This window comes from Branchiostoma belcheri, unplaced genomic scaffold (genome assembly GCF_001625305.1).
Source record: "Branchiostoma belcheri isolate BF01 breed outbred unplaced genomic scaffold, Haploidv18h27 scaffold121, whole genome shotgun sequence".
In the NCBI taxonomy this organism is placed as follows: Eukaryota; Metazoa; Chordata; class Leptocardii; order Amphioxiformes; family Branchiostomatidae; genus Branchiostoma; species Branchiostoma belcheri.
Genome location: NW_017802614.1, coordinates 661289 through 720042, shown reverse-complemented (window position 1 = coordinate 720042; position 58754 = coordinate 661289). Strand labels below are relative to the sequence as shown.

Below are 58754 nucleotides of genomic sequence, written 5' to 3'. Positions count from 1 at the left end.
ATAATGTGAATAGGTTTCCCGTAATACCTACAACATTAGCATGTACATTTGTGCAGTCTTGTGTAGTACATTTGTGCATATCGTATCGTAATGCAACAGGAGTTAAAGATTTAAACCCGATATAAGGTCACAAACTTTGTTTTAATCGATAACATAGTTGGTATACTGTACACAATGGCCAGGTCACTAGAAGGAAGTGGTCTGAACGCATTGAGCAGTATCTAATCTTTATAAGCTTTGTGGCTTTAGCGAGGAGCACGGCGGTATTCTATGAATGACTTTGAGTTTGATGCCTGTAATCTTCTTCATAATGGGTCGTGTGGAGAGGGAATAGAGAAGCCCTGCCATTGAAAGGATAGATTTTCACGACCATATTATGGTCCGATGGGCCCCCACAAGAAAACTAACATAGCCAAACTGCGTCGCCAACCTGAGAAATAACCAGTAAATAACTACTAGTTCAAAAATTGAAGATTGTTAAATTGCAACTAGGATACATATTTTATTTGAATTCTATCCAGGATAAATTGCATTGACAGGATAGACTGGGACGGTTAGGTAGGTCACCCGAGGCTGACCTCAGCCCTGCCAGTCGTACCTCTGGGAACGTCCCCGGAGGACCTGGGCTAATCTATACCACCATCCGGGCTGGAATAGAAAGTCGGGCTGTTTCCTGCTAAAAGTTTGATACGACGGCCCCTCTAACAAGTAAGGCATATATGATAAATGAGTTTCTCTTTGTGGAGGAAGATTAACTTTCTACCAGGCACCATGGATCACTGGAAAAATAGTAGAAAACGGCCAAAATAAAGGGAATAGTATGCCGCTAAAGGGTCAGATAGCCCGCTAGAGAGATACAACTCACCGGGAGGAACCCATTTATCTTACATACCACATACCATCACAACAATTGGCCAGTTTGTGTGATTTTGTAACTTGCAATTGTCTTCAATGTATTGGACATCGCACGCTTCAACAACACTGGCTGCATAGAAGAATAATTTAGTTGAAGGAGTTTTTGCCGTTTTGAAGTTTGGATCACCGCGTATCGGAGGTAAGGAAAACAACCTTTCGCGGCCAGACTCCCCAGGCCAATTCTCCTCTTCTTTTTGCCGAATTCTACGATCCGTATTTCCGTAGAAAGACATGGTACAGGCTTGGTGAATAGTCTGTTGCTTCGTTCACTACGATAATCATCTTCACAAAAAACCTACACTATACACACACACAACACCCACCAAAACAATATCACACTGTCGAAGGCATGAGACCTCCGAACTCTAGTTGCTCATGTTTTTGTGTGTGTATGAAGTCTCTTATCTCGCGTACGTGTAGCAACACTCGTGACTTGATAATTCGTGTACGCTCTAAACGAACCATCATATCGATTTTCCATCTCTGCAAATAGGTAATGTGGTCATCATAACCGCTGTTATGGGAGACAACTCTGCCGCTTGCAGCGTGCTTTTAGCCCCCTTTTGGCCGTTTAAAGTTCTTTGAAATGTCTTTGTCGCTAGGTGGAACATGAATTTCACGGGGTCCGTGATGTGTCTAGCTTGCGGATGAGTTTTAAGATGAGCCTCCACATCGACCGCGGTTGATGAAATGTTGCATGATTCTCCGTGAGCACCAGTCACCCCACCCCTGATGATATCGGGCCATGGCAGGTCGTGTGGAGAGAGAACGGCAGGTTTGTCCCGGGCTGGCAAGCACACCTTGATATGGCTCGGTAGAATATTGACACTTGGTGAGCCGAAGGCGCTTACATTAAGATATTTCTTTTGGAGGCGATTGCCATTACCGTGTTGCTGGCACACGTCATATCCCATCGGAATAACGCGTTTACCTGGAAAATCTATCGTATAGATTGTCATAATGTATAGAAAGACCGCACCGTTTAGGCGGAATCAAACAGGAACAAAGTCTTTCTATGTCTTTCTTATTGTATTTTTTGCTTTTTGTGGATTTTTTGCTGTAAAATACAATACTAGTAGGTAAATGCAATATCACTTAAAATCTGCTACTGTTCTAGCCCGAGAAGAGTTTTGTTTTTAGTCAGCAAGTCGTGAAGAACACCCGCAGGAAAAACGGATGAACTCAAACAAATCATCTCCAGCTCCCACCGAGGCTTAGATGAATTAGAGATGTAGTCTACAGACGACATGTGAACTGCGACATTTTCCGTCGCTCGCTCTGTTGCTCTCGCCCGTTTTTCCTGCAGACGACACTTTGGATGACAGCCAGCCCTCTGACTGGTTAAGAGGAGGCCAGGCTCGTGATGGCTGATGACCGCGAGAGCGTGTCTGTCGACACAAGGACAGCGCTGCCAGAAAGTGACTACATTTTCTGGCTCTGATTGCCTGCGCGGTTGGGTGCTTCTGATGTCTCGCTTCACGCCAAAACACGTTTGAAAGCACAGGAGGGAAGAGCGGCATCATCTAGTCTCCTGCAGACTCTTTTGCAGGCTGAATAGATACTAGTAGTAGAAATCGGCCTAAAATGAATGTAACTGGCCAAGAGGAGTTAGCCGGCCATAGAGGGTCCAATTTGCCTGCACAGACCTCTATGGCCGGCTAGCTCTCCTGGTCAGCTACATACGTTTTTAGGCCGATTTCTACTATTTATTCAGCCTGCAAAGGAGTCTGGTGGAAACTAGGTATCATCCGCCATATTTCTTTTGCTATCGAGTAGGACTGACGTGAGTGATCGTCTGCCGAAGGCAATAGGGTCAACCAAGAGGGGTACGATCGATCTCCTGACACCCAGGAGGGCTGTCCCATTATGGGGAGGAATAGATACAGTGAATGGTAGATGGGGGAGTTAAGTGTTCCAAGCAGAGGAAGTTGCGGATGGTGGTGGTTGCGGAAGGTGGGATGGAATAAGGAACGGGTGGGAGTGGGAAGCCGGATGACCTGAAGGCAGGCCATTGTCGTGTGATGAAGAAGCCAATAGTCGCCTCCGCAGTGCTCCATGTCATGTACGCCAGAAAACAGCGGATATCCCTTTTAGAAAGGAACTATATCACCATGAGCATTAGTTTGGAACCTAGCCATTTTAGGATTGTTCTAACAGGTTACAAAATGTTGTCCAAACTGCACCCCGTCGTACACTGTCTCTATATTCCAGTGGTAATATTATCATTCCCTAAATCCTGCATGTTGAGTGATGATCGGCGCGTTGTTGTGTTTGGAGCTGTTGAGAAGGCATCTGCCTGTCAGACCTTCCCGTAACCCTGTCCCCGCGGACTCAGTAAAGACATAACGGCTGTGGAAACGAGCCAAGCGGCGAAGACTTGAGAAAGTCTGCCCGTCATGCCTACTGTCACTTCCCAATGCGGCCAGAAAAACATTTTGTGTAAAGTTAAGAATATTGGGGTTATAGTGAATACAGGGATTTTACGGGGATCCCACCTAACGTACTGCAATATTGTATGGGCGAGTACGTACATTGTACTTCAGGAACGGTAAGTTAGAATAGCATCAAAAGTCTTCCTCACATTCCGTAGTGCACCACTCATTAACATGCTAAAGATACCGCGAAAATGCTAAACAACACACCAGCTTGTTGATATACAAGACAAGACATAAATGTCCCTACCTTCGTAACATTTACTGAGGCACTTACTTATCATCCTCAGATATCCACAGCCACCACACAAGGCAAAGTAATTATTAAGGCCAATTAATGCAAAATCGATCTATCCAACGACGATTGACAATCATGTATGCACACGGTTCGGGACAACTTGAATAAGATATTAAAGTCGTGTCACTCTAAAGGTGATTTTATCAATAACGAGCTGCAATAACCCACATTCCGTAATTTGGTATGCTTTTCTTTGTTTACTGCTCCTCGTTAAACTCTACATCTAACTTATACCCATACATTATTACCTAGGCAAATCCTTTACTGTACTGTGTACGCAATATATTGTTTACTTAATTATTTATTTCCCAACTCATTTCTTTGTTTAATTGATTTATTTGAATTGTTATAAGCTAGTAAATGGAGATCGTATATGAGCACAAGCTGTCGGCCTGCCTTACACTCTTATATCTCATTTATATTTACTTGTTACGTATATGAGTGCGAATGAATAAACAATAAACAAGTTTTGATTGACATAATGCAATAAAAGATCTCATTTGTATAATTAATGAGATGATAATCGATGACACGTAGTGGTAAGTAATGAAATGTCACATTTGTGACATATGTACGTTAGGTACAGGTAATCATCATTATGCAAATATCGAAATTAGGGAATATTTGAACATGAGAAAAAAACTTGACGGGGCTATGCGATGGTAGAACTGTTGAATATCAGCCAACTTCTGCTTAAATTTCTTCCTTCTGTTTGTTTGTTGAACGTTAAGCAATCTTTTACATTCAGGGACATCAGCTCTGTTGTGATGGCTTATCATGGTTACTGCAGTTAGATTTCATGTTGTTTTTCCCACTGTTTTCTGTTAGGAAATTTTGATTGAATTGAATCGGGGGATGATTTGTCTGGTGTCATGGCAACCATGGATTTATTTTCGTCAGCAAAACAAAGAGTCTACTGCCAACATGTACTTTTATCGGCATTGTGAATGGAAAAATGAGGCAGTTAAGAAAATTTAATCCACTTGTCGCTTTATGGCCACAATTAAGGTTAATGTGATTTTGACAGTTTTATATAACGGCAAGTGAGCGTAACGTCATTGCGTCTTCTCTGTGATGCAAAAGTGTTTTGCGGATCCTCACTTCTAGAAATATGATAAATGAAAAGGTCGTGACGCTTTAACTTAAACAGATTAATTATGAATGAAACCTTGTTAAAAGAGAGATTTCTCTTGCCACCCTCCCACGACATTTGAGAATGGAACGGCCCTTACGTAGCCATTGGAGGAATGAAATTGTCTGAACTGTGGCCTCCCAGCCAGATGCGTGTGCAATTTCTGAGAAAATGATTGGATGAAATTGGCAGGTCCCCACGGCCAGAGTAGCCATTTTCACAGCAGGGTATCATAAGGTATATCTTCGCTGATCCCTTGGTCTGAACAATGTGTAATAAAACTGTGGTCCCTGGCTATGTACTGTCTCCGCGAGTAACCCGCCTGCCAGTTCGTCAAGAGAGAATTAAAGCCTACCGAGAAGAAAACAGGTGAGTAGTTTTACCTAATATTTTCTGGATCGCTGACGAAAATAACATGAGTAAAATGTTAGGTAATCTTTCAAACTTTACGAACAAGATGTAGGTGACTATTGATGTACCAGAGATGGGGATACATCAAGGCTATATAGTGTAAAACATTGAACATGCTCCCCTATAGAACAACTGCCGCTCGTAACGCAGTGTGCGGACCCGATTGGAAGTGGCTGTTTAGGCCTGATACTGGCCTAACCGGCCGGCTTGCACACATAATGCCGCCGCCTGAACCGCCTGCGCCTCTCCTAGTGGCGGGAAAGATGAGGTCTTGTTGGCAGGTAATGGATGTTGACCCCGACTTTACCAGGGGAGCGGGGACAGCGAAGATGGAGGTCGTCAGGCCGCAGGCTCATCCAATTTATGTGCGCTCTTACAGAAGCCCCCTGATTTATTGCTCCATTACTTATGAATACATCCGAGATTGTGAGGCCGTACAAGCGAGCCGCGGCCGGCCGGCTGTACGGGCCCGGCTAGCGGCTCGCCGGCCTCATGATAAGCCTGTGTTAGCACAGTTAACGCCAGACGTTATGTCTACTCGAATTCTGCAGGTGTCGTTGTGGTGGGCGATTCAAAAATAAGAATTGAAGATCAATTCCACCGTAACGATTTGACAGCTACGTTGTCAAAATGACCATAATCTAGTGCAGGAAGATTATGACCGTCAGAGCTGCACAATTTACAACTATAATTGATACGCTTTGAAATTTTTAAATTCTGTACTTTGTATTATGAAAGGATTTTGAAGTGAGAACCTGTGTTTTTTTTCATAATCCACCTGGGGAACCTCACCGCACGTTATGCGAACATTTTATCCCAGCCTCTCTACAGTTTTACAATACTCGTGTTGCCTAATTTGACGGGTCATTGCATTTCTGAGGCTTCTGAATAAGACCAGCCATCCATTTTAAACCGCACGTTTAACGGCCGCGCCAGCCTTCCGTATCAAAATGCAAAACCACAGCACCTCCACCGAGAGAAGAAATATCGCTTTCAAATTTTCTCAGCAGAAAGCGGCATTTTATAGGAAATACTCTTGTGTTGTTAATGGCAGGGATATGGGGATTGTGCTCGCTGATAAACGCTTATCTAGTTAATGTCGGTAATCCAGTAATATTCATCTCCCTTGTCGGAGTGATAGATCTGTTCCGGACGTTGTGCATAAGGCGGAACCGAAAAGCCAATATTTCCTCAGCGCGCGCGCCGGGTGGATGTGGAGAGAGGGACTGTATCATTTGTGAGGCGGGCTCGGCTTGGAGAGACAGCGGGGAGAAAAGTGCCCGCAACGCCGACAACGTAGACTAGAAGCCCGGTACCCATCTCTACCGCTACTGGAGGTAAGTAGGAGTGGATACCGGGCTAGAGAACGTCATGTTTTCATCAGAAAAGCGCGTGCTCATTTGTGAATATGGAAACTCAAAACGCTGAAAATGATACAGTGTAGAGTTTGGCAGGAAAAACACCTGACCTGACAAATGTCGTCTGAGGGCAAATTTCTGGATATAAGATACTTTGTTATATGTTGGTAAGGTTTACTACTTATTTGTGAGAATCGGGTAGAAGAATGTACTTTTTTGGAACAAATATCGTTGACGACTAGTACTAGTTTTGCCGGAAAATATAGTTAGCTACAGCTGTTGTTTTTTTTTTCTTTGAATTTGGAGGAACTTTTTTATTTGAAAATACAAGCAAATTTGCAGGAAGGAAGGAAAGACACTTGTGATGAGTCGACGCTTTGAACGACTACACGCGACAACTGAGTTGTTGTTCTGTACCGTATATACAGTAGGTAACCGGTACCGCCTTGTTCATCGAACGGCTTGTGTCCAAGCATATTCTGTTAATGAATGAAAGTTCATCTGTGTTGGTAGTAAACATAGTAAAATGTTGAACTTTATTCCAACACAACGAGTACAGTACGAGATTGTTGAAAATTCCATCTGCCTGTACTCGTTGTGTTGGAATAACGTTCAACATTTGACTAGGACCCTACTGTATTCGATACTTCCTCTTTGATGTGTCTTGTTTATCGTTCTTCGTGACATTTATGTTATGAGCTTTCAGTGGCTTCTGCCATGGTTTTGCTTTTACATGTAGAGGTCATTCCGCTTGGCTACTGGTGGTTAAGTATATCATCCACCCTTTGTCCCGCTTTGATAGAAACTACCATCTTCCGCTCACTTCTCAATTGAGAAGAGAGTCATTTGAAAAGTTCAGGTCATGGCTAATTTCCACATCAAGTTGTGCCTTTAGATGTGAGACGTTGCCGCCAAAGTCCCCAGATGAGTTGGGCCTGTGGTTCAAAGGTCTGACTCTTAAGTGGTGTCAAGTTGTCTCCTCTGTCAACAAACATACCTGGGCTCATTTCGTGTTTCCCAACAGTTAAACATGAGACGATGATTGAAGTGTTCAAGTGTGAACCTTCTCGGAGCGACACACTAAGATATGTGTGAGCTTTTCATTAAAGGCGTAATTTTTGTGCTTAAGCTTCAAAGACAACCAATCAATTAACCTACAAGCCAACCAAACACTCAATTAATCGGTATCACAGTTAACAGCGATTTTCTGTGCCAAGGGCGGAGACAAATACATGAATCGATTGATGGATGGATAATCAGTTCCCGGCCTATACCATAGACAGCGAACCCCTGCCTGTTGATAAAACGGTCGGTCCCTGACTCATGATGGCTTGGTACCAGATGAGACAATCGGCAGCCCTTGTCAGCCTGCCACGCCGACATGCAGCACCCCTATCACTGGAGCGGAATGTATAAACATCGACTTTCTCTCCCGGGGTTGGTGTTGGGGAGGAATGCAGCTAGTCCTGCTGATGTACGTGGTTCCTCCAGCCGGCCTGACACACACTCCGCTCCGTGCGAGCCAGGGGAAGGTACGCACGGAATGCGCCGTATCCTTGCACTTGTCCTTGGCTGCGGTGTTAGAGGCCAGGGCAAAAACCTCGTCTTTGAAACTCCAGTTGGTCAAGGTTAACACCACAGCGTACACTTCACGTGTGCGGACGGGAGATGAATAGATCACGTTATTGCTCTTGTCAGCTCGGATACAGTTTATATACGATGTGTCGAGCCGTGGAGAGTTGGGAAGAATGCATGTCTTTGCTAAAGCGCGTTTCACAGCCGCTGTTACTTGGGTGGCCCGGGAAATGTTCACAAAAAGATCAATTTGTGGCAATAGCTTCGGCAACAACTCCGTAAATTTGCTTTTGTTGCCAATAGATCTTATGTATACTGCTGATAAGTTAGCGTAAGTGTATTATTGAGAGATATTTTCTTGTTGAACAATGCAAAGCTACTACGTATACTGACTCGTTGTATCCGTTGCCAAAAAGATTTTATTTCTTTCAACTGTTAAAAGATGTGACGGTCTTTGAAAATTAGCAATAGAGAAACAATCTACAATCAAGCTTATGTCGTTTTGTGTACACAAATGTATCCGTGAGGATTGATGAGTGTACTTGTTTCTGCGCTCCGCCTGTGGTTTTTACAGTGTTGTACATTTCCTACGACAGCTGCTCCCACTCGGCCCTGCAGTCGTTTCGACTGGACCGCCCCTTCCCCTCGATTAGAGAACATAATTGTCTATCCTACGCCTTCATCTTTGCGAGAGAGAAAAAAGGATGTGTTTTATGTCGCGATGAGGCGTAGGTCATTCAATCACAGTCATCTGCAAGTCGGGCTGGCGCGGAGCACAGAGATCAGTCGTCTGGTGAGGCAGGGTTTTATCACTTCGGAAGGGCTTTTAGTTTATTTCACATCTCACAAAACGCGAGGTTACATGATATAATTGGCCATCACTTGCATCATATTATTCCTCCATCAAGTTCATTTGTAGTTCAGCTGTCCTGATACCGGCGATGAGACGGGGCACTGGGCGGCAGGCAAAGTGGTTGATTGATCGGACCTGTCGTTTGGCGTTTGACTAATCCCCGCCACATGCAAGCCCGGCAGCAGCCCTGCATTTATTATTGCCACACCAGCGCTAGCCCTCGCTCCCGGCGACTGACAGATAGAATCGCTGCTCATTTCATCTGTTTGCCAGCGATCGCGCAGAGCGCAGACTTGTAACCGGGTCCTAATGGCGCGATTCTCTCTTGTACCCCGCAGGAAGCTTGCTGAGGGCCTGCCGAGGGAAACACAGCCAGGCCGTCATGACGCCGCGGATTTCCGTGTGAGGGAAGATGGCAGCAGTACTCGGGACCCAGGAACACGGCTTGTACGATAGCGGAGACGAGTGGGAAGTCGGGGTCGGCGACCTCATCATCGATTTGGACGCAGATTTAGAGAAGGACCGGCGTAGAGCAGAGGAAGAGAAAATTATGGTCGCTCCTTCACTGCAGAAGGAGTCAAAGACTGGAGCTGCCGGAAAGGACCTGAAAATGAAAGTCAAACGCAGCAAAGGGGTGAATGGAGCGAAGACTTCCTATAGTATTTCAGATCTGAACGTGGGGAAGAAAGATGGCGACTCCCAGTACGATTTTGACGGGGAGAGCAGCCCCGGTGCTGTACCTACGGCGGCGGGGAAGGCTGGCAAGGCCGCGTCTGGTCAGGACAAACCGGGCAAGGCGCGGGGAGGCAGCGCCGGGAAGGGAGGACGGAATAACGAAAAGGCCAATAAAGATGGCGGGAATCCATCAAAAGAGGCTTTGAGCCAGCATGACGAGTCGACTGGGACGAACATCAATAGTCAAAGTTCCCATGGTAACGAGGATGGGCAAAAATGCACCAGTTCAGGCAAAAACGCCAAACGGGAGGAGAAAGCAGCGACCAAAGGTAAAAGTTCTCCTAAAAAGGACAAGGACAAATCCAAGGACTCCAGCCACGGCGGCAAGACCTCCAAGGGAAGCAAGAAAGCCAGCAAGGCAGAAAAAGCCGATAAGGTAACGTCTACTACCTCTTAGTCTTACGCACGCTTTAGCGGCCGTAAATATGCCAGAATTGGGCTTGATGGGAGAGGGCTGTTCACTTGTGTGGAGAGGTTTTCCTGGGGGATGAGCCGTGTCAGCACCTAGTGCCAACGGTCTGCCCCTGTAGCCCTGTGTCCCCGATTAGACTGATCACCACCTGAGCAATTAATGAGTGTGCAATAAGGGACGGATCATATTTAGTTTAGAGGGGGGATCTGTGCATGTTAGAAGCTGCCTGCTAGTCTCTGCTGTTAAAATGCATGCCGTTTTTACAAAGAAGGTGGATGTATTAGAACCTGTGATACTGTTTTGTAACTGTGTTATGCTTCGTGTAACGTTTCTTCTGTCCCAACCCGCGCTGTTGTACGAGCTAGACGGGGATTTTATGTTTGCCAGCTCACGAATACGGTGCCCAGAGGACGGCCGCAAAGCTTCCTGCGAGGTCAGATTAGTGTGACCCCGCTGACATATTTCCAAGATGTTCACCCATCCGGCGTTCCACATAACCCTCGCCTAGCTCGCGCCGCGCAGAAACAATCCTTCCCGCTTCTACATATCCTCTGTGTTATGATAAATTTGACATAAAACAAAATTGCTGAGTTGAAAAGAATCTCTAGCGATTTGGAGTAGATCAGAGAAAATAGTCGCCGGCGTTGAATCCCGGCACAGAGGGATTTGCAATGTTTTACAATATTAACATAACTCTCGTGGGTTCCGCACACGGGTCGCGTGTTCCACATTCACACAACCGTGACCGTGGAAGGAACGGCTTTCCAGAGAATATCAGCAGAGATTCGCTGCAAATGTCAAAGATATTATGGCCAACTGATAGCTCCTATTTACCACCGCCATTCATCAAAACTGGATGAAGTCGCCTACAAGATCCTGCGGACACATCATTTTAAGAGATCAGCTTCCTGCCTTAATTCCGCCATGTACTGCCGCCTAAGATAAGAGATATCAGCAAGATACAGGAAGGTACCGGCGGAAGATGGCTATATGATGAATACAGCGTAGCAATTTCATAGCAACGGCTCCCAATTAAGGTTGGCTTTCGGTTTTAAAAAAGGGTGGTTATTGTAAGTAAGCGTGTAAAGCCAGTGGGACAGGCTCAATTAGCGGGCGGGTTGTCTGGCGTGATAGCGGGTAATCCCCGGGGAGAGACGGCGGGTCCCGCCGCGGTGGCGCGGGGGAACACTCCGGTAATTGGGGGGTAGTGGCTGTCAGAGGAGCCCGGCCAGTCACAACACATTACGGTTTTCTACCCCCTACATCTGCTTGAATGTTGAAGCTGAGACGACAGGCGGTATTTAGCGCTGCTCCCGTGTCACCCTCCACACCAGCTTGTTAGAGAACATCCTGGCGGGACCGTCCGTTTGTCATGAGGCGGGGGGTCGTGGTTTGAAGGTACAGATCATGGACAGTAACGTGTACTAGTTGTTAAACACATTTGTCGCACTTTGGGGACGGTTTTGAGTAAACTGTAGCTTTCCCAACAAACAGCGACACCGCTTCCTAACAGTTACGAGTCCATCAAAAAGTTCTTGCATAGCGAAAGTTTGGACAAAGTTTATTTGTATGGAACGTTTATAACATCATACAAAATTGTATTTGAGTCATGTTCACCGGCTGCTTGGACAGATACCATAGGACAAAAAGTTCCTGCATAGCAAAACTTTGGACGAAAAGTATATTTGTATCATACATGGTTGAGTCATCTACACCCACGGCATGGACAGACACCACTAGGACGGAACTGACGTGACGCAATGACAGAGATCACGAATCCGCCCCCAACGCAGATCGCCCACTCATCACGAGTTTTCAGTCTATATTACGCTATTGATCCTCCAACCGGGGATTGCCTATGTGGAACTCCAGTGTAACTCTATGCCCGGTTTAACAATGACTTATCTGGCAAATCATTCACCCTAGGTCTAGGCCTAGTCCCTATTCAGCCAATTTCTAGTTGTCCCAGCAACCCGACAGGGACTAGGTAAAAGGACAGATTACGTCACGTTGGTTCCACAGACCGACATCTGACAGGAAGCGGGACTGTGTGCCAAGGTCGGCCCGTATATCTCACCATTACTGTCAACATGCGGAAGAATGGAAATTCAATTTTCTCAACAAACACCAGGGCGTAGATAGAGGGGACAATGTGGTGATGATCATTGAGCGCGCAAGGGATACTTTTTGTGTGTTTAAAAATCCATCCGTGTTTCCTCTCTACTTGTCTTTTATTTTATTTTATTTTAACCAGAAAATTGTATTTGTTCATGGGCATTGAGTCGAAAACCACCAACACAATCCCTTCTGTTCGTACTTGGTACAGAGGAAACACATTCTTCGAACCTTACACCACTTCCCAATAGTCATGACCTTGAGGTTAGGAGACTCCAGGCAAAATAGAACAGACACAGACTCGAGAACACTGACTTCGCAGAGCAGACATGTAGCGCTTGGCACAAGTTTCAGTGGGCGGCGGATGGGGAGCGCGGATGCGTCCTGTCACGGCGCACGTTTTAGTCATTTTTCCACACACCACACTCAGCGGTGACAGGACAGGAGGCAGACGGTGGTTAGAAGGTACTAGGAGACACAGAGGTCTGATTTTTAAGCAGATGTTGTGTATTGTTGGACGGGAAGGTTTATGATTTCTGATACACTTCCTAAAATCTACTTGACGATTGGCCTGGGACTTGTTTGGAAAGGTTTGAAGGATGATGAGATGTCTGTGGAACTGTGGCAAGTGTTTGGAGTGCATAAACAGTATCTATATTGATTTAAGAACTAAACGTACTACGCACAGATTTTGATAAGTCTTCAGCCAAGTTGGCCATGTTTTATCAATGACTTTCCTCTAGACACCAGTTTACATGACCTCCTAGATTCTATCATTAGTTATCCAACCTTCGTGATGCCAGCTATTCTAGCTTGGAAGACCGAAACAACAGTAGTGGTATCAGAGATGCACCAACAGGACCACCTGAATACACTTGCAAATTGCACCTAACACCTTTCCATGAAAGGCGGTAGGATGTGGATGGCATGCATATGAATGCGATGGCTTCTATATCAGTTTTCCTTTGGGTTAAGACTTGCACGTAACCTTCTTTCCTCGTGGTTGTGGGCTAAGGAAGTCGCCACTCTCCCGGGACCAGAGGCAACTGAGTAGCCGGATTTGTTCCCGAGCACCTGGGTATCCAGATAAACAGGCGCGCGGCTTCCTCCCGTTTGGAGCGGTCGTCAATCACCGGGTCAGATCCGTACATTTGGTGTCGCCTTTCCACGGCTGGAGCGGTCGGCCAAACAATTCCAGGAAGAAGGGATCCAGCCTGCTTCAGATCGATAGTCAGCTCGGCTGAGTGCGGAGATTAGGAATTGGCGGTTCAACGGAAGGAGTCCTGTGAAACTTGCTAGTGTGGTATTTGGGACAGGAACTTTCTTGAAGTTTTGTTGGGATAACACCATGCATACCCCCCCCCCCCGAGAAAATACGTTGTGACAGGTGTAAATTGAAGTTTTTCGCTCTCCTGCTGTTGGAACGGCAAATGTATTGCCCCTTGCGTGCGCCGCACCGCGGGAAAGAGTAGCAGTTGTTGAGTGGGAGCCAGATAGGGGTGAGGGGAAACCGGGTCAAGGTGGGGGCGTCGCAGTGATTGGATAATTTGCAACTGACAGGCAGGGGGCAAGCTCCAAGTCACTCAAAGTATCAAGCGCCTGTCGTAGGGGGGAGGGGGGCAATGCCAATTGGCAAGTCCAACAGAAAATTATCGTAGATGATCATAAGTCCCATTAAGTATGACACGCGAAGGTTGGAGTGTCTGTTATGTATACTCGTGTGTAAAATCCTATGTCAGCAACCTTGGTTTACATTCCTTTCTGTTTCCCCCATCTTTCTCTCTCCACACACACTCACTCACATATCAGTTGGGACGTAATCGGGTGAGCGGAAAGCTGCGGTGATTTATAGGGTACTAAAGTGTACTCATTTGGCGGAGACGTTCTTGTAAATCGATATCGATTAGAATAATTCACGGGTTCCCGCGGCGTGTGTGAGAGGGGGAGAGAAATATGACAGGAGGCGGGTGGAACGGAGCCGTGTTGTGACGATTAAGAATGTGATAAGAACAGCTCATATTTCACAGGCGCGGGACAGCCGAGCTGGAGGTAAGAACGGAACATCGGAAATCACCGGCAATGGCTGGAATCGGTCCTCTTCAGACAGCATTCGATAAAGTTAACACCGTATCCCGGAACAGTACCCATACAATACTGATGTTAAAGGGAAATTCGCTTTTGTTTGGAAACCTTTGAGAATGTTTGATCTGGTCCCTAGGTTGTCATTCGTGGGAATAACCGGTATAAATGCAACACAGGCTACACTTCTGTTGAGTTATGATTTCCAAAATAATTGATTTTTGATTCCATATTGAATTACAAATAATTCATGGGCTCTTTTTTTGCCATAACCCGACAGCTTACTTCAATTACAGCAGTATTACCGTTTTTACCACGGATACATTAAAAAAAATGCCGATATTGAGTGGTAACACTTGTATAACTAATCAAAAACTGTGAGTGAATTCGTGAAGCGTGATTGATTCGATTTTCCTACTGAGCGATTTCGTCCTTGTGGATGTCAGATAATCACATGCATGAGATTCCGAGTTTGGCGGTTGTTTTTTTTGTACGTCCGTCTACACATTTTCTCTTAGATATTTGTAGAAACCAACAACAATGTGGTGATGTTGCCTTGAACTTGTATACTTGGAAATGACCTTGTAGTTAGCGATAGTGCCACAGATCAGCCGACCGTACCCCGCCGCGGGTTTCCCGGGGAGACACACGGCCCGTCTCCGTCGGCTGTCACGCCCTCGTTACCCCCGCCACGGCTGAAGCGGTAATTAGGTTCGACCTCGGCGGTCGGACAAGCCGTGAACTGATCTGTCGACCGTACCTCGGCGTGATTCCACACAGGAAGCTCCGGGGGACGATAAGTAGGACGTTACAAACACGTTTATCTTGGGTTACATTTGAGGTTTATCTGTCATTCCTGTCTGTATAAGGAGATCAGTAACTATCAAATTCCAGCTGGGGGTTTTCATGACGATTTCAGGAGTTGCGGGTTTCGTCAGAACAAATGAGTTGGTGATGCTAAATCTGGCCTTTAGTTATGGTTGGTGATATTTCATTCCATCACGTTGACATAAACCGAAACAATATTCCCTGTGTATTTTGGTGTGCAGACTTATTTCAGTGTTATTTTGCATGTTACATCTGTGGTTAAGTTACGACGGTTCGTATATTTTTGTCCTGCCGAGTGCTTGTGAGAGTGGCAGCAGTGGACGTTTGTTTACTGCCGGCTTGTGACCTGTGGTCGGCAAACATATAGGTTTACTTACATTTATACAACATATGACAAGTTACCAAGGTTTTAAATACGGTTCAGTCAAACGGCAAGAAAATATATTTATTGCTGTGTCTTCCAAGTATGCCTTCTTATGATTGCTGCAACATATTCACTTGAATCTGACACTTGCGCTTGACTTGATGGTGATGTCAGTGGGATGTCAGATCTGTCCGTTACTTTTACTGAGGAAAAACCTTACTGTTGAAACCTGTCCTGATAAGAACTGGTTATATTCTAGCGGCCAGCTGTGTCTACAGTAAGACGTCTGTAAACCAGGTTTTGGCACATGATTATTGCATTCAGAGGTGCAGGTGTCATAGCCGACGAGAGTTCTGGGTTACCAGAAAAGTTGCCAAAAAGCAGGTCCTTGATCGCAGAGGCACGAAGGTCCTTGGCAGAAGTGCTCTTTCCTGTAAAAGTAGTTGAGACAGCGGGCCCCTGGCTGTTTCCCGGAGTAGAAAACCGTTTTACCTGGAGCTTCAGCCGTGACAAACATTCCAAGAACGATGAAGATGTGAAAGGCCGAAGGGTCGATCGCCTTGACCTCTGAAGGTGATGTTTAAAGAGTTGTGTCAGCTCTCGGTTTCACTCTGCAAATTCCCATCCGACCTCAGGGACACTTCAGGTTTCGAGAAAAACAGCCTCTTATTGCAATGTCATAAATTGAACTAGGGATACGCGTGGGGGGAATCTGAGGACCGAAATTGGCGGCTGTTGAAAGGACTTGGCCACAACTGCTTCGCAGACGTCAACAGCGTTGAGCCCTGAGGAAGGTTCGCCGGGCTAGTTTGTTGACTTTTGTGTTCAACTTCCTCTGCTGCTTCTCCTCACGGTGACTGCCAAAGTGCCGCTCAGTCTGTGCTCCCTTCCCGCTGTCTGTACGTGAGTTACCGCGTCCTGTCCTCACCGCTTCATTACCTGTTGATGCTGCACCAAAGTAACCATTGCTCTGCAGATATTCACACGGACTCAAAGCAATTCCGAACAAGTACTAGTAATGAAACCCTCGCGATAGTTCCCCCAGCTGTCCCGTCTGAATCTGCGGCTAGCTGCCGTTATCAATTTACTACAACCCGAGCTCGCCTTGGTGGATACCCGGAGGATGAGGGTGCTGGAATGACGGGTATGTCCCGGGCGATGGGCCCACTATCGCCACCTGCAGGATACAGCCTGGCCGGGGCGTGCGAGCATTGGTAGTGCACGCTTGGCAGTACCGAGGCGTGATGGTGTTTGTCAGCTCCGTGTGGACAGTGTAAACATCACAGATCGCTGGCAGATACGGCGGTAGGCATGGCTGGATCAGAGCATGGCTGGATCAGAGCATGGCTGGTCCAGAACGCTGCAGACCAGAACGATGCTACTCGGATGATGCGGTGCAGTCTCCACCAGACTTCTTTGCAGGCCAAATAAATGATACAAATCGGCCTGAAAAGGACTGTAACTGACCAGGGCAGTTAGTCGGTCATAGAGGGTCCTGCACGGAAAAAGTTGGATCCTCTATGACCATGTCCACAATTTCTACTATTTATTCAGCCTGCAAAAGAGTTTGGTGGAGACTAGATGCAATGTGCCGTGGTCTCGTACATTGTATGATTTACATCGTGTCTACGCGAAATAAATCGACGTACTTTCTATATATGAATCTTTGCATAATTACTGTCAAGTGTTGATCGCTAGAAAATCCATGATCTATCATACCAAATGTTTCAACGGTATGACTCACAATAAGAAGAATCTGATATATCATTACGTGTATATCATTATAACTTACTACTCATCACTCAAATTTGCGTGTCCCAATGAAGAAAGATTATCACATTTGTTTGCACAGGGAAACTAATAAAATACGTGACAGAGACAAAAAGGAATGACCTTGTACACACACATCAGTACGTAGCTCAAAATCGTTCGTGGATCGATGGCTACGCGCATGATATCAAGGACATTTGTGCATTCCGTGATAAAACATGGCCTACACGTTTATTCAAATTACAAAGTATATTTGCATATCTCACGTGTATAACAGTTAGCTTAACATCTGACCCGTATGTACACTAGCTGCAGGCAGATATCACGACTCTCATGACTATGCTAATGACGAGCTCGTTCTCAAACGGTGGAACCGTCCTTATCATGTGGAGAGATCTCTCGGCTGTCCATCGCAGCGCGATGATGACGTCAATAGAGTCTTAGGTGAGATCGCAGCCCAAAAGATGAGATCGCGCTTTCAGATGTGAAATGATAGTAATATCTTATCAAGATTATTTGAAAAGGTTATTTCTATTTATTTATTCTTTATGTTTTGTTAGTAAGAACGACACGTTTTCCCATCTTATGGGACTGCAACATTTAGTCACATTTAGTCAAATTTTCCTTTGATCTATCTAAAGATGTTTCAGAGTTAGCACTACTTTATATTATCAGACAGGAGTCTTTGACATAACTAGAGATAAACCGAGAAATAAATGGGGCAAGGAGCTGCAGTATGTTTCCTCGCACGATCATGATCACTGGGGAATAAATTGAGACCGTAGGCGAATCAGCAAAGCTGTCTTTACACACTCTACACCTCGCGTGTAATCTACTGGTTTGCAATCTCTCCCGTGAATCAAATCCATTTTGGATCAAGCCCAAGACCGTTAAAGATTTGAATCGCAAAATGCACGCCTTGGTACCGACAGAGCTGCTGTCATTTTAAAAGGGAACTGTAAAAATCCACACTTACAAAAAAACGCCACACAGAAAGGCGGCTAACAGACTGTTCAGTAAGCTTAAATACTCTGAAGAACGGAAGATTCTGCCACCCGGGCGCCATTCCTGCACTGACCATACTATTACTAACACCCTACTAGCCGCCGGTCTAAACTGTAAGTCCCTGAAGCTCCCTCTCACACAGCCATCAGGAGAAGTTCCTCCAGCTAGTCTACCTTAATACGGAGAATAACAAAGTGCTGTGCAAATGTCTACAGAACGCGCAGTTCTTCATGCTCTTATCTCCGTGCCAGTCGGGCTCAACAGACGATTTCAGCCGGCATCAGCCCGTCCCGGTTGCGCGGCACAGGCCTGCGAAAATCGAATCCTACCCGGCTAATAAAGGCTACCTGCACGCCATCGGTAAACCAAGAATAAAGATTTCCTTAATCATTTTGACACAGTAGGTCACCCCGGCGCTGCGTGATGTATGAAGGTTCTGATAAGGCTTTGATAATGATCAGCCTTCGGAGATGATTTGCTTCCCGTTCTATTTCCCTGCGGTCATTGCTATTCTGCACATGTTACGACCTATCCAATAACTCCGGTAGCTCCCGTCTTGCTGTCTCACTTCAACGAGCTCCAGCGAGGAGGGACGGTCTCCAGTGAGACTAGAGGCTGGGGCAAGTGCACTTAACAATTTCACAAGGGTTGCTGTAATAGCCTTGTCTTATTACTTCTGCTACCTGGACAGCTAGATTGGTATGAATGGATTATAGATCAGCCGGGGAAGATTTCATTCACGGTAGTGATAAACAAAGAATAAAATGATACGATGAGTCTCAGTGACCTAACCAACCCATCTAATCCTTGGCTTTTAAAAACTATATACTAAGATAGTTTCTTCCATATTGAGCTTTCCTGGTCACAAAACTCTGGCCGACTGTCAACCGAGTTGTCGCCATGGCATGTTGATCATCCAGGGTGTGTAAGGCCCTGCATTTGGAATCATACGATCTGGCCTTCCTTTTTGATACCGTAAGTTTTCCCTCTGTTTGACGCTGGGTGATATATCCACAGACGATAGAAGAGGCAATCCACAGTGATGTAGTGGATCTGTTCCCGCGCCCGGCCCGTAACGGCCGCGGTGAGGCATCAACATGCAGCCTGTGTTGACCTAGATGCACACTGAAACTGAACAGAGCGATCAAAACGGCCCGGCAACGGAGAAATAGATGCATCTGACAAATCCTAACGACCCGGTGAGAATTGCTGGGAATTTGCTCGCTACCGTCACGTAGGGGGTTTTCAACTCAGCGTTAAATTTTTATCAAACCACCCAGACAAAAATTAACGGGCGAGGCGGTGTGTGGGAAGCGTGCGGACCGTTGAGTTGGCTCACGTACAGTGACGTCTGGGCGTCGTTAATAATAGACTGACTGGCAACTTTTCGTCATTTCTCACACCATTTTTTTGTGTGTTATTTTTCTTTAAAGGTTAAACCAAGGCATAGTTTTCAATTATCAAAAGTTTGTGACAAATTTGGTCTCCGGCCTTTGACGCTGACTATCTGAGCAGAATTTGGCGCCCTGACGAATTGTCAAGTTTAGAGACCAGGAGGACTCCACCAGCCCTGGTGAGAGAGGATATGTCTCGTCTGCCCGACATTTCCCGCCACATTAATCTCTCTGTCGGCGCAGAAAATTTAATTTGGACATGCAGGCAACGCGCGACGACTGCCAAGGAGGCCAGCGGTCGTTTGTCGTCGGTATGTCATGCGTCATGTTCCTCCTCCACCCGCGCATCATAGCTCCATTTCCAGCCAGAAAATGATCGCTGTTCACCCGGCCCTCTCTAGTCATGAAACATTCGTCGATCACAAGAAACTAGGGCACCCTTTTCGATTTTTCCCGAAAGTGACGTACGTGGCAGAAGACAAATAGACGCAGTACGTCGTCCGCATATCTTTTCTGACTCGGATTTGGTCCATGGCATCCTTCGTACCTTCTACCATATGGCCTACCGTTCTGTGATTGGTGCTGGCCTTATGTTGAAAATTTTTGGTTATTTACACACTGGTAAATTTTTAGCGAGACGAAAAATTTGCTTCAGTTTCTTCCGTAGTTTTTTCGTGCACTCTCTCACCTTTTTATGTGACGGTAAAACTGGAGTAGACGGACATGGAGCACAATTTACGATTTTATGAATATCAATATTTGATTTACTAGAAGATTGAAATAAATTGCTCGTTGTTGTTGTTTTTTCAATAGGGTCAGTCTGGGGCAGAGAAGACGAAGCAGTCCAATAGTACACCCCTGATGCCCCCACCCCCTCCGCCGCCTCCCCCCACCCCCTCGCCCATCTCCGCTCAGTCTCCGGTCTTCATCCCCTCCGTGCTGCCCCCGACCACACCCCCGTCCGTGCGCCATGTCGGCACCAACACCACCGAGATCGGCGTGGTGACGGAGCCCGAGTGTCTGGGACCATGTGAGCCGGGAACCAGCGTCAACCTGGAGGGGATCGTGTGGCACGAGACCGACGGAGGTACGGTACTACTAGTATATCATCTCTCTACTTAGCCTAATGGAGCTTCTCTGGTTGTGTCTCTTTGCGTATAAAACTACTGTAACGAGGCCGAGAGAGAGATCTTTCGGTTTCTTTCCCCAACACTACACACAGTGCTCATGCACATATCTAAAGTTTCCAGTATTCACTGAAAGTTGTTAAATCAATAACATAAAAGCGTACTTTTGAACGGCATCCAATTTCTATGTAGACTTGTGAGGTCAAAGCGTGACCAAGTAGCCTTGCCAGGAAAGTTGTGGGAAGTTATATTGTGTGTAGTATTCTGCCACGAGTCAGGTCAGGCTACGCACGAACTCTGGAAGTAGCATCGTTCTTTCTGAGTCAGAGTAGTAGCGCTACAGTAGGTGATTGTGCCCAGCTGGCTGAACGATCATCGTGTAGACGATTCCCGTAACGTCACGACATAGACAGACCCACAATGACCTCAATTTCGTAAAACAATTTCTACAAACCGCCCCCTTCATGTGTTACGTGGTTATGTAAAATTTCATTTGTCACCAAGTGGAGGAACCTTCCTCCCCCTCCCTCGTTTGAAATGATAGTTATCTGGCTGAGAGCCGGCGGTCAGGTTGTGCTCTTTGTGCTCTACTGTACCCCGCACGTTCGCACTCTGCCCGATCTGTAGGCACGGAGCTCCGGAATCAAATTAATCCCCCATCACCCGACTGCACCATCGATCTCTCTCAGTCCTCCTTCCTCGGTAATCTGCCCGGGTTGTACGGCAGCAGCCATGCATTATTTACTAACCTATCTGTGCCGGGACGATATCTCCCGCAGCACGTTATCAGGACCAGGATCATGTGAAGTGTATTATGGGCCCGCGATCAGAGTGCCCCAACATTTTCTGTTCCCTTTAATTCCCGATCTGTCGTCCCATTATCATAAAGGCTTCTGTGCAGGTATTTTTAAGAGGGATCGAAAGACCGATAAACCTTCCGTGGAGGCATCCCCAGAGCGTTAACAATCCATTTTGCTCTCGACCGTTAATACACTCTGCTAGGCACCGGGGTAACATGGACTTAACGGGGAAAGGCGCACGCCCCCGAAAGGCACTTGTACATTCTGAGCCCGTTCTAGCTCAATATGTACACCGGAGGCTACATGATACCCCGTGCTTTTATACTTTTTCATCCATATATCGGTATGTCTAAGACAACGTGAAAAAGCCCGTTTGGAAACGTCTCGCCATAAACGTCTATCCTACAGTTCAGTTGTCCCGCCGATTGCTGTAAGGTTTTATTTCAGATTTGCTCGACTCGTGGTCCGTTCAGTCGCCTCCGGCGCAGATCACAGATTCGGGTGAAATATCAGCCGTCACGCACCGGTACACGCCACCAATAACTCACCAGCACTTCTAGTCATCCTAATATCCGGTAGTGCTTAGCCCATCGACGACGTTCCAGGGTTTTCAAGACCAGCATCATGTCCTTTCCTGGACAGGGACATGCGGCATGTGATCATCTCACATGGCCCAAACAACGCAGGAGAATAACAATTAAGTTGAAGTAGTTTATTGGATTGCATTAATCCGAGTGCTATTTTGTTTCATAGCCATGCGCTTTTTCATGTGATGTTGTTTATTTAAAGTTGTTACGCGTACGACTTACGGATATTCAGCCCAAGGGATGTATGTAAAACCTTAGCGAGAGAACGCTGCTGTGGTGACATTTAAACGAGCTGCCGTGCATGGCAATGTCAACTTCTCCAGTCGGCTCCGTCTGGGTGAGATGTACCGTGTTTACTGGCGTGAACACTGAGCCACTGAGGCAAGACGTAGGCGACGGAAAGAACTTTAAGGCGTCTTCGCTAATTAGAACAAACGACGCAAACCACGTCGTATCTACATAAATGTTATAGAGCCAATCTTGCATTCGCCGGTTGAATCCTTTATCCGATTTCCCGCTCCGGTGGCCATCTGAAGCCGGTATGTTCTGTGTCGGTGCCGTTCCTCTGAAAGCCCGTTCAGGCGCCTGTGTGTGCTTCACCATACCATCTCCTTTCTCCTCCAATCAACTCGACTGCCATTCCTTAGGGTCCTGTCAGCGCCAAAATTTGAAAAGAGCCGGCGAAACGATTCTCTCGCCTCCATCGATTCCGGCTAATTGCCCCGCGAGGCCCTGGTTGCCGCAGCACATATTGAAGTGTGAAATCATAGCCGAAGCCAGCCTTCGCTCCGGCTTACGGTCGTCAGAATAAACTCTCTCCTTCGATACTTCCTCGGTACCAGAGCGCTGTTTCAGTTGTTTTATGGAAGCCACTTGTCGGCACCGTAACTTCAGCAGTGTGAGATTTCGTGGTCCGACTTGGAGCGCTAAGTAATCGGGGGGATGGTTGTAAAAACCGGATGTTTCTACAACTGAGTTGTCCATGGAAAACACTCAGAATTCATATTTGTTGGAACTTTTTGGTGGTGTTTTTATTCGGTACCTTAATTTAATTGATAACGAAATACAATAATTTCACAAAGCCATCACAGATCTATCTACAGTATTTCTACCACATGGATATCACAATGGTTGCACGTTGACGACTGGAATATCATGTTGATGATATACAGGTATTTAGTAATAACCAGAAATACCCGGTTCAACCCGCTTGTATTTGTTATATAAGGGCGTACATATAAATGGGCTAATTACAGTTGTTGATATAAATACAAAGAAAGGTCATTGACAGTGCCTGTAACTTGCAGCTGCAAATCTGCGTTTTTATCGGGTTATGTTTCAAATGTTTAGCAATAATTACATTGTCAAGTGACAGTAACTACAGGCACACTGACATGCATATGTTTTAAAACGTCGCCTTATCTATGATATCAACAATCAATTCATTCGAGGCACTTCTGGTAGATAGGAAGTTGAATCTGAAACTAGATGGTCCCAACATTTTCTGCAGATATGATTTTCAAATATGGGATAACGTATGGTAAATTTGATTGTAAAATTAAATGGTTTCATTGCAGATTGAAAAACGAGACATTATGTCAGTTTACCATAAAACAGGAATATCATACCGTGACGTCTCCTGGGAAATGTCATGAGAAAGGATGCATGCACTCCGAAAGATCTGCTCCAATCATTTCACAAACCCTTTCCTAGATCCTAGCATCTTATTACCTTTACAGCAACACTAAGAGGATTTTCGGGATGTTTTTTCGCACTTTCGTTCGACAAGCCAGACAGAGCACAGGAGACTTAGAGGGTGGGAAGTCGTGAAAATGTTGGATTATTCTTTTTTTAACAAGAGTGGGTGTATGTGAGGGGAGGGGACAATAGTTCTTCTCAACGCTTCCAGGTAAAATATCATTTTTCTGTTGTTATTTCATACATCGCGTCCTCTGTGTTAGTAGAATCCACGTGTATCAGCATATTTTACACGCGTGTAATAAATATTTTGCAAACATGTAACATGGCGACATAAAGGTGGGGAATGTCCGGCTTACAATACCCCGTGGTTTTTACTACCCTGCCCGGCCCGCTGAGGCAGTGTTTGCGTGAGCGATAACTCAGCTCAGCCGGCCTATTGCTGTCAGAGCGCTCCGGGGAGCGGGAATGTATGGCCAGCTTAAAACTAACGTAATGCCGTGTTATGGGAACATTTGGATAGGGTAGCTGTCTCACGACGATCGTATCAGGAGATGATTGAAGTGCCATCAGAGGTATGATTTAAGAGAAGACCGGCGCTTCGCCGCCACAGCCGAGAGAGTAAAAACCGTCGGGCCGGCGCGAACATTTGTTATTCCAAGCGGGTGACACGGGTCTGTTCCCGATGTTATCGTTCCAAGATTTAAAGTGCAATCATACAAACGTTTTATGCCCATAGGTTCTGACTAATTGCTTCAGCGAGCTTGGGCTGTCATTGAGCGACGCGTTTACGCTGATGATACGAGATAAAGCCGCTTAATATAGAGTGGGATGTACGGGAGATTGATGGGTTTCTTTCCGTCCTCCAAGCAGTTTAATCCTACAGCGGCTGTGCCTGGCGCGGGAGATCGATCTCCGCACCGCCTTGTTGCGGCCCGCGAACCCTGTGGTAGAGCTCTCATCCCGGCAAAGTAAATACTCTGTATCCCCCCTTTTTACACATTCTGATGGAGTCCGGCGGTTCGGCCGGCCTTATGCCACGCAATATCTACAGTGATTACTGCGGAGCAAGTTAATTTTCCGCATGGAAATTAACGATCGCGTTGCTCACTGGGGATGTCGGGCGGCCGGATGCAGGCAGCCCCGCGCACTCTCTCCTCGGCCTCCCCACACAGACATCCGGGGCTTTAGGATGAATTGTTAATGTGTGAAATTGAAGGCACACCAACTGAAGCCGTCACGGAGGTTTTTCCCGAGCCCAGTATTAAAGCTACAGAACACAGAACATTGGAGTATTGCTCTCTCAATATCAAATACTGAATGTCCTTTAGGATTGAAAACTAACGCCAAAACGGTTTGTACTGAATGAACGTCTGGTAAGATAACTTCATAACATATAAGTTGTCCTAATCTCGGTTGGAGCCAAGCCAATGAATGAAAATACATTGAGTTAGCAATTGCCGAGTATATGTAAGGTAGATTTTAGATTCACTTCAATGAGAACAGACGTTTGATATTCCATCGCTGCACTGTGCTACATCGTTATTTGGGAGAAGGAGTGTTGAAAAAATGTCAGTATTTCAAGCTCTTTCAATCACGAACGTTGTGAACATAACTTTCATAGTAATTCTAAATTCGTTCTGGGAAGACCTGAGATACCCTGGCGCCGTGGCGGCGGGAAAAACGCACCGTGAAGAGCCACGGTTTTAACGACTGGCACGTCGAACGGGTTACACCGTACCCAGGGTACAGACGCAACCACTTTTCACAAGATCATTATCAACTCTTCTGTCGAATTCCCTTGTTCGACCGCCTGCCTAACTTGACAGTTTCAAGAGAATAGTATGATAAATTCTGTACCGTTACCGACCGTTCTCCCTCGCATGCCGTTACTTTTGATTTTATTCGAACTGATGGGACGTCTGAGCACATATTTGTGATCAAGTGTAATGGCGCCATTTTGAGTGGATATTGTGATGTCGTCTTATCAATGATTTCCTCGGACGTCCTTCCTACAGATGGCCTATTTCCCGCCCACACAGCTAACAACAATATGCACCAGATTTCTCCATTAAGTACTTTACATAGATATGGTTTCTGTGTAATTATCGAGATAAATCATGAAAAACTGTGGAATTTAAAAATGCGAGCGGGTTAACGACAATCACATGATTTGTTATCTTCCTAACCGCTCGTGTTGCTGCGGGATTAACCCATTTATCCGTCTAGCCGGCTCCATTCAACCTCATTTAGAGCCCGCTATGGATGGAATGTGTTACCGCTTGATATGCTCGAGGTACACCGGCATTCTCCTCAGCATAGGCAGCGTTTTATCGGGGTTGGTCATATCTTTGCTTACTATCCACGTCTTTCAAACATATCATCTGAGACAGTTATGAATTCAGAAAGAATAGAATCACACAGCTGTGTATGTATACTTGACCTGGAGTTCACTGATTGCAAAAATCTCTTCATTGACATTCAGCTCGATCTATCGTCTGACTTGAACAAGTATGACTGGAAGGGGCTATCACGCATGGTTTCTCTCATCGCCGCTGCTCATATTGTGTCAGACAGGACGACCACTTTTATCCAGAAAATATGCTCGGCGTACAAAACCGGACAGCCTATTATTGGCGAAGAAACAGTTTTCCTTCGTGATCTAACCTAAGTTTTATTTCATGTTTCGTCCTATATATATGGCGATCTGATATACGTAGCTTTCTTGGAGACTCAGTCAATACCTGGGTGTGGCTGGGAGAAATTGACATCTACATTCCGGTAACATAGAGCCGTGGTTTGGGCCTGTCTCTCTGACTGTATGGCCAGAACTCAGCAGTAATCATCGACAGCCATCTTGATTTAGGGAGGACTAAACTAGGACCGTCACACGTTTTAGATCCCAGTGATGTTCCTAAATATTTAAAAATAACAATAACCCATTACTATCAAGAACTTATCCGTACTGTGAGGTTTTTTTTTCAAAAATGACTAAAAAAATTACTCAAATTTTCCGTCTGCTTCAGTTCATTGAAAATATCAACAGTGTATCACAATCACAAATATGATGCAAATCCTTTGTTCATTGTTCCTGTTATCATTTCTTTGTTCCTGGTTCTCGTCAAAACAAATTTACACAAATTACCTGTCTGTTGTCGTGGACCGACGTTTTCCCGAAGATCAGTTTTTGTTTTGACTACACGTTTTCCTCACGCCGCCTCTTCACGTGAGGAAAAGACAAGAAGCGGTGTTACTAAATCACGGGACGCCAACAAAACTCTCAACAAAGACGTCAGTAAAACTAGAACGCCTTGTCTGGAGGATGAAATCATTCATCAGAGAAGTTCAGCGACATCTTTGAGCGTCAGGTGTCAAAGCTTCACGAAACACGGTGATATTTTACAAAATGTCAGACTATATACCAACCGGCCGCAGCACCCGGGCAACCCTTACACATGTGAGAGCTCGTACAATGCCCACTCCGAACCCTACAGACTCGTGGCATCTTCAAAAGGCTGCTTTCATCGTAAGGGCCTGAATGACGCACGTAGTCCAACTGTTCAGACTTAAGTTGTTCTCTTATTACTGCATCTGAGATATTAACGATGAAAACAACGAGCTCAAGTAAACTCACCTCACACAAGTCGAGAACAACTGAAGGTGAAGTTGCATGGCGTCGTTCCGGCCTGCGTTACTCGCGGGAGTGTTACGTACGGAGGGTATGTAGAGATATCAGTCAGTGAGATGTGGTATCTGGGAGCCATAAACACGTAGGCTGAACGCCTGCAACGTACCGGATTGAAAGGTACAATAGACCTTGCAGGGAAGCGATTTGGAAAAATGAGTCTTTTATTACCTAGGAAGACCTCGTCGAGTTTTTACATGTTTCCTATACAAACCTTTATTTATTTGTCATGTTCATGGCAATAATAAATGAATGAAATGCCTTTATTCTACGAGCTAAATACAGGTCATGGTGATACAATTCTATGTACAAACAGTGATACAAGTCTGTTATCTTACTACATCTATAGCATGCTAATATGTGTAGGTTCAGCTTCTTCTCGCGTCTGAAGACAGCTGTAGGTCTCCATAATCATCGGTCACTAAAAGGCAAACATGATCGACAAGTTACACTGTGCCAATGTGCCACTGTGGACCCACCACCACCACTATCACAACGCACGACGAACCCGAACGCGCGCACCGCCAGATCAGAGGCCCTCCCCCCAAAACACAATAATTGCACTGGCCCCGATCGATACGCCGGTGAAAAGAGATGGCTTTATGAAATGTTAGCCCAGGAATTAATTTGTAGCCAATATGCGGAACATTAGCCTGTCTTGTACTCAAATTTGCAACACGTCATGAAAAATTGATTCGTGGTGGCTGATGTATAGATCTAGAGACTGCCGGTATGTCGGTTGAACGTAGACTGCTGGAGGACAGAGGTGTCTGGGGCTACTTCTGACCATGGGAGCTGGCCTTTCTATGTCCAGTTGTTTCTATTAGCTTTCGCGCAAGAGATCAAAATTCGTTCATGATCCGCGGTCTTAAAGGCATCCTGTGCAATTTCAAAATAAAATCTTTAGGATGAGAAAATCTGTCTGATATCAACATATACGTAAACTGCCATTTCTTTAGCACATTTTCGCCATCATTTCATACTTCAAGTGTTTGAAATAGCCCCAAGGCAAGCTATGTGAAGCATATTTTTTATTGATCTCCCATACAGGCTTGAACCAGCCTGTGATACAAAACAAGCAACCGTTTTCGGTGAAGGACATCGCATTTTTGCCTCACAGATATCAGCATGCTATGTGATAGGATTGAGTCAAATTACTTAAGAATGACCATGAAATTGACTTTGCCACCCTGAAATTGATTGGATGCCTTTAATTTAACCATGGTGTGATTTTTTTACCTCCATGATTCAACGAAATGTGTCCTGTAGGCAATTGGCAAATGCTATGTATCTTCCACTGAAATCATCGTGGTTGTCGCTACATTCAATTTTAGCGAAACATGTGTAATAGCCGATACAATACACAAATGTGTTGGGAAAGGGTCAAGGATCGTCCCCTAACTTTGTCACGAAGGAAACCTTCAAACAACTCCTCTAATCCATACCTACCTCTTCCCCATAGGAGTAATCAGGCATTTGCCGTTGTTCCTTTTGTCCCTGACTCTTGATACTAGTCTTGTCCACCAGTGTAGATAGTAAACCCAAACGAGGACACGCCGTTCCAGTGATCGGTAACCGGTTTGCAGTATTTCTGTGCTGGGGAAACCATCGGAGAGGATGCACGTCCTGAGGCGAACTCATTTCCAGCTGAGTCGAGTGAGGTCATTCGTGTAGAGTGCCTTTTCCAAGGGCAAAGCACATGGGCCGGCTATAGTCAGTCGAGTGTGGCCGAACGCCACCATGACGTCACCACGCCAGGCCAAGTAGGACAAGTACGGAAAGAACCCACCAACTCATGACGTCATCAACACGTAGAACCACTATGCAGTTTTCACCCTATACAACACGTATCCTCTCACGGGCAGCACTCCAATTGGAAACGGCGCACCCCGAGGCGAGGATTACCTGCGTCGTGAAAGGCTCTCTTCATGTCATCACTACGTAAACGGGCGTCTTATGATGGTACGCGCTTTAGAAGTGGATTTCTGCTTTGTAGATAGGCATCATTAGCGGGCCCGCGGGAAAAGATTCTGGGCTAGCTCCTAGCAACTTCACTGCGGGTCCCTTTCAAAATGTATAGTTCAAGCCCGTAAATTCTATACAGATACCTTATTCTTCCTCTAAAGGGTACAATCTGTCTGTGTAGCAAATGAAACTCCCCCGTTAGTTAAGATTCCTGCGTCAGCAAAAGATGACGTCACAAATGGAACTTCCCCTGTCCTGGAATTCCCTGACTTGGCAAAACATTACGTCACTTGGTTACGCCCCGTCCACGTGCAAGCAAATCAGAACCCAAATTAACCCTTTCGGCCTTATCTATGTAAATTAGTTTCATGTCTTAAGACGAAACCCGGACCGCCTGGTCAGTCTGGAGCCACAATTCTGAGGTTGGACACCGCGGTCCGGAGGTCATCTGCACGAGGGCGGCGACACAGCGACAGTTAGCTTAATTTTGGTATCGTCTACTTTAGTGGTTACCGCCCCGGTAACTCGCGCCCTCAGCCGTACCGGTGAGTGTCTTTGCCCTAGCCTTGTATTCCCGTAGTATAAATTGCCCCCCTTTTGGAAACTGTTACTGCCTTAAATTGTCCCATTGCAAACTTGTATGGTTATATATATTGATGTACTTCCTTGTAAAGTGACCTGCGACGAATAAACAGAGTTGAAGCGAGAATCGTACCCTGGCTTGGTGTGGTGTGGTGAATCCTGATTATTTAAGAGCCCAGATCCTACCGCTAGACATATGTGACAAATGGTTCCCACACCGGGAATCGAACCCGGGCCTTGGCGGTGAGAGCGCCAAATCCTAACCACTAGTTGTAAGTCTAGTTTGCAACATGTTTCTTTTACTCGCATGATAGTAACTTTTACTGCTGGCTGCTAGGATGGCTGAACAATAGATAACTTTGTCAGAAAGACTGGTTGTAGCAACTCAGTTGCCACAATGCCATAGCCATGCACAATCACCCATGTATTGCAGAGAGCGGGAAAATATGACGTCATGCCATGTCATAATACGAATGCTTCTGATAGGCTGTCGCATGCCCTAACGTTGCCACCCCACATTCCTCCGCTTTGTGACAGAGAACACAGCATATCAAGGGGACTAACTACTGTGTCCACTCTGTGAGCTTTATGTCTTATGCCTTGGGTAGCGGCTGCCATCATGACCCACAGACCGTCACTGAAAGCTATGTTTTCCTATCACACCCAAACCACTGAGATCTAGACTCTATCCAAGCTGACACCGTGATTCAATACTGCCACGCTACACAGGAAAGTCTAGAAGAGTAACGTTTTAATTTTGAGACCTTCCTTCGTGACCTACTTGCGACATGTGCGTCCACATAGAAACCCGCTCGTGTGCATTCAGCACACCAGCTGGGATGACTTTGAGTTCTATCAACCTGAATGACGTTTTCTTCACTGTTGAAACGAACGATCATATTTCAATCTTTGTTATCGATTGGCGGGACTAGATACGTGCCTGACTGATAGTGCCCTGTACGTCCTGACGCCGTGCCGAAAGTTTCAACCCCGGCGGTTAACTGCCCAATAAGATAATTACTGATCCGAAAAGCAGACTGCTCGTTGCAGCGCTGATCCGATAATGGTGTCAATGTCTCGTGCGCGTCTCCCGGGGCCGGGCTGCCGGAAATCCAGCCACATGTCACGGCGTGTGCCGTAATGAGCCGCTACGATGTGGGGAGCTTAATCAATGACTTTGGGATATCGTCCATCTATCTCGACAGGGAAAGGTGAACGGGGGGTTAACAGAGCCTTTTGTTCTGTGCTCGTTCAATAACATGTTGACATTCATGCTTGAAAATGGGCATGAAATAAACCTTCAAAATGAGAAGAACCAAAGGTCGTACAGAAGTGGTCACGAACCCAGCTGTAGTCGTCCGATTGGGATCACTTTTAAGACTTAATCATCACAAAAAGGGATGCGTTTGTATGACGTCTATCAGCTGAAGCGGCCTCATCCACTCATCTACCTTGTACTTTTATTTACGATGTAATTTCAACGCAGTTTAATGACGTGTCAGACTCCTGCTCGTTTTCTTGAGATCCGGCATATCTAGTTGTATCAACATGCGAGCCGCGTGCCCTTTTCTTCCCTTCCAGTTGTAAGGATTTCCAGCGCGATCTGGCTAGGCGGGGCCGCGCCAGCCAGCCTGTCTGCCCGGAGATGTCTGCGAGGCGGTTGTGGGCCGATGACTAATTTGGCGGATTTGATGAGGTTTTGGTACATCATCGACTGGCAACAAGTAATCGACGCGCAGTGCCTTCCAGGCGAGACACCGGAATCAATAGGCACTGTAACAACCAAACCCCAGTCATCTGGGATAAAGATATGTACTGGCGGCGAGGAGGAGAGAAAACAAGAGGAGACGTGATGGGATATAACTGTCTTTTCTCTAGAAATGGAACGAAAATGTGTCAGGGTAGTTTGAACACAGGCACATGCGAAACGTTTTGTTCTGAGCTCCTATATAGTATCAAAATATCCTGGTCAGGATTTTGACAGCCTGAACCGTTCCGATTGTCATATTTTAGGCTGGCCAAACCGTTCACATATCTTAAATCCAGGCCAGAACTTTTTCACGAAACCACCCTCCTTCCAATGCAAGATCAATTCTGGCGTGTCCAAGTGCCACGATATTAGATATTAGCCACACCTAGAGATTTTTCCCAACCAAAGAACAATCGCTCAAACTGAGGAGTAATTCACAAGTGTTCCAAGAAAATAAGAATGCTTTTATTTAATTTAGGTGTCTTGTTATTTCTTGAAGATGAGACTTTTTGTATTTGTCAGCTAGCAGCATGGCGTCTGTATGCCGATGAGCGCTCCTGGACAGGACCTGTACCGTTAGCAGTCCTCACACGTACACGGCAAACTCCGGGCGCCACTGCCCTGATAGAGCTCAACGCGGAACATTGTATACGTGCTTTAGCACCGCTTCAATCGCAAGATAGGTCTGCTAACGTAAGTCACGGCCTGAATATTGTCTTAGTGCCGTTCAGCTCTACCGTTGCATGGCTCCAGAACAGGAAGGAAGCATCATAAAGTGTCATCGACCGAAAATAGATCTTCATTGCCATTTACCTAATCCCCGCCCGGTCGGCCCCTATCCCAGGGTTGCCGGAGGTCACGCCGCTCTTTAAATATTCCAGTTAACGTGCAAATCACGGTGCGGACCGGCGGCTCGAGCGCGGTTCTGGCGAGCTGCGGAGATGTAGACGTAAATAGTTCTGGCAGGAGTGGGTCGTGAAAGGCGGCGGGGTGTTTGCGCGCACATTATAACCCAAGGGCGGAGGGAATTGTGTCGTTTCCGTCCAACCCGTGTTCCCGCGCTGCGAGATAAACGCACAGTCATCCCGTACATTCTCCAGCGGGCAGGAGGGAGGTCGATAGCTGGGAGAATGATCACCCGACAACTCGACTGGCGGGAATCATGTGCCATTAGCCCGCTCAGCCGGTAGCCTGGACATAAAATTGGCATTAAAACGGCGTCTGCTGCGATTGTCGTGCTAAATCTAATCAATAAATGGTCTTGGATGTCTGTTGGCTCTCATGGCGTCAGATACCTAGTGTTACCTCTTTGCTCTCTTGTGAAATTAAAGGCAACCAACATTCTACATAGAGAAAATCACAATAAACCTCACAAATATACCGGTAACAGCTGCGTTTATACACAGGAGGACACTTCATATCGCCTAGCATACAACACTGTTTGACTTTCGCACACTGAGCGGTGCAATGAAGAGATCGATATGCAAATATCAATATATCCTTCCTTCGTCTGTTCAAAGATCTTCTGCTGATATATATGATACATGTACCGTCCTAATGAGTGAGATCCTGTCGGGACCAACCCAGTTGACGCTTCGAAATCGATTTTCCTTTTTTTTACACCTCCACCACCGCTGTGCCCGCTCTGTTCTCCTGTGTTAAATCCGTCTGTTCCGTTGCCCGTAAATCGGGCCGGTGTAGAACATAACCCTTTATTTCTAGTGGCCGTGCGCTCATCCGTGCCTGACAGGGGCTGCCACTAAAAGCTGGTGCCGCCAAATCATCGCAGTAATTTGCCCTGTGGTCCGGGGTGGGCTGACCTCTCACTGGAAAGGTTCGTTACCCCGGCGGTGCGAGCGGACATGAGAAAACGAGGAAGTCGTTATGTTCCTTTGACCTTCAGGTTTTAGCAGAAATGTTTCTCTCGGCTGGGGAGTCCCTGGGGTGACGTGTAACAGCGGCAGTGGTGGTGAGAGGGACATCAAACACACCAACAATTCAACAGTCATGGGCAGGGCTCGTAATGTAACCGTCAGGAAGCGAAGCCTGTTTTCTTTTTATGTAGGATGTTTAATTCCTGCACCACAGGGCAGTCTCAAATATAATGGAGTGGATAAAAGATGGATTTCACATACAGGGCACCATCGTGTCCACAACATTTTCACAGGCAGGCAGTGTTTCGGGTATCACTGATGACCTGATCGCTCCGATGGCTCGACCCAGAGAGCAACACTATCATTGTGCTGCACTGAGCATTTTCATAATCATAACATTCGGTTCACAGTTATAAGGTAACATGGACATGTGATCCAGGATCAAGCATTATTATCGTCGTCTGCTAAGTCGGGCTCAGATCTTCGGCTACGTAGCATTTGATGGTTTTCAAAGTCTTTTGCTACGGAAGGTGTTAAAAAAGATACAGTAAAAAGGATATTACTTAAATGTAAGACTTGACATACTGTCATACACCCTGGCTGTGAAAAGGTCACTTCAGTGTTGTTTGGGTTGGGAGTTATGGACGCTTGACTTGTATTTTCAACTAGCTCTCCGTTTTCCCTAACAGGTGTTCTGGTGGTGAACGTTACCTGGCGGAACAAGACGTATGTGGGAACCCTGCTGGACTGCAGCAAACATGACTGGGCTCCACCCAGGTGAGTTAGTCTTCATCAGCACCTGAGTTTTCGCGTCTTTAGTTGTCACTTATTTGGTACGAATGTCTTTCTGAGCTTTCACTGCTTGACTTTTTCGTTATAAAGCACACACAGATGCAACACAAACAAACCATAAATCCTATAGAAGAGTTCAATCTAGTTATTGATTGGCCGGTACCGAGGGCTTGGATAGCAATCATGGTGACGGGGTGGGAGAATGCCGCGTCGGTCTGGCTAGATAAGGTTCAGGCACAGGCAAGGATCCTGACCAAGTAGAGAAAATCCGGAAATCTAATTTCGTATCTCTAACGTTCTGGCCTTGGTGCTGAACTGACGTCCTTACCACGTGGGCGATCGGTAAATCCCGCGGAAGATGGTCAGTATGCTGGGGGAACGGCTGGTTATCATTCCGACCACGTACGCAATGTAACCATAGATTGCCTGTCACAAACTGCCTTTTACTCCTAAGTAGGATTTTCTCTTTATCACCAGCAGAGCGCTATAATCAAAGCGTTAAGGTATCTTGGCTACTTAAAATGTGATTAGTGTTACAGCGCTTCTAAACACCGAGTGGAGTGATGCCGGCCGGTTGTGGAATATATGTTCGTCTTTTGTAGACGATCAATCAGTTTAGAAGGTTATAACTTGCTGCTGAGAGTTACGTTATTTGATTGGCCCTATAATAAAACGAATTCGCCGCCGAGAAATTGAATATTCACAGATGATCCTTCCAATGAAACAGCGCACGAGAAAAGAATCACATCAAATCTTAAATGGATCTTCGTAAGCTACGCTCTGTACGAAACTAATATGTAATCATTTGAACGTCCTGGCAATTAAGTGAAATATACAGCAATGCGTTTCGGTAGACCAAATATTAATGCAATAATGATGATCCTTAAACCAAATCCATGCCCGGGGGCTAATTGGAAGTGACAAGATAATAGCGTACCTTAACAGACAGTGAAGACAGCACAAGGTGTCTAATCTACTGTAAGACTCTGCATGTATATGCGTCATTGTTGCAGACAAATGTTCTCAAAATTTCTTTCCTCCCATGTCACAATTTTACTTAGTTACTTCCCCAGTTTTGCATACTGAAATCTTTCTTGTTTCCCCAGGTTTAGCGAGTCTCCCACGAGCGATATCGAATCCAAGCCGCCGCCGCCCCCTCCGGCCAAGACCAGCCGTGGGAAACGTGCCCGTAACAACAACACGTCCGGCGAGGACATGAGCAACTTCACCGAGACCCGCTCCTCCATCCACAGCAAGCTGCGCAACAACAACGGGAACGGGAGCAACGGCACGGGGAAGACTGGGCGGAAGGGGAGCAACAAAACCCCCACCAAGGACGACGACGGGAAGCCTGACACGCCGCCGGGTACCAAACGTAAGGCCAAGTCGTCTACTGACGGGGAGTCGGTCTCAAGCACGGACGAAGTCAAGCCTGCCAAGCGGATGAGGGCAAATTCAAGAAGTACCCCTACACCACAGAGCGAGGGGCCCGCACCAGCCCTGATAGAGTGTCCTCACGTGAACTGTAACAAAAAGTACAAACACATCAATGGCTTGAGATATCATCAGGCACATGCTCATCTGGAGGACACAAAGACGGCACCAGAAAACCGCAAAGAAAACAGTACAACTGCTGCGGCTCCATCCGCCCTGAGCTCTCTGATTAAAGAAGAGAAGCTCCTACAGCAGTGTATGGTCGCCATTCCGGATAAACTGAGAGAACTGGCCGACAGGGAGCGGCAGAACCTGGGGCCGACCGACCTGACCAAGAGAGAAGACGAGATGCCCAACAAAGTCCTGGACAGCTTAGAGAAGCTCGACAGTCTAAAGAGGAAAGAGCAAGATAACATACAGCTGAAGGAATCGGAGAGCTTGTTAAAGATCAAGGCTGAAGCAGCCAGTGAATACGATTTTCCAGGAGTTAGTTTCCCTACTGAGAAGCCAACAGCTAAAACGGCTGCTTCTTCAGGAAAGGGTAAGTTTGACTTCTTTGCCAGAGGAAGAGGTCCTCGCAGCCAGGGCCGGAGTAACTCTGGTGGGCCGGATGGTCGGGACAAGTCCAAGCTGGATCAGCACCCCGGCGTACAGAACGGCTTTCAGCACGGCGCGGAGGCGTTATCATCGTTCATCGGAGCACATCCTGCTCGCCACGGAGCGATTCTCAATAGACAGGCGGATCCAAGAGGGATTCCAAGTGCGAACGTAAATTCCATGGACGGGAAAGACTCCTCCAGCGTTGGGTCACCCACTGCGCCCCCAAACGTCAACGTGTTCCAACTCCCCCAGCAGCAGCACCTCATGGCGCAGCAAACCTCGGTCATTCAGAGCACCACGGCGCACACGGACAGAGACGTTACCGGGTTTGTGGAAAAATCCAAGACAGGAAACGACAAAGAGAAATCAAAGAGATCGCCCGGTAGTGCGGGGTCATCCAAGAGTGAGAGAACCGCCGGCAAGACTAAAGCGGCTCGGCCTATCGCTCCCGCTCCAGCAGTCCCCCACCTGATAGCAATCCCCTCATTCTCCTCTTCAAACGTAGCCGCTTCAGGGATACAAGCCATCTCCACAACCCCCAAAACACCCTCCACGTCAGCTCTGAAACCTATCCAGCCCAAACCAACAATCATGGGAGAACCGCCACCCCAAACCATATCTGTTCCCAACTTCAAGGAGAAGAAGCACAAGCAGAAAAAACGAAGTAAGGATAAGAATAAAGATAAGGAAAAAGACAGACTGTCAAAAGAGTCGAAGAGCAAAGAAGACACGAAGGGATCAAAAGCAAATGATACTCCCTGTAATCTATCCACAGAGCACTCTGAAGAAAAATCGTCTGGTAAGAATAACCATAACATAGCTCCCCAGAAAGTGGACAAATTTGGTCTTCCCCTTTCGAACTCTCCCAACGGCCACACCACTTTAACTGACGTGATAAGTTCCGTTTTGTTACGTGATGCTCAAGGAAGCAGCATCCCCTCCACCGTAAGGACGTTTGACAATAACAAGTTCTCTTATTCATCTACATCTACACCCAATCAGACGCCGCTAGTACAACAACTTGAATCATCGCGATCAGAGAGCGGTAGTCCTGCCTACTCGGACATATCTGATGAAGGAAACGATCCGAACAAATCCGGTGGAAGGTCTAAAACCTCTCGGCGAGTAGAAGATAGGGAGCCTGCTTCTACCAATCAAAACTCCGTCAAGACTGACGATGATGCTGAAATATCTTCAGGTTTTCAGTCTCACTACGCTTCTATTAGAGCATCTCACACTGCGACCAGTGCCACTGCGTCCTTACACAATCCACTAAAACGAGAGGCAGAAGGATGTGCTGATACCGACATGCATTCAAGAACACAAGAGCCGGATCATAAGAAATCACGGCCGAGTTCGGCCTCCTCCCGAGAGTCGACAACATCCCCAGATAAGCAGGAGAAGCTCCGACAGTCTCCTCAGCAGCAGCAACGACAATCACAGCATCCGGGCTATGCACAGTATCCTCACTATCAGTATCTCGCATACCACGGGTACCGCATTGACCCGGCCTACCACAATTACTTAACGGCCGCCGATCCACAGTACAGGCAACAGTATGAAAAACTCATGGAAGAACAACAGTCAAGATTCAGGGCTGACCAAGACCGGAAGGTCAAAGATTCAGGAAAAGAGAACTCCGAGGGGTCGAAGAGCAGTTCTGACTTCCGTGGTGAAGAAAAGGGTGATGGGAAGGAGTCTGACCAAATGGACGCCTCCAACCCACCTCAACTAGAGCCTATTAAAGACGCCAGAGCCAAGGAGGACTCGAAAGATGGAGAATCTTCCCCGGCCAGCAGTTCCGCTTCTTACCCCTCCCAGCCGCCCCCGCTGAAACGGGCTGACGACACGGACAGTCTGAAAGCCAAGCAGAGTGAGAATCACCAGATCATGAGGGAGAGTATTGCGCTAAAGGCACAGCTAGAGTCAGGCCCACGTAGGACGTCATCCTCATCATCATCCTCATCATCCTCATCCTCACAAGGTAACCATGTCACACGTCACGTTCAATGAAGTGTCATTTTTGGAACACACTTTTAGAACCGTTTGCAGGTCTTATGATTTGCCATTTTGCGTGTTTGAAGTGTGTCTACTTGTTTTTCTACCCTTTTGTCTGTACAGCAGCGATGGGCTTCGATCCCAGAATCCTGTACGCGCAGCAGCAGGAGGAGATGCGGCAGTACTACCTGTACCAGCAGCGGGTCGCGGAACAGCACAAAATGGAGGACGAGCGCCGGCGGCAGATCAAAGCTGAACACTCCCAGAACAGACTCGATCCGCAGCCCCGGCAGAACCACAGTCCGCGGACCGACCAGAAACAGCGGCACTCTGACGGCGGAGGCAGCCGGAAGGAGTCGGAGAAACCACCCGCTAAACTCAAGGAGCCCAGCTCGGGGCAAAGTAGTAGATCGTCAACGCCAAGCAAGAAAAGTCCAGGTTTATTGTCGAAGGAAGATGTAAAGGAAACTGAGCAATCTGCAAAGCATCTAGAACGTCGTCTGAAGGAAGGTCGGGATTCAAATGACAGGAAAAGCCAGGAAGGTAGAAGAGACAGTGGGTCCTCTGCACGCCAGGTTCCCTACCCTTACATGTCGCAGTATTCCTACATGCACCCGTATGCTGCTATGCACCTGGACCCGGCCTACAGAGGAATGTACCCCATAGGCTATGCAGGTGCTCCGTATGTCCATCCACAGTTCCGGTACCAAGGAGACCCGGCAGGTTCACCACAACAAGTCCTCGGCTCGTCATACAAAGGTCAGTCTGGTAACGCGCACGACCGGCCTCCCACCATGTCACCCGCCCCGGGGAAAGGCACGGACTCGCCAGACAAGCAGTCCCCGCCCAAGAAGACGCACACCATCTCACACTACCCCCAGCAGCCCTCTCCCAGGAAGGAGAAGAACGAAGAGCCTTCCGCCAAGCAGAAGTCGCCTCCGTCACCGGCTCCGAAGGAGACGTCCTCGGAGAAGCCCCCGGCAGAGTCCGGCGAGAAAGCCGACCGTAAGGGGACCACTCCACAGCATCACGTGCACACCCACCACCACACACACATAGGGGTGGGCTTCCCTGTTGTCGGACAGTATGACCCTTATAATGGTGAGTACAGACGTCTAATGTATGGGCTGATCTGTCCCTCCATTTAGACGCACACATTATAATTGTAAAGTTGAAAAGTCCACATTTTCCCATTTTGTGTTTGTGGGACGGCAAAATTCACGAGACATATTCAGTACATTCAGTACATACATTAGCACGACTGTTTGTCAAACCGGTGGTTGTGCACCTCTCATTGAACAGCGTAGACACTGTACTAGACAGCATAAGTAGAATCATCAGTAATGGTGTCACCAAAGTCTTTGGTGTAACAGTGGCGATTATTCAATAAACTAGTCTATATTCATTGCCTACCTACCCTCTACAAATCATAGCCAAAGTAATCGCTTGGTAGCCCTACAGTGGATGTACCACACGTTGTGATGATCTATTGAACCATCAGGCATTCAGATTGGTCATCACGTTCAGGAAATGTATTTGGCAGCTTCTCCAGTTTGCAAGCCGCACTATCAGCCATGAAAAACCGTCACGCTTCGCCTCAACAGAGCACCAGCCGCTTTACAATTTTTACTTCATCTTTACGACTGAATCACAAGCAGTGTGCCGCTCTACCACTGAATGGCGATATCGCGGGGATAGTTAGGTATGGGTAATCTTTCATCTTTAATGTCTCCACACTCACACGGGGGGTTTACGTACCACACAGATATCTATCAAACTTTATGACTTATAGATCTATATAACCTGTGTCTTCGTCTTTCAGCAGCAGTACTTTCTGGTCAGCAATCACCAGGCGTGGTCCATTCTCCCATGGCATCCTTTACACCACGTCGGTATGTCTACTGTACTCCATCATATCGCTATGGGTGATCCGTTTTAGGGCGACGGTCTGGTCTGATGATATCAAATATCATGCGTCAATGCGTACGTCAAATTGTACAATGATGTTACCCATTCTTCTTGTTGCCTCCTACGACCAGATCCACTTTTCTTTTATGTAGCACAAAAATTATGCAGTCGCTTTGCTCCTGATGGGGAGACATTCCCCCTTGCAAAGCTGCGCCCAATAGTATACGTGTAATGTTATTACCGCATCTCATCCTCCGCGACCACCGAAAACTGAACCTTCCTTGATTAGATTACATGTTAGTGTGAGGTGACCCCGCCTGAGTAAAGGCTGATCCCATTACTAAATGATAGAGGAAATTATCGATTTTTCCATTTTCTGCATCCTCTGCCTCCCTGCAGTCATACGGAGTTGACCTTCTTGTCATTTTTACCTCCTTACAGAGAGTAGAGCGTGCCGAGAGTTCAGCCTCGCGCTGGTACCTCCACAGCCGTGAGAAGACATCGGAATGCAGATCACATTGTAAGCACCGTTTGATCACGTCGACTCCAGTCGCTGTATGCATGACCTGCCCGCACTCCGTGGAAGATGTCCTTATTTCTCGCCGCACTGCTCAGAAGTGTGGAGAGAATTCGCAAAACGTCTCGCTGGTCGCGGAGGGAGTCAAGTAGCCAGTAGAAGACGATCAAGAATCAAGAAGCAGCGGTAGAAAAAGTGAACTCCGCACTGCAAACGTCTATGTTAAGTCTATGTGGAGTAACCTTGACTGTCTCGCCAAGGACACGGCCGTCTCCAGTACATATTCAGGCGAACAGTTACCGCCGATGTTGTCTCCCTAAATGTCACAGATTATACAGCTTTATCCACCTCTGCTCTAGTGACACTTTTCTGTCTCTCTGCAGTAAATATTCATTTATTGTGTCGGCATAATTAGACAGTTGAGTGGAGTTGTAAAATCCTACGGGAATAAGGTCCATGGAGTGCCATCAGTGACGTTTTATGACGACTCAGTTTTATTATCATGCAGCGTTTTGGTTTCAATCTAAAAAGCCTACAACGATGTAAATGAGAAGGTTGCTGTTTGATTAACTAGAGAATTACGATGGCTGCCTACTCGTAGTGATGTATCTGAATACCCAGAACTGTGTACGAAACAAGCCGGAAAAAAGTAGCACAAGAGAAAACAGCATAGACTACCCATCAGAACTGCCCTGTACATAATCAAGCTCTAATGTGCATGTTTGTATTGTGGTGTCTGAATGGGTATTGACTGACTGCTGTGCAGTTAGAGTTCGTCATGTTTATGTATGTATGTATGTATGTATGTATGTATGTATGTATGTATGTATGTATGTATGTATGTAAATATTCGCAAATGTTATCGACTACCGCTCAGAACGCAGTGACTGTAGAAGTGATGGCTAAATGTTGCGCTACTATAAGGCAAACCTGCCCAAACCCCTGCACGAGACCTCCCGTTAAATATGTCCGTGACGTTCGTTGGCAGCAAAATTAGAAAATATTGTCTTCTTACAGGAGCAATGTATCATAGGATTTGAAGTGGTTGCGTTGGAGTGTTGCATGGAGGTTCGATATAATAAATTAGTTTTATGTAACAAAAGGCTTTGTTGATGCTGTGTTTTGTGCGATTTGTTGACAGATCTGGATAAGTACCAATGCTTACTTTGAATAACAGAATGCAGCGGGATAGCAATGAGCTTGTGACTAAGGTACGGGTTCATGTAGGAAATGCACACCGGTAATTATGAAGGATAGAGTGGAGATTCTGCATTACTGAGAATTGCATTAGCATCGTCGTAATGTTGAGACTCCTGCAGACTGGCGACTGGCGAAATCATTCATTCTGTGAGTAATTCGTGCCAATCTTCCCCCGGGGAGCGAGAAATAAAACCCGTAAAGCCTTGTAATGATTCTGTTAAACCACACATTCTCACGACCATAACGTGCATAATTACGCCATGCACACCTCGTGCATACAAACCAGCCAGACTGACGGGTCTTCTAGGTTTGGTTCCATCGTTTAAACCTTATTCTTCATCCAGTTTTAATCTGAAATACAGAGATACGAAAAATATATAAATCGTTCCTTGAAGGTTAACTTTTATCGTATCGAATGATTAGTTGGATGGATATAGGGACAAAAACGGTGGTGTTATAACTATACAAGAAGCTGTTATTTCACCAATAATGCATCAATGCTTATATACATCGCCCGGCATTGGTTCCGATTTACCGATACACTAATACACCACACACAAGAGACAGGCTCTATCATGAACAATCCTACAAACAATAGCTTCTGCGTCGAATATCATGAAGATTATGCATTTGTACTTAGATCTGTGATATTTCAATCCCCCACTTTGTGAAATTGCTTCCATTTCCTTAAACATGGCAATTATGGTATGTACGACCGTTCTCGGTTTATGTGTTTCACTCAGATGAGACGCCGTGTGAAATTGAGATTAATTGACCTTTTCAATGAGTATTCCAAAGGAAAAGTGTTTAAAATCATAAACTAAACTGCGCAGGGTGTCCTGGAGGATTTGGGTACCAATCAATTACCCACGCAACAGACAAGAGGCGCCATTGTAATACATACATAATGCACAGCTCCAACTTTGTAACCTTCCAGCACAATTAATTATTTGTACTCCGCAGTGCGCACAGCATACGGCGGCTAATAGGGCATGCCCGTATGGTTTTTAAACAATACAATAGAATGTGGTAAATGATTGATAAGCAAAGTACAGCTCGTAAGCACATGGCTGTAAATACCGGAGCTATGAATGCGGGGAAGCCATAGGACCAGGGCTGCAATAAATGCAAATCATTGATATGCGATGTTTTCATCATCATTCCAAGCAATTACCCATTATAAATCATAGGATAAAAAGTGAATCATATGTGTCGTCACACATGATTCATTTAACTCCAATTGTTGATGGTAATAAAAGCGCATAGGTATGAACCAATTAAGACTTAATTGTAGTGCTCTAAGGGAAAGAGAAGTCGACACAAGTACAATCGACATGATTAAAGCTGAACAAATTTGAATTACCAGTCAATTCACTCATGTAGTTCTGATCTGACTGTGTTTTCTGATAGAGATGGCGTTTGCAGCAGGCAACATCATTTTAAGCAAAAAATCACTTTTCGATTTACAAAATAAAAACGGCATGCTTTTCTGAAACTTTACGATTTTACTGTATATAAAGTGTGACTAGAATCAACACAGTGCAAAATCTTAACTCTGGTTCAACTCCGATTATTAAGAATTGTTCGAAATACACCTTTCAATTTATTGCAACTGATATTGAATTCTACTCTTGATGATGCCGCCAGCCTTTTCCCACCTCATATCGATTCCTGAGGTTGAGGAACTTCTGGCGTGTAGAAGAAGAGAACTGGTGAGAATTTGGTGCTGAAAATGCTGAGTCGTGAGTTCGTGTGGGTAATACCTTTTGTGGACTGTTGCTACAATGACGCCCAGATATTTCTGAGCACGCCTTTCTGTACATAAACCCGAGGATGTGCCGTTCCTTGTGTGCAATGGCCCCTTATTCAGCGGCAAGGTTCAATAACACGCTACATTTCTCCTCTTCCATTTGTTAAGGGGAGACAGGCCGTCGGCGATCGCCTACTTTATTTCTCCCGCTCGTAAAACTGTGCAGAACGAAACGGCGATGAACCGACTTACGGTTTGGAATGCAGATATCGGGCAGCCCAAAATATACGCAGGTCCCTCCAGACAATCCTTCATTTACTACAACAAGACCACACTTGTTTTGCTTGATATTTTTGTCCACCACGAGAGGGTTGCTTTTAGCGTCCAATTCTTGGAATTCCCAAAGGTAAATGTTTTTATCGGATAATTACCTGTATGAAATGGCAGCCCTTCAGACTTTCCGTATTTAGCCGTATTTAGTTGTCAACCTGATTCGCTTGAAGGACCGTCTTTGTGATTGCAGTTCGATATGTTAATTTTAGCTTCATAAAGCGATCAGTAGGTTTTGCATTGTCGGTTGCCGATCTGGCTGCGAACATTGCAGATAGATCTTCATAATCTATTATTGATTATCACGTACAGTTAACGTTGTTGCAGAGAATCCGACTATTGCGTAGGCAGTGGTGGATAAAAGACTATCACTAGTATCAGGCCTTTGGCATTTTGAATAGCTTGAAAGAGCGCGGTGTTCGAGCAGCTCTGCTGGGCTGACTGTTCGCCCTCCGCTGGCAGAACTCCCGCCGAGTTATTCACGACCAAACTCCCACAGATGTCAGGGGGATAAATAATACATGTTTTAATAGAGATAAAAGGATGATGGAAAATCGATTGCCTCCACGACATGGTGCGTAATCACTATTGTCGGAGAAATCTTACACGCCGAGCGGGCGCTGTACTCAGCCACTTGCGCGGGCCGCGAGCTGCTGAAAATGGGGGCCATGTTCACTTTACCACGCAAAAATTACGTACCAATCATACGGAATAGTGTACCTCTGAAACATTACATTTTTATGAAGCACAATCCTGCATTAGTCTTGGAAGACTGCGGGGCATGGAGAGATCTAGAGAGATGCTGTCAGGCTTGACGAAGCCTTGGAGAAAAATGCGCATCGCACAGATTCGTCTTGGCACGTAACTCCCTAAAGCACGCTGTATGCTCCATAAAGTATGAAGCTTATGAATTAAAACGTAACGAGTCCATCACGTGCATGGCCATAAACGTAATACAAAGGGCATGTCGATTTTAATGCTATCTCTCCTGTCCTGATCAATAGTTGGCCGTGGTTCCTTTGGCAAGACGTCCCGGCCGGTGCCGTCTATCTTCCTTCGCGGAACTTCCCATTCCGTATCGCCGGCCGGCTGCCCCGCTCGTGTGTTTGATAAGCGGTGTGGGGGAGCCGCGATGGCCTGCGGTGATTCTCCTGAAAGGCTGCATTTGATGGGCTGACGGGTAATCGAATTGTGAATTTCGTTGGCGGCTGCCGAGGGCCGGACCGGAAAGCTGATCTGAATACAGAAGCGTTTCTTTTCACAGACATTGCGTATAAAGATAATTACACTTGCGTTTATAAACTAATGCTGCACTAGAACGTAAACTAGAGCAAAAGGAATGAAAACTCATTCATGTATATCCTGTTTTATTGTTAGAATGGGCTGAAAACTATTTCATCGATAAAATCAGCCATAATTTTTAGCTTTATCTGTATACTTCTATTCTATAATCTAATCTATCAAATGATAAAATTATTGCTATTCTACATTTAACGACTTCATTTTGTGCGGTGTCTAGGATCACTAAAACGTGACAGAAAAATGTCATGACATGAATATCAAACGAGTATCAAACGAAAACAGCGGAGAGTTTCCTTCTGACGATGATATGTTGAACGCCAGAATCTTTATGACAGGACGTCCGTTCAAATGCAGGGTGGCTTAGGAAAAGCTTTCCATGGCACGTTTGCTGCCGCCAAGCGGGCGAGCTATGCGCGTAGAATGATTCAAGGGTAAGTAGGTATCGTTCTCCGCGGGTATCGCATTTCTCAGCGCTGTCCTCAGGATGATTGCCATTACTACAGAATTGCTGCTCAGTGCATTTTCCTCACGAAAGTAGCGGATTTCATTATACTCCACTGTAGGCTTCTTGGAGTTTGCCAATAGCTACCGCCTACCCCGCAAGTCCAATGACCAAAGTTCTGGAAATAACCGTCTGTTCTTTCAAAGACCACCACCTAAAGCTGTGAAGATCGATATAGGGTTGTTCTGTTCCCAAATAACCGACCGGCGGTCAATGAATTGTAACCTCCTTGTCCGAGATTATAAGATATGGCAGAAATCCAGTCATGATATCTAATACACCTTTTCAGGTCACAGATATGGATAGACGATTCTATTACATTTCCTCCCTCCCTCGAGTGATCGAGACAGTCAAGTGACATGTGGGAGAGGTAATATTTGAAACGCTGGAAAATTTTCTCCTGGTAGTTTCTGCATGTTAGATTCTGAATCTGTCGGACGTCGATTCTGCCCAAGTCTACGTGCTCCGAATGCGATTGTCATCTGCTCAAGTTGAACAAATTGATTTTATTAGCGATAAAATGTGGAGCGATGTTCTCCTTTCTGGATATCTATATCTTTTGTTCTGGTTGATTCAGAAGTTTGCGCGGCTACGAATGATTGTGGTTGACTTAGAAAACGGCGCAAGGAGATGGCTAATGTGAGGGTTTGGGAAAACCAATTTCAGTGAATCACAAACGTCGAGGTTTTATCGAGAAGACCTCTTGCCCCTATAGACAAAACCAGCAGAAAGTTGGCGCCGAAGCTTATGGGTTCTCTCGTTCCCATCATTCGTCACTGTCTGCCATGTTCATAGCCACAATCAGGCGGCCATGTTACCCAATCGATTGGTGGCGATTCGCGGCGGTATCCAAGATCTACGCCAAATTCTTAACCATCCAACTCTATTGAAACCTCACACAGAAAGTAACGTTTTAACGAAGCTTTTGGATACGTTACAACCGAACCATAATCACATTAGTAAGAGGAAACATTGAATATTCTATATGCGAAAAAGCGTTTTCCTCTAAATGAAATAATTTGATGTGTCTAGTCTATATTTTCTCTTCGATTTACATGAGGCAGTGTCTTATCTAAAATGCTATGACGGAGTGAGGTCTTCTTCTTCACTCTCTTCGCTTTAACGATCGACACAAAGAAATTCGAGCGGATCATCTCTCTTTCGGTTATATAGAAATTATGTTATCGATCGGCGGCGAGATGGATTGAATTTGTGAGGGTTAGTTACGTGGTTGAATCGTCTTCGTGACAATCTTCCGACTTAGTTGCCGTATCAGCCACTGACCCATTTTAAAATGTCGAGGAAAATCAATTCCCGAGGAAACCAATATTTTATCCGCTGTCTCACATATGGCGTATGAGAAAGGCATTTCCAGCGTACTTACAATGGAGGGAGTTCCGTCTAGACGAATGCCGTACCTGGCTCAATCCCACACGGTCATGCGGTAAGTGCCGGGAAAGGCCAAGGGCGGTTGTAATACTTTCTGCTAGGGCTAACGAAGAAATACTTACATTATCATGACACCTTCATCACTAAATAAATCGCTACAAATAAATCGCTACAAAAACTTGTTTTATAATGGCATATCTTGCCAGGCAGCTAAGAACCTGTTAAAGTTTCATGTGAACCTCACTTTTCTTCTGTCCATGGAGTAAGCGAGTAGCTGTTTTTCTTGTGTATTTATTGTTGTTATTCGGTAACTTATCCCCTTACTACAATTCTTAAGGCCGATTACTTTGGTATCAAGAAGTATTTAAATCATCTCAACCTGTACGGGGGCCGATACAGACTTCCGGGCACCCGTGACCCATGACCGAGATCACGTTTCTGGAAGGTCACGTGTCATGGTACTTGACCGGTGCCTCAGTCGAAACTTCATCTTGGCAAATGTTTTCTCTTGTGATAGATGAAGGGCCAAAGTGGCTGGGTTTATTCCTAACTGTTCTGAATCTTCACATTTGCCGACTTGCAGGGAGTAATGTAATAATGCAAAAAGACATGTGGATAAACGATTACGATCAAACAATGTGCAGAATGGACCTGGCCTTGGGTACATATATATGACTTCATCTTCTACCAGCTTGTAACCAGGTCACGAACGGGATGGGCCATTGACAACAGAAACTCAATACATACTAAACCGAACCTCGGGACCACAAGTGTGTCAGTCCGACACCCAGGTCCGGAAATCCGAGCTTGTGCAGGGGCAGGTGTCAAGGCTAGTCTTGTCACAAGTGGATTTGAGTGCAAGCACATGCACAGCAATTAATGTACGTTTTCAGTTCAAAACAGTGATAGCTGATAGGTACTTTCTCTGTTTGTGCTTTGAAAACATTTATATATATAGCTTGATTCTCTTCACATTGCACAGTATATTTCCCAGTCCTGAAATGTTGATCTGATGCCAGATGTTGAGGGGCAAGAACAAGAACAATTTATGTTGTTTAGCTCAGATCTAAACATAGTTATGGTCCCCGAGGGAAGTGACTATGGCACAAGAACGAAATAACATACTTATTTTTTAACACCCTGGGATTTTACGGGCACAGCAAGATAAATGATAGTTACAGACGCAGAGGCAGCGACAGAACAATGTGTACAGTCGTAGCGCATTGATACTCAGCCGAAAGTTTACACGCAGAACATTCAATTTCGGTGGGAGCTGTGAATATTGTTCTGTCTCTCCTTTGTGTACAGAGGTTAGAGAAACTCTGGGAAGAGGCCCGTAGCTCTGACAGCTCGCTGTTAAAGCCGGTCAGCCGACGTTATCCGGGGGATCGCGGGCGGCTGACGTGACTGATGTGCGGGGAGACGCGGGCTGACAGGCGCAAGGGCAGGACCTTGTGGACGAGAATCATGTCGGACAGCGGGATTGGGTTATCGAACACGTCAGGGTGTGACCGTGTCTGTCACTGGCAGCGACTCCGGGAGCTTCACTCTGGGCGGCGGGACGAGGACGGCAGAGGGGAACTTTTCCTGTTCAGATCTACCCTCAAAAACAGAACTCATGTCATCAAGACGCAAATCACTCGAACTGTATACAAACTGGAAGAAACACGACACAAAACTATGCGTTCTATGTTACTTCCGTCAAACTAGTATTTGAATCAATGTGAAGTTTTCTTTGGTAGAGGGTTTTGCCAGGATCCGTCAGACTGATCACCCAAAGCACGACTTGAAGCCTGAGGCTCAATATCCTCTACCTAAATAGAAATTTTCAGACCTCGCTATAACGAGTGAAGCACCGAGACGTTTTGCGAAATTAAAAAAAAGAGCACTTCAGGACAACACCAAGGGCGGCGTTCAAATCGTTGATATTCCATGACACAGAAAGCATTTCTTTCATACCCGTGTTTGAAAACTCTAGCTTCGAAGTGCCATTCCGATTTGTCGCCACGTATTCAGGCTGCGCTAGTGAGAGGCAGGGGCTCTGCCGCAGTGTGGCATGAAGGTGCCCTACGTTTGATATGCAAGTCAGGACCTTTGGAGACCGGCGCATCTCCCCATCGCGCGCCATTAAGTAAGGATTCATTAGCAGGGTAAACAGTGATTCGTCTCCGTCCTGAGACTGATCACCGGACAGGACCGGAGACGGAAAGCCAGGTTAGAGCATTATGGGCTTGCAACGGATTCCCCGGATGTAGCTGATCATCAAGGGGGGTAAGGTACTATCATTAGGGATCGTTCACAGCATCTTCAACTGAAAAAGTGCGATGGGAAACATAAAACCAGATCTGGAATCTAGTTGTTCTCCATACCAAATGTGCATATGTAATAGCTACCTCCAAATCATCATCAATCAGCAAAAAGAGTATACTGTATCCCCACTCCTTATGCTTATGCTTTTCCATTACAGCAAATGTTGGTATCAATTGCAACGTATACGTAAGCTGTGTTTCAGAATAAATAGAAAAGATGTAAAATTTGAGACGCCGACTGTGCAGACCTAAGAATACAAAACTGATCAATAAATGAGTTTGAAATGAAAGGAAAATGATGAATTATTTTGGAAATACGCGCCAACCGTCTTGAAAATGAATGTGGGCTGATTTCCATAGTCTTCATTTAAGTTACATGTGTTTTTTAAGTTACTTGTGAGTTACATTTAATCATTAAATAATCATAATCTAATATTTAAGATTGCCCTCTGTTCTAAGAAACACTCGTGGCATTGCGCTGGCCTTTACCTCCTGACAGGACAACGCTAACCTGCCCGTGTTTCTGGGTCGCGACCCCTCGCCAGTTACCCACGAGTGGACAGACCAGGCCCCCTTCCTGTCTTGGGGGCTAGAAACGACACCTGTAGAAAGTCCCACAACCTAAAAGACCGTTAACAAATCATTTTTCCCTCGGTAGGCGTTTTCTCCCATGTACTTCATGTATGAATTCTGATGTTTTATTTGACTATGAAACTTATATTGTGGTATCCCAACAGAACACGGTGTGTAACATGTGAACATGAGCAGCCATTTGTGACGAGTCAGTCGTGCCTCGGCGGCCCACCCATTTCTTACAGCGTTCTAGTACAGTTGAGATGTCTTTAAACTTTACTGCGTTATCAGAATTACTCTATAGCAAAATGCCTCAGTAGCTTGAGGACAAAATGTTCACAGCCAAAATATGCATGCCAGGTCGCCTGGAATTTTACCAAAGTTATGGAGACATTATTTCATGTCGTGAAGATCTAATTTAATTCAAATTTTTGGCTTTTGTTTTTTCATGTTTAGATTGGGAGATTTTCGCTTAGTTTCATGACGTGTTATTCTTTAAGTGAAAGGTCTGCTTTCGTCGGTTAGCATCTTTGACTGATGAAAATACCGGGGCTGTCGTGCGTGGTTATTCAGGTCCGCGTGCGCACGCCCATGCCTCGTGCCTCGGGAAAAGCGCTCAACGCATCACAGCTCCGCGCCTTTATGCATGAAACTCCATTCCCCAAATGCCTTTAAAAAGATCGGCTCGGCCGTAATGGAAGTGTTTCAGTGGCCGCCCCACGCGCGCTGCAAGTGTAAACTTGATTAGGTTTCCGTACGCGCTGCCCCCGACATGCGCGCCGCCAGACATTAGATCATTGTCTGCTGCAATAAAGATGTATCTGCTCTCAGGAAGAGCGGGTAAACCGACATGAGGCAGGAATTCTCCAGATTTGTTTGGTCATGTTTGTTTGCGAGTCAATCTGTTCTCCCACCGTGGGACCGTGTAGCAGGTATGACAGGTACCCTCGGTAGTGATTCCCAGTCCCCAGGATGGAGACTACAGAGAGCATCGATCGCACCTCAGCCGGCCATGCAATCCAATCACCGGGTCTCCCCGGACCGTCCTCTTGCGTAACTCATGCTCACAACGTCACAACTGGTATACTAAGTTTTCCAGACCAGGCAAACTAGCGGTGAAACTAGTGAAAAAGTTAGCTAGTCGGCGCTGTTGATGACACAGCGACTAAATTACACAATTGTAATAATGTACTGTTGAAGTCGAATAGTGTTTAACCTTAATGATTCCTCTCAGAAATGTTTGTTTTTACCTTCTAAATGATTTAGCACAGATTGTGTTTGGATCTGTTCCTGTGGATGTGGTTTCATCCCTCACACAGCTCGTGACCCCGCTGGTCCGTCCGGCCCTAAACCGTTAATGGATCTTCCTGTCGAGAAGCAGGGAGATTTACCGGTTTAACGGACTGATAAATTCATAGAGTTGGACAGGTGGACATCGGTCTTGTAAGGTGTTACCGGGGTCAGACAGAGGAGCAATCAGATGTGCCCAGTTTCCAAACGATAGCATACGACACTGTATCGGGAACGAAAGGCACTTACTGGGCGCCATCGATCTCGCTCAAAAGCCAATTCTGAACTGTATGCATTTCCAGGTTGGAGGCGCCTTCTCTTGGCTGTAGTATTCGACTTGACAGATGTACGTTTGCTAAAGCCATCAGAGTGCTGTGCGCATTACCGAGTAGAAAACTTATACCTCATCCCCACGCCATTTTACCTGGAGTTTGTGGGTACTAGGGATGAATCGTTAATCCCTCCAAACCCTCGATCGATCGTTCTTCCCCTCTTAGCTGCCATTTTGCCATGCGGACAGCTTTCCCCATTACCACACGCCGCGCACGGATAACAAAGCCGCCTTGTCAATCACTGACCCGCTACAGTTGGGAGACATGCGCTGCATATAGACAACTTCTCCCCGATGGGACTTGGCTGGCTTCCGTGGCCTCTGTGACTTTGACTGTTACTGCCTTTTTTATTGGGAAAATGGCGGTGTTGAATTCGCGCAGCGGGCTAGTTGTAGCGTGGAGCGAAGTGGCGCATTCAAACCGCATCGCGTGCTGCCCAAGATAAATGGCCCCCTCTCCTACCCGCTGGAACTAACTCCTCCCGCGCTCATCAATCCAGCGGCTAATGCGTGACAGACACAGTTGCAACCATAATATTTCTCTCTCGTCCCCATCCTTCACTTCCCCGTGGTTAATATAGACCAGATAGGCCTTTTCACACAAAACCTGTCATGTTCGATCGGCGTATCGAATGTCTTACAGCACCGGCGGTAAAGCTCACGGTGGAGGAAAATCATATCGTGTTACCGATTGAACAGGGGAGCAGTAGTTGGCCAATTTATTTAACCCACGGGCTCCTTTTCAGGTTAAACAGGCCGTGCGTTTTACGGGCGATGCTGTACAATGGGAGTAATATGCCCTGAAGAAAATTGCTTCAATGCCATTCAGTATTAGGCTTTGGTTGGATAAGAAAGAGAAATAGCATCTTCTAGAATTCTGAAGGCCAACTTTGAACGTTACAAGTGAGTCCAACTGATTCATCCTCCAGCGGCATAACTCCCAGGAGACAGGACGCCAATCATTTAGGAATAATTTGAGAAATTGAAAAAGTTACTCATTCACTCCAACGCCAAATTTATATTTGTAGAACTATAACAAGACATTAAGTTCTGATTAAGAATTATTGCGTCTTCGCGCTCTCCAATGTGGAACGTTGATATTACGTACACCACTGTTAGGTTATTACACCTAGTCAATGTAATTTCCTTGCGTGGCGGATTAGCCGCGGTGAAACGCCTCTGTTGGAAAGCGGCTCTAATCTACCAAAGAATCTATGTCATTAAGAGGTTCTGATAGCTCAAATTCAGACACGTTTGAGTCGTTTTGTGCAGGAGCATGGTTCCCCTCGTGATCCGGTAATGACGTTGGTGTGTGAGTTAAGTGGTGTTTCAGCACCAAGGACAGGCCTCACGCCAGAACGAGTGTTAAAACCTCCGCTCACAGTGGAGAAGCACGCGCCACATTAACACAGTCCCTCTTACCAAACGCATGTCAGTTTATGTGATCACAAGAGCCTCCTACTGCATGTACTAGTGTCACTAAGGGACTCATAGTGATCAGCGTCCGGTCGGACGGACACTTAGGAAAGAGCAATGTGGCGACAACGAGCCACACGGCGCTCCAAATGGGTAGAAAATCATTTGATCTGTAAAAAGCTGCGGGCGGTTCAAACTTCATCGCCGTGCCGGGAATACTGTACTGAACGCAGCTCAGTCTGAACTTACGACAAAACAGCCCCCCCCCCCTTCTTGATCCGTTTCTACGATCATCAGGGCGCGGATCACTCGGTGCTCGGGCCGAATTAATCTCGCCTGGCGCCAGCGAACCGGCTGAGGGGACGGCGAGAGGTCCTCGCGCTGCAGTCATGACACCGTGCTGCCGAACTGGACGTTCTTAAGGATAAAGCTAAGGGATTTGTATAATGTTGATTCTTAATGGATATCCACAACACACGGATATCTCCTAACTCGTATGGTTATAAAAACTTATAATCTTTTTAACCTGGTTTGACTTATACAAATGACGTGTCAGTGAGACACTTGGTTATATAAACCAATTTGAAACTAGAAATGGTTTCAAACCTCGAATCACCATGGGTAATTGAGATATACCTTGAAAAACTTTCGTACGATTTAGATGAAAGGGATGAAATACGCGGTGTAACATTACATGTCAGGTATCGTCTAGTTAAGTCTTTAGGGGTTTATTCTGTTGTATCGCTGGATACAAGCTTACTTCATGACTTTGTTCAAAGAAGAATCATGACTAATGACCATTACAAGTCATGCAGAAAACACACCGATATGTGCGCATGACCTAAAGTTGACAACAAATGGTACCGCTCGCTTTCAGGCACCTGTACGTCAGGCATGTATCCGCACCAGTCCACTGCCATGCTTTTCTGAAAGGCCTTTTGACTTTTACACCAGCTTGTAATTCCGAGGACATTTAGTGGTCGGCTTTACTGGTCTCAGAAAAGGCGGTCCACAAGGCCCCCACATATCGCTAGAGTAGCTTTTTCTCCACTGCAGCAAAGCCGATCGAACTTTAAGGTTTCTGAGACGATTTGGCGTAGAAGAACGAATCCTTTTTCATTCGTTGAGGGAAAGGACACAAAGGATTGGAAATGTTTGCCGGAGCGCGTTCAGCCTTTGAGGAGCCACTAGTCACAGCAAGGAAACAGCTGTCGCAGCTGAGGTAGAGATTACCTTCTTAGATATATACAAGATTACAAGAGCTAGTCTCGCAAGACCCTTTAAGACCTTAAAGACTTTGTCTGGCCATTTCAAGATGCTTTCAAGAAGAAGTGCTGTTGGCGGTTTGTTTGATGGGATAAATGTACGGTGTCAGCTGGAAACTGCGCTGCTCAGTGAACCGGAGGCGAGTTGATGAATACACCCACACTGCCCTAAACCGTCGATGTAATGGACACATTTGTGGCTTCCTACGACAAATATCAGCCAGCGAGGGAAGAATCATAGACTTACAATCTTTTTTGACCGAACCGCTACCAACAAATATCACCAATTTCCCCTGACGACCTTAGAATTAATCGCCTTCTCCATGACACGCAGTTGGAATTTTACGTGCCTCGTTGGTTGCTTTTTTTACTCAGAAATTCTGCCGGCGTTTTCTCCCAGGCCCTACCCTCCGCCCATACGATTGTGGTCGGACGTGATCAGCATAGACAGCAGCGGCAAATTGGCCCGGGGGTAATGTGATGAGGCGCTCCGGCAAAACCCCGGGGATTCACCGACCACCGCCTGGCAATTAGCCCGCAAATACCGTCTTTAGAATTAATATTCTGACGGTGGTGGCGGCGGCGGCGGTGGGGAACGAGAGGTCTGCTTCAACCTCTCCCCCATCTGAGAAAACGCACGGGCTCACACTTTGTCGTGAGCATGTAAGAGACACGAAATAACATATTCATCATCCGGAAACAATACCTGTTCTCTCGATGGTCTGCATATTTGAATTTTTTATTATTCTATACTAGGCAAAATCGAAGGTAAAGCAAGCATCTTTACAGTTGTATAAATCCCGGTGTGATAACCTGATTTTTTCCTCTTTTGCAACAAAACGCTCTCCAAAATTGAGCCTCTTTCAGGCACGGTGTTCACATTTTTTTTCAATACAAATTCGATAGGACTACAACATTCTTAAGATTTTTCTGATCGTGTTTGTTTTGCTGAAAGCTGCTCAAAGTGCCAGGTGCCTTCTCTCTATTTCGTACCCTAGACGTAATATAATATTAGATATGAAACCACATTGACAAGATTATCATCATTAATTTTTTCCGTATTAAGATGGACACGAGACCGGGTTAGCTCCGTTTTTCTTTGGACCTGTAACTACAGACTTTACACAATTATCGTCAGTTATAGAAAGTGAGTCGTAATCATGAGGCTAGTATCTGGATGACACCTTTGTTTGGTACGAGAATACCAGCTGCTCTCATCACCCTCTCGCTTTCTGCCCATTATCTGATGCACGTCCTTTAGAGACGCATTATTTCGGGGGTCTCTTTGATATTGAGCTATGTCGAAATGAAGGTCTGACAGGCTGATTCTTCCGATTACGCGGGAAACACCCGCGGATAAACAGTCCTGGCAGGATATTACGTCTGTCAACTCGCCTCAGACCGTGTGCCCTATTGACCCATCGTGAGTGAATGCGAGGAGAATAATGAAAAAGCAGTGAATAATAAAATACGGCTGTAAAGCTGGCAATACAAATGGATGTTTCAAAGAGCGAGGTCACAAAAGGCTGTATTACAATAGCACCTCCTGCTGGATGATATAGTAGAATCCACACGGAGCTCAATCTGTAAAATACCCACTGAATGTCGAGGTATACCATCAATGATTTCGGTTAACTACACAGTGATAACGTTACAGATCTGACCGGACGACTCGGCAGACTGATATGACGCCCCTATCTTTTTTTTTTTCTTTATTAAAACATTTAGGAACAAAGTGGACAGGATGACGACACACTCAAGCCGGAGCTTATGTTCATGTCGCCATCTAACATTACAAAAATACAGAAGCACATGCAAAAACAGACATGCAAAGCTTAATAATAACAGAATAGAATAAATAAGGTTACAATGTGTAAAGTACTCCAGGCAAAACTTACAAAATTGATAGGAAAGATTTACTCAAATCTTTTAGTTTCCTTTATAAATGATTGAACATAAAGTAAAAATTTAAAGTTATTTGGATATGATAGTGATACAGAACCTCTAAGGAATAAATGAACTAAAACGTCATCAGAGAGATCATTGAGGTTTATGTCAAATCCTACCAACTTAGCTAAATTGCTAAAAAGGGAGGCACGATATTGTGTATATTTAGGGCAGTACAAAAAATAATGTCGCCCCTATCTGCGTGACAAATAAGTCAAGCGGACATATTTGAGCAATTTTATAGATTTTTTTTGTAAATTTTCCATGTCATGCATGCACATCCAGTCCTGTTTCCTATGTGCCATTTATCTGAATTATATTGATGGAAATATAACCTGGGTGCCATTCTGGGTAGTTGTCCGTGGCTTTCATGCTAACTTCAGATGGCAGCCGAGCTAAGGCGGCAACAATCCCGAGTAAACGAATACAAGATTAAATGGGCTGCGTGTTTCTTCGTGTTAAACGTAGCATGCGACATGGCCCGTACAGTATATACTGATAGACCCAAAATTATTTCCTTTTGTTTGTTTATCACACATGTGGGTATAATAACTGCGTATATCGGCTAAAATGGCGAGTGTCGTCCTACAAGCCTCCCTCCCCAGTTTCTAGCGCAAGCTGGCGTGAAATATTTGGTAGTGCGTTAACTTCATATAATTGGCTAATTTGAATCAATCATTCTCGGTGACCCCTGGCTGACGGGACGGGGAGTAATGACTGATGGTGCGTGTCATCCGCCGGGAGGCCCGCAGACAAATCAACATGGAGGCAGAGATGATATTGCCTCCCTGCTCGCAGCGGCAGCGGCGGATTTAAAAGCTGAAATCTCCCAGGGCAGCGGCGGGATGTACATCATTGCTGCCGCCGCTGGAGGAGGCGGTGGACACATCAGCGCCAACATAATACTTCATCTTCCAATGAAGCGGTATCTGTAATACAATGGATTACAGTATTTTATATTGTCGTACAGCTTTTTTTTTCAATGTAGCGACATGGTCCCTATATTCTTTTTGACACCCCCAATATATTTCGAACAAGACATAGAAAGCAGCACTTGTGTCCTATCTTATCCGGGGCTCGCTGTGTATATATGCGTATAGTACAGCAAGCTAAAGTAGGTTTACGATTCAACCGCCTTGGTATCAGTGAATGTTTTACGGTGGTCGTCATTTCATGAAGAGAAAGGGCCGCAGACACTCGTAACAGGCCTTTTTGTGGCTTTATACCTTTACATATGCACCAGATATCTAAAACAGTTCCTAAAACGAGCCCAACGATGTACTCAAGAGACATACCATACATAGTAACATTGTTTCTAGGTTATGCTCTAAAGTCGAAAAAGTCTAGTCTATGCTCAGAAAGAGAACAGTGAAAGGTCGAGTTGTATCTGTATCTGTATAGCCGGTATAACCGCCTTTCGGCGTAACACACCAGCTTCGCAGGCACGCGGCGCGGCGGCAGCTGGCTATATTACACCGATCGACTTGTTACACCTAACCCTTGAACTTCTAGCTCTAGACATTGTTTAAAGCTATCTATTGACAATGCCCCTACTGTACTTGGTGACAGTGAGTTCCACTCTGCGATAGTTCTAGGAAAGAATGAATTCTTGAACACCTCAATCCTTGGTTGATAACTCTGGTACTTGAATGCGTGGCTATTTCTTGTTCTCTTCTGGGCTGGTATTAGGTACTTAGTAGTTGGGACATCCACCAGTTTATTAGTCATTTTGTACATCATGCATAGTCTAGACATCTTTCTTCTGTCTTCCAGTGAAGTCCACTGTAGGTTTCTTTTCATTTCCGTGACACTAGCACCTCTTACATAGTTGTTCATACAGAATCTTGCAGCTTGATTCTGTACCCTTTCCAATTTGTCTTTGTCTTTCTATGTATATGGATCCCATACTGTCGCAGCGTATTCTAGGTTCGGTCTTACAAGTGACGTGTATGCAAGTGATTTTACTCTAGTTGGACATGCCCACATGTTGTGAGTTGTGAGAAGCCCGGTCATGTAAACCTGTGATCTATTAGAAATATCAACATACTGTCCCTGCTCAAACTTAGCGCGACACCGTGGGCTGGTAAATGTAATGATGTGTGGGTGGCAGGCACACAAGAAAGATTCGCTCGCCTCAAGGGACCCCTGAAGAAGCTA

General features: G+C 45.8%; 1 protein-coding gene across 1 annotated transcript; it reads left to right on the top strand.

Annotated features, from left to right (window-relative positions):
* The first annotated feature begins 9386 nt into the window (after positions 1 to 9386).
* On the top strand, positions 9387 to 42086 carry LOC109463003 (zinc finger protein 608-like). Its single transcript, XM_019759650.1, has 7 exons — positions 9387 to 10085; positions 20490 to 20763; positions 34434 to 34521; positions 35643 to 38554; positions 38692 to 39669; positions 40391 to 40460; positions 40918 to 42086. Exons 1-7 carry the CDS (start codon positions 9387 to 9389, stop codon positions 40922 to 40924), a joined length of 5028 nt encoding a protein of 1675 aa, XP_019615209.1. The 3' UTR covers positions 40925 to 42086.
* The last annotated feature ends 16668 nt before the right edge of the window (positions 42087 to 58754 follow it).

Excerpts from the sequence above, each read along its gene's own strand:
- LOC109463003 (XM_019759650.1), top strand. The coding sequence starts at position 9,387 with ATGGCAGCAGTACTCGGGACCCAGGAACACGGCTTGTACGATAGCGGA. Across the intron at positions 10,086-20,489 it reads AGGCAGAAAAAGCCGATAAG|GGTCAGTCTGGGGCAGAGAA; the intron begins GTAACGTCTACT and ends TTTTTTCAATAG. Across the intron at positions 34,522-35,642 it reads CATGACTGGGCTCCACCCAG|GTTTAGCGAGTCTCCCACGA; the intron begins GTGAGTTAGTCT and ends TTGTTTCCCCAG.